The sequence below is a fragment of the Ipomoea nil genome, unplaced genomic scaffold, assembly GCF_001879475.1.
Source record: "Ipomoea nil cultivar Tokyo-kokei standard unplaced genomic scaffold, Asagao_1.1 scaffold2280, whole genome shotgun sequence".
Classification (NCBI taxonomy): domain Eukaryota; kingdom Viridiplantae; phylum Streptophyta; class Magnoliopsida; order Solanales; family Convolvulaceae; genus Ipomoea; species Ipomoea nil.
Genome location: NW_017618708.1, coordinates 4,681,117 through 4,753,205, shown reverse-complemented (window position 1 = coordinate 4,753,205; position 72,089 = coordinate 4,681,117). Strand labels below are relative to the sequence as shown.

Sequence of the window (72,089 nt, the reverse complement as noted above, 5' to 3'; positions counted from 1 at the left end):
ATCCAAGAGCATAAACCTGTGTTCATAATTCTCTCCTGCTGCTGTCTCGGATTCGCAAGAATTTCTTCTTCCACTGAAACTCTGCTTCGTCGCTGCAGCTTGAGTTGTGAAGACGGACTCTGGAGAAGTTTCACATAACAAGCCTTTGTTGACCTCTTTTACTTTACTTTAGCTTTCCCAATACTTTTATTGTGTGAGTTCCAAGGTATGACAAGTAGCACATGGGTGAGAGAAGTTGATTTAACCTTTGCTCATATCCCTGACTTTTTCTTTAACTTTAATTTCTTTTCCCTTTTGCTACATATGCACACGTACACCCATATATAATATATATAATATATATGTATACGCATGGCATATATGTATGCTTTATGACCAATGTATGCGTATAGTTCATCATCTTGTAATTTTTATTTCTTTCCCTTTAATATATACGCATGCGAGTTTTACATAACGTACATAATTAATATATATGTCGCACGCATGTCACCTTTCGCACCATGTGCATGGCGAGTAGATTTTGTTTCTACTAACAAGCATGCTCCTCCTGTATTGCAGCAAACCATGAATTTCCAGGATCATACGTACCCTAATGGTCAGAAAAGTCTCATACTAACGAATAGAAGGGATACTCATAAAGTTACACTGATCGTGGATCCACCTCTAGTGTCACAACACTTGCTAGCATTGACGACATCGTACCGCGAAAGCGACTGGACCCCTGAATATGACCTCCCTCCATCTAAAGTTTGGACCCTGCAACCTAGTCTACGTCATGAACCCTTCACAGGCACATTCCCGACATTAGGAAAACGCATACTTGACGGAGAGGTTTTTTGGAGTAGCCACTTGAATTTCGATGGTGAATTTTACTTCACAAAGGGCTACTGGGAATGGGCCGAAGACATACTCAGCCACTTTGGCAAGCTTCTTAGGAAGGGGTCCATATATGACGCCGTGTATGCATCACTATTCACCTATGATTGCAACATCAACATCATCCAGGCCTTTTGCGAAGCTTGGTGTCCACTAACCAATACATTGGTTACATCACAAGGCGAGCTGACCATCACACTCCGGGACTTGCACATGCTTGGAGGACTACCTTTACTTGGAGAGGCATACGATGAATGCATTCCCCCTGCCTCGGATCTAAACAGGATTCACATCAATGCTAAATCCTCACCTAATAAGTGCTGTTCATACCTATTTGCTGCTTTCCATCACCTTAGCAAACAAGAAGCTGATTCCCCTCATGTTTATGCCTCTCAATGGATCGCATTCTGGTGTCGAAAGCCACAAAGATACGAAGCTCCCCCCACTCGTAAAGAAGCGAAGGGCAGAAGATCCCGCCCAAAGGCTACATATAACCCAAATGGGATTCTTGACACTTCCAAAGGTTGGTCAAGTGCAAGTGACGTGCCCTTTGAGACACTCGGCATCCCACGGATTCAAGAAGGGGAAGTTTACTTGGCAGCATTCCTGGCGTGTTGGCTTTGCGTATTTGTGCTCCCAAGCACGCCATCAAATGTGATTCGCCCAGAGACCTTTAGGATGGCTTCTGTCATGGCTCGAGGACATCGGATTTGTCTTGCGGTTCCTGTCCTTGCTAACATTTATCATGGCCTCAACTTGATCTCACGGGTCATTTCCCCTGGTTTTATTAAGTCTACTGTCCCCTATCACTACTTGTACGGGTGGCTTTCAGCATATTTCAACACCCACTTTGAGGCTCCCCGTCTTATGTCTTCACACCCAAAGATGGTTTCTTTTTTGGGAGAGGGTGGTGCAAAGTTTTATAACGGAGTTGACGCTCGTAAAAAGATTTTCAAAGGAGATTATATCAATTGGCTTTATACATCCCGCAAGAATGATAGGGGTTACATATTTAATGATACTGGCAAAGGGAATGACGAAGACTTAGAGTACTTTTTGTGCCTCCGACCTTGCAAGCTCATACTGCGCCAAGGGCAACAATGCATAGCTAAACCTTACACGCCTCACCGATTTAGTAGGCAATTTGGGTTTTATCAAGCCCATGCCCCTGGTTGCCTTGAACCAAATAAACGTCGCATCTCGCTTGATGATGTATTAAGACAGTGGCTTCAGTATGCTCATTCTGGGTCCCAATCAAAGGCGACCTTTCCAGCGAACCCGGTGGCTCCCAAGAAACATCATTCTAGCAAATACAAAACTTGGCTTCGGCAAGTGAATGCCAACTTACTTGAAGATAACATTAAACAATTAATCGATTTTGGAGACCCATTCACACCCAAAGGAGGAGACAGAGAATATAATGCCCCCAAGAAAGACAAAGAGGGCGAGCTATCTTCGGATCATAAGAGAAGAATGGCGACAAGAGACCTTTCTGAGAAGAGTTCGGATGAGAATACCCCCAGCCATGCGGGTCGGCATTGGAAACGACCTAAACAAGATTCGTCAAAAGAGGTCATAGTCATTTTTTCACAAATCACCCTTCCTTCAAACGTTTTCTAAATGTTTTCTTATCCTTTAAACAGGTTATTGTCAAACAGCATACGAGCAATGACGTACACTCCTCGAACCAACCTCCATTCGCATGCGACGAAGAAAACAATGAGGAAGCACACTCTACTAACCCACAAAACCCTTTGGATATAGTTCAAGAAAATAGTACTCCTATCACGCCTCCAAGAGCGACACCCCAAGCTTCTATTTTCGAATGCACAGATTACTTCATTTCATCATATAAGACATTTGTTGCTAGCTTTTGGAGATCAATTCGCGAAACATTGATCGCGACCCCGATCGATGAAATTTCCTCCTTTAAAGAAAGTACTGAAAGGAACATTCAACTGATAAAGAAGGATGGAATAGATCTATCAGCTTTAGAGCAAAGAGTGACTGACTTCTTTAAGAAGGCCCAAGACTATGACAAGTTTCGTTTGGAAGCAGCTTCACACAAAATCCAGGATACTATGTTATCCTCTGCACAAGATGCGCTTACGAAGGCTCAAGATGAATACTCCAAATCTCACGACTTACTACTTGACTATCAAAGGGATTTAGCTGACTCCAACGGGCAACAAGACGAACTTGAGATCACGATAAAGGAAGCTAGGAAGCTTCTAAAAAGATCTAAGGAGAAGCTCAAAGAAGTCCATGCCCAACAACAACAATTTGAAGCTCTTATTACTGAGGCCCAAGAACAACTTGATACTGCACAAGCTGCTGTCTCAGATGCTGAAAAAGAAGTTTCGCGTATCCAAGACGACGCCACACTTACAAACGATGCTGAGAAGAGGTTAGACGCGGCTAGGAAGGAAATGGAAGCACTCAAGGAAGACCTTATGAATTTCAATTTTCTCTAGCTTCAAACTTTTATCATTATTTCGCTTTAGTTGGATTTTTTCATTATAGATTCGAATTTGTATTATCGATTCGCTTTAGTTTGTTCCCTTATTAAATTGTCAAAGCATACTACTCTTGCATTTAATACAGGAAATTCTGGACATATTCGTGCCTTCACTTCCCCTCAAAATTTAACCCTTCAAAAGTTATATCCACGCTTTGATGTATTCATAAAACTTGTAGCTCTGTAAGTTAGCTTTCCAACGACGCGTAGATCGCCTCAATCGGAGCAATATAGGCCGAGATATGGCCAAACTACTAAACAGTGGCTAGCTGTTGCGGGAATGCATGCCGCAACAATTCTCTTCAACTCCACGACTTGCAATACTTGATACGCTTCTTCTTCTTCTTCTTTCCATGCCTATGCTTAATGTATGCTTAACTTGAATTATGATAGAATCACTATCTTGGACACGAATAAGATTTTTCTTTTGTTATGACTGAACTCAGACAATAAAATTTCTAAGCTGCCTATGTACTCCCATGAAGGAGATCAAGTCAAACGTAGTTCAAATAACTTTTTGAATTGTGGGTGCCATACGCAGTTTAAACTCTTGCAGGCCAGTAGCTCACCGTACGCAGCTTAAACTCATGCAGGTCAGGAGTGACTATGAATTGGGCCCACTCATAGACAAGCGAGATGCATTAGCAGTTTAACCACGTACTGCACTTTTGGTGGACTTTCCTTTCATCAACATACCATGGCCATGTGATCACCCTCCAACTCTTGTGGCGCCTTCACATCTTGACCATCTTGATATGTTGCATAATTTGATCCCATACTTTCTTCATCTTCTTCTTGATTAGAAGTGTGCACGATAGTCTTTGGTTGAACCTTTAAAACTTCGCCGCACGAAATATTGACAGCGACTTCTCGTCTCATACGAGAAGGGATTGCACTCTTGATTTCCTTTGATAATTCTTCCCCTGGAGAAGATTTGGTATGCTTCTTAATGATCGGGACAGGTCCGAGTCTCTCATGCACAGACTTTCTCTTGGCTTCCTTAGGACTTGACCCTAGCCTGTCAAAGACTGATTGGCGTGACTTCACTTGTCCGATCCTGTCAAAAACATATTGTTTCTTGTCTTGACTTTGCTCCTCGATTGTAATGTGATTACTTGCAGCTCGATTTATGAATATCTTCACAGGTTTTGGTGGAACATACCCTAACCCTTTGCGCGAATAAACGCTTTGTTGGTTTGAAATCCCTTTGCCACCTGCTTGCGGGACGAGCTTTCCTAACCTTTGCGGCTCCTTAGGATCATAACCGGACTTGGCTAGGAGTTTATAAGCATTTGGGTCAAAGCCCTCCATCCGTTGCGTGGGCAACACTTGATTTGTTTCATCTCTATGTGCCTTAAGCGTGTCAATCATTGTCAAAGGAAAGACAAGTTCCTTGCTTGGTTGAGGTTCCTCAACAACTTGTTTCCCTTTCCACTTTGGCTCAAGAGGTGCATTGGCTTCGCTTTCATCAATCTCTTCCACTACAATTTGCTTTCTCATATAAAATTTCGCATCAGCGAAATAGGACTCGGCTTCGGTGAACGGGCTCTCATCGGCTACCACTTTTTCCACTACTCCATTCTTCTCGTACATAAAGCATTGGTGCCATGAAGATGGAACGACCCCATTCTCATGTATCCATGGTCGTCCTAGTAGCAAGCTATAAGATGTCCTTGCATCTATAACATAACACAGTGTGCTTGAACTTAATTTCCCGACTGTTAAATCAAGTCGAATGATACCCAATGCTTTTTGCCCCCCTTGATTAAATCCTTGGATCATTAGGCGGCTTTGGGTAAGATCATCTATAGAAATACCAAGGTCTCTCAAAGCTCGCAGCGACAAGATATTGACAGTTGACCCTTGATCAATTAGAATCCTTTTAAGTTTCTTCTCGCATGCATAGCCCTCGACAAACAATGGGCGATTATGAGGTGTACCACCAAGCATCAAATCTTCATCGCTGAATGTGATCTCAGCCGAATAAGAGGTGGCCTTATACATTTGGACTCCCTCGCTTTCATTTTCCACATGGGACGAGCATTCTTCCGTTTCAACTACTGTATCATTAGTGTTCATACATGAGGTAGACACGCCTACCTTCTCCTTCACCTCTTTCTTGTAGATAAGACCTTTGGACGGACCCTTCTCAACCCATTCCTTTGTTACTTGTCTTGGTGATCTCACCACCTTCTTATGCTTCTTACGGGTAATAGTTACCCAACCACTCCTAGAGGTATCAACAACTTGTTGCGACTTTGCTTGAGCAGCAGTTTTAACGACGAATGGGAGTGGACGCTTTTGTTTTACTCCTCTCCTTTTCTCAGGGCCCTCCTCAAGAAGTGGGGCAAACCTTCCAAGTGATATTGTAATTTGATTTGTACTTACAGTAGCATCGGCCAGTTCAATCTTTCCACTCCGTGCTAACGCCATGACTCTATCCTTGAAAACAAAGCACTTTTCAATAGGATGACTAATGAGGCGATGGTACTTGCAATAATTTGGGTCTTCAACTTTAGAAGCTTCCTCGGGGCGCTTCATTTCTGGAAGCTCAATCAGTTTGAGCTTAAGCAACTCATCAAACATAGGGGAGACATCCGACTCTAGAAACGGATATTGCTTTTCTTGTCTCTCCTCTATAGTCATTATCCTGTTTCCACTCGGTGGGCCATAAAATGGTCTTGGCTTTGGGGTTTCAGATGCCTTAGTGAAAACCTTAATAGCTCCAGCTTTTACATTCATCGTTTCTTTTTCTTGCTTTAGAAAGGGCTTGCCCCCTTTCTTAAAATCTTGCTTTGCATTATCCTTGGAAGAGCTTGGCACATTGAACGCACTCAATCCACCACCAGCTGCAATATTTAGTTCCATGTCATGAGCTCGGCTAGATAGTTCCACGAACGTTTTAGGCTTGATCCCTTGCAGGATGTAAGACAGCTCAAATCGCATTCCTTGAATACACATGTCAATAGCAGCACGTTGCGATATCCTCTCTTGACAATTTAAGTACGCATTTCTCCACCTTTCGATATATTCAACGGAAGGCTCTCCTTTCCATTGGCGGGTAGTTGTGAGCTCCAAAAAACTGACAGTTCTTGTTGTGCTGTAGAAACGATCCAGAAATTCACGCTCCATGTCATGCCAACTATCGATACAGCTTGGCTCAAGATTAGTGTACCAGTCAAAAGCCGTTCCTTGCAATGAGCGAACAAATTGCTTCACTAGGTAGTCCCCATATGTCCCAGCTTCATTACAAGTTTCCACGAAATGGGCTACGTGTTGTCGAGGATTGCCCTTCCCATCAAACTGCTGGAATTTAGGTGGCTGATACCCAGGCGGCATCCTTAGCTCCTCGATCCTTTGAGTGTAAGGCTTGGCATATGTATAAGAGCGTTGTCCCACCTCGAGCTTCTCTTTGATAGCTCCCATGATGTAGTCATTTAGTTGCTCCACAGGAATCGTGCCCCCGGAAATTGGAACGCTTTTCTCAGCAAGTGGTGGGCGGGATGCTGCTTCTTCCATCCCTGTAACGAGCCTATCGCCATGGGGTGGTAACTCCACATCAATCTCTTCCATTTGAGTTTGGGGCTGCTTCCTAGAAGCTCGACTTGTTTCGCCGTTCCTCATGCTCTCCACCTTTTCAGCTAGGTCATTTATCCTCCTATCTTGGTTATGAAGAAGCGACGTCACACCCTCGAGAGATTTGGTGATGTTGGCTAGTTGCTCCTCCACCGAAGTTGCGTTGGTTGCCATGGCGGGCATGACTGTGTAGGCACGAGTGTATTCCAGTGTTGTGGGTGACGAGCCTCCACTGCTAGTAGTTCCTCTTGAAGAAGTAAGCGAAGGATTTCCACTTCCAGTAGCTTTATTTGAGGGAGTAGGAATCTTGTCACAAGCAGTCCCCGTAGTAGAAGATGAACCCTCATCGTGTGTAGCTTTCCTTGAAGCGGTAGACTTGCTTTCGATCCTCTGGATGATATTGCGCACCATGCTCTGAGTTTCAGCCACTTGTACTCCCATGTTCCTTGCTCGACTCCGAGTCAATGCACCTTGCATCTCGCGACCATCATCAGAACTGGACACGGACGATGCCCTGGAGCGGGTAGCTTGAGCGTAAGTCATCTTGGACGTGGGAATTCTTGATGCCATTTGGATTCTTGTGAAGAGATGAGAGGTAGAGAGGTCCTACTGAGCGTGCCAAAATCTGTAAACAAGAAAAGTTGTATAGGTATATATATTCAAATTTCAAATTGCGCGGGTACAAGATCTCTATCAAAAAGTCCTCTGATTCTTCACTTGGGTTTACTTGATTTGAAAATTTGGCTGAAGGGCCTCCGGAACGCCGTTTGTTCTTCAATGAAGGGCTTTGTTGCTTAATCTTCGTTGAAGGGCCCCCGGAACGCCGTTTGTTCTTCGATGAAGGGCTTTGTTGCTTAATCTTCGTTGAAGGGCCTCCGGTCTTTAATTGGCTTGATCTTCAGTCCACTTTAGCTTCAGAGCTTTTCTTCAATTCTTCAAGTGTTCTTTAAGTCTTCAAGTGTGTCTTGGGATGTGAAATGAGGGCTCTATCTATAGGTGAAAGTCTAACCAAAATCCATCAACAAACTCCCTAATATTAATTTAATTTAATTAATTAATTATCTAATACAACGAACCTTGCCAAAATCACGTCTAGGTTCACTATTCTATCATCTAATTCAAATTCAAATTAAATTATAATTATCTAATTCAAATATAATAAAATTATATTATATTTAAATTATAATTATAATTATAATTCAAATTCAAATATGAAATGGGCTTGGACCAATTAATTAATTAATTTAATAGCCCAAACCAAATTTAATTGGACTAATTAAATCAATTTAATTTCTATGATCCAATAACAATTTTAACATTGGCCCAATTACATTTTTATCAGTCCACTTGTCAGGTTCAAATTTTCTGTGTCTACACATTCATTTCGATAAAAATGGTGATTACTATATTTGAATAAATCCTCAATTATTCATTCCAATTCTTCCTTTTATTAAAAATGGTGCATCAGAAGCTAAACATGGGTCATTGTATCATTCCATATATATCATTGATTGTTGATTCCAATTATTACTAATATTTATTATTCATAGCACTGTAGGTTTAGTTGAAGTATTTTGATGCACATTTATTAGTTAAAATGGTGATTAATATACTTGAATAAAAGAAATAATAGTATTAAATTTTGTAGCCTCGATTTAAAATCTATTATATTAAAGATAATAATAATAATAATAATAATAATAATAATAATAATAATAATAATACTCCATAATAATAATAATCCAAAACTCATCATCATCATCATCATCATCATCATCATCATCATCATAATATAAGTTCCTAATTTAATTTTTATTTTAAATCCGTTTATAATAGTTTTATTTTACCTCAATTAGTTTTAATTTTCTTAATGAAATGACTTTTCTTTATCAGTTTTTTATGGGAGGCTAAGGGAGTGTTTGGATTGATAGAAAATATTTTAAAATGAAAATACATACTAATAAAAAATAATTTTAAAATATTGTTTAACCCCTCATAACATGTGTAAATGTAATATTTTTAAAAAAATACAATTTGATAAATATCGGAATTTCTATTTATAATAGTTAAAGAAAAAAAATGAATAATTCAAAGATGTGAACCAATGATTTCAAAATGAAATTAATATACGATTACAAATAAATATAGCATAATTAGATTTACTTTAATTAGTTTTAATTTTATTAATAAAATGACTTTTATTTTTTCAGTCTTTTATTAGAGACTAGGGGAGTGTTTGGGTTGCTGAAAAATATTTTAAAAATAAAAATATTTACTAATAAAAAATAATTTGAAAATATTTTTAAATCCCTAAATAAGTGAAAATTTTATATTTAAAAAAATAAAATATGATAAATATCTTAAATTAATTATTGCAATATCATTTATGTTTACAACGAGAATAATTAAAGAAAAAATAAATAATTCAAATATGTAAATCAATGATTTCAAAATGAAATTAATATACAATTACAAAGAAATATAGCATGATTAGATTTACTTTAATTAGTTTTAATTTCCTTAATAAATGACTTTAATAAAAGTAAAATCCTTCTTTACAACATTCCAGCCCAAATTAATAGTAATATTAATTTTTTTTTTTTTGAAAATAATAGTAATATTAATTAATTAGTAAAAAAATTAATAAAGCTTAATTGGTAACAAAATTTTATATGAAAATTAACTAATATCTAATGAATTGTTACCATAGATTAAAGTCAATATGTACATAAAACTGGAAAATGGTTACCAAATTATGAGAATAGTTAAATTATTATAATTGTGAAAATAATGGATACAAATTCTGCGTAATAAATGAGAAAATTTGTTTGAAATTTTGCATAATTTTATAAAAAAAAATAATTTATTAATTATTATTTACACCAATTTATACTATTAATAAAAGTAAAACCCTCATCTTCAATATTCCCATCCAAATTAATATGAATATTAATTAATTGGTTAAAAAAATCAATAAAACTTAATTGGTAACAAAATTTTATATGAAAATTAACTAATATCTAATGGATTTTTATCACAAATTAAAGTTAATATGTACTTAAAAATGAAAAATGGTTATCAAATTCTGAGAATAATTAAATCATTATAATTGTGAGAATAACAGAAACAAATTCTACGTAATAAATGAGAAAATTCATTTGAAATTCTATGTAATTTTATAAGAAAATAATAATTTATTAATTATTATTTACACCAATCTATATCTATACTATTAATAAAAGTAAAATCTTCAATTAAAATGTCTTTCACCATTCTGATACGAGGTTGCCCTTCAAGTTCTAACGTAAACAATTCACGTTGGTGTTCACATATGCCGTGACTATCAACAAAAGTCATGGTCAAACACTAACTCACGTTTAGTTATTACTGAAAAACCAGCCTTTAATCATGATTAATTGTATGTGACTTTTTCCCTAGCCACCCAGATGGTCTGATTGTTTTAACTCTAGACGAGGATGGATAAAATTCCGTTACTACTATCAATATCGTCTACAAAGAGATTTTCAATAATGTATAATTCAAGCCATGGATATTATGTTATATATATATACAAACATGACAAAATTGCTATATATCTACATAGAAAATATAACTCCCGTATAAATAATTTCTATAACTGAGTTGCTAGACGACGAGCTAATTAGCCCAATTAATACAAATTATAAACACTGATATATAAAATATCTAGAGTTGCAGCAACGAATGCGTATATCTACACGTTAGCTATTAATTGGGAAATTATTTACTCGAATTCAAGCATTGATAATATCAGAAAACATAATCGGTTCAACTCAATTCTTCAATTATATTATATAATATCCGATGTTATAATTTATACAATTGTATATCAATCTAAATATTTTAAAAATATTATAACAAATTCATTCCGTGCAAAGCACAGACGCAAATACTAGTTGCTTTAATAACACTAAGTTGAATAATTCTCCTTTTTGGTATCATAAATTGTTTCGATTGCACATCTTGTGCCTTGTAGTTTACATTGTTTCCTTTCAGCGATTGCACATCTTTGTGCCTTGTAGTTCATATTGTTGTCTTCCAGTCAAATTTTTTTTAAAGCAGTTGATCTTGACTAAATTATTGACTGAAATTTATGCACATATTTGACCCAGCAACTCTTTCCCACCTGATCCTAATACAATTATGCAAATAATTTGAATGGAGACTTTCTAATCTATGATTGAACTTTGAAGGTGAAAGCATGTGCACAATTTATATATAATTGAATTGTGTTAGACTCTATTTTATGTTTCACCATTTTTTTTATCACCTGATTTATGAATGCTTTTCATCAATAAAAATATTTTAATTATTCAATATTTTTAATTTAATGAGTCATTTTAATAATTTAATAATATCAAGAAAGAATGTAGAGGTGAAAATACGGAGGAATAATGATTTTCCTATATAATTGGAGCAAGAATTGTTTGGACGGGTTAGTACATGACATGACGTCATTTAGATACACGTGATCTTAAAGGCTGTGGAAATAGAAGAGGCTTTCCAAAAATGGCATACAAAGAGGTCCATCCGAAACGTGCAATGGTCCGTAGATTGCCATTCCAATGAACATTTTCACTTTGGATTCCTAAAAATAAAAAAGGAAACGTCTTTTGCGTTGGTCAATTATTGTTTTATATATACATAGATTTGCACCTGTGCGATGCACGGAATAGATTTGTTGTAATATATTAAGAATATATGAATCGATATATAATTATTTAAATTAGAACATCAAATATTATATAAGAATTATATAATGCAATTAAAGATATGATTTGAATCGTTTATATATTTTAATGTTATTATTACTTGAATTTGTGCAAATAATTGCTCAAATTAATAGCTAATGTCTAGATGTACGGATGCGGCCCTATAATTTTGAAGATTTTATTTGTCATTGTTTAGTATTTTCATACATTAGGCAAATGTGCTCGTTCTTTAACAACTCAGTTATAGAAATGAATTGCGTGTTATCCTTATTCATTTGTATGGAAGATATATTTTTTTGTCTAGATATATAGCAATTTTTTCATTTAAAAAAAATGATATTACCGATTATATTTACACATTATTGAAACCTCTTTGTAGACAACATTGGTAGTGACAACACAATCTTGTTCATCTTCGTCTAGAGCTAACATCTTCTCCATCAGGAAGGGTTACTTGGGAGAAAATATATAATGGTAGAATACCACTAAATTAGTTATCCTTTTATATTTTCAGTCAATTCGCAATATCAGATTCATTTTCAGCCAATTATTCTTTTTTTATTTTCAATCAATTAGAATATCAAATGCAGTGATATTTTTACCTAACTTTCATTCCATTTTTAATTGGAGATGTAGATATTATTATTGAAATATTTCCGTTCCATTTTTAATTTACCTTTACTATTGTTTAAAATATGCATTTACTATTGATAATGTAGAATATTATTATTGGAATATTTTCCTCCAATTTTTAATTTCCATTCTATTTTTAATTAAAATGCAATGATCTTACCATTTTTTTAGTCAATTATAGATCATTTTTTATTTGCAGTCAATTATTAATATTCATTTCCTTTTATATTTTCAGTCAATTAGTAATATTAGATTCATTTTCAGTCAATTATTCTTTTTTATTTCCAATCAATTAGTCAATTAGAATATAGATGCAATGATATTTTTACCTAATTTTCGTTCCATTTTAATTTGATGATGTAGAATATTATTAATGAAATATTTTCGTTCCATTTTTAATTTATCTTTACTATTTTTTAAAATATGTCTTTACTATTTGATGATGTAAAATATTATTATTGAAATATTTCCTTTTCATTTTTAATTTTCCTTTACTTCTAACCAAAAAAAAAAAAAGGAGAAGAAGAGACTTTGGACTTCTCAATACTTTGGTTAAGGATAAATGAGTCCCTTGCACTCAACCACACCCTCCAAGTTACTTGCCTACATTGATGAGCAAGAAATTATGTTTGAAAGGGGAGCATTGCTCCTCTATCCAAACATTTTCAATGTGAGATCAAAATGATCCCACATCATTTACAAAGGGAGCCCGTGACTCCCTTTTGTCTTCTTCTAATTTTTTTTTAAATTTTAATTCTATTTTGTATATCCTTTTGTTTGATTATTATTATTATTATTATTATTATTATTATTATTATTATTATTATTATTATTATTATTATTATTATTATTATTATTATTTGATTATTGACAAATTCGTCATTTTAACAATTTATCTTTAATCAAAACACCAAAAATATTATTTAATAACTAAGTAATTTGCTCCAAACTGCTAAAAACTAAAACAACACATACATTTTGGGTTAATCTTTCCTAACCCCCAATAATAAATAATAAATAATAAATAAATAAAATTAAAATAAGAAGACAAAACTAAGGTTTCTTAAATAAGAAACTTTTAACTTCTCAATATTCGCCACATCGATGGGCAAACAATTATGTTTGTAGTTTGTACCTCTTAATATAGAGGAGCTCAAGAGCTCATCTTTTCAAACATTTTCAATTTGGGATGAAAATGAGCTCACATCATTTACAAAGGGAGCCTGTGGCTCCCCTTTGTCTTTTTTTTTTTTTTTTTTTTGTTAATTTTAATTTTATTTTGTATATAGTTTTGTTCGGATTATTATTATTATTATTATTATTATTATTATTATTATTATTATTATTATTGTTGTTGTTGTTGTTGTTGTTGTTGTTGTTGTTGTTGTTGTTGTTGTTGTTGTTGTTGTTGTTGTTGTTGTAATTTGATTATTTGACAAATTCACAAAAATTTTAAGAAATTCGTCTGTTTAATATTTTAAATTTAATCAAAAAAATCAAAATATTATTTAATAACTTAGCAATTTGCTACAAATTGCTAAAAACTAAAACAACACGTACATTTTGGGTTAATCTTTCCAAACCCCCACTACTAATAAATAAATAAATAATAAATAATAAATAATAAATTAATAAATTAATAAAAACTAAAATAAGAAGACAACGCTAAAACTTCTTAAATAAGAACCTTTTGACTTGTCAATACTTGCCGACATTGATGTGCAAGTAATTATGTTTGTAAGAGGAGTTTTGCTCCTCTTATATAGATGAGCTTTCTCTTTTCAAATATTTTCAAAGTGTGATCAAAATGATCTCACATCATTTGCAAAAGGAGTCTGTGACTCCTCTTTTTTTTTTCTTTTTTTTTTCTTTCTAATTTTAATTTTAATTTTAATTTTATTTTGTATATAGTTTTGTTTGGATTATTATTATTATTATTATTATTATTATTATTATTATTATTATTATTATTATTATTATTATTATTATTATTATTATTATTATTATATTGTTGTTGTTGTTGTTGTTGTAATAAATGTTTGTATATCGTTTTGTTTGGATATATATATATTCATAATTTTTGAATTTCATATTCACAATTATTGAATCTCTATATTCATAATTACATAACTATATGTTTATAATTATGTTCACAACACTATGTTTATAATTATAGAACTATATATTCATAATTATGAACAATTTTTAAACTGTGTCTACTTTGCAAGGTGGACACAGTGCCACAACATAATTTGTCGGGTCAATAGTACCAAAAAAAAAAGTCTTTGGACTTCTCAACACTTGTCCACATTGATGGGCAAGCAATTATATATTTGTAAGAGGAGCAATGATCCTCTTATATAGAGGAGCTCAAGAGCTCCTCTTTCCAAATATTTTCAATGTGGAATCAGAATTATCCCACGTCATTTATAAAGGGGAGCCATCTTTGTCTTTTTTTTTTTTTTTTTTTACTTTTAATTTTAATTTTAATTTGTATATAGTTTTGTTTGGATTATTATTATTATTATTATTATTATTATTATTATTATTATTATTATTATTATTATTATTATTATTATTATTATTATTATTATTATTATTATTTACGAATTAATAGATTTTATTTAATTTCCATTTGAGATTTACTTACCAAATAAACTTTACTACAAAATTTTGGGCGGGAAAATGAATTAGGATGTTTTTTGTTTTTAATTATATATAGATAGATTGATTCTGTTTCATTTTTAAGCAAAATCTTCCTTAAAGATTAATAGTAAAATAAAGCTAACTTACTAATAACCGATTCTATTACATTTTTTTTACGCGGAATTTTTCTTAAAGATTAATAGTAAAATAAGGCTAAATTATTAATAACCAATTCTATTCTATTTTTTATACAAAATCTTTCCTAAAAGATTAATAGTAAATATCTTAATGATTCTTTTTCTTATACTGCTTATTGATTCTTTTCCATTTTTCAGAGTCTATAAAAAATTCACATGGCTAACATTTCCTTCCATTCATTTCCATTTTTCCATATTATTATTAACTAGTATTTGCACCCGTGCGATGCACGGAATGAATATGTTGTAATATATTAAGAATATATGAATCGATATATAATTATTTAAATTAGAACATCAAATATTATATAGTGCACTTAAAGATATGTTGTAATATATTAAGAATATATGAATTGTTTATATATTTTGATGTTATCATTGCTTGAATTTGTGCAAATAATTGCTCAAATTAATAGCTAATGTCTAGATGTACGGATGCGGTCCTATAATTTTGAAGATTTTATTTATCATTGTTTAGTATTTTCATACATTAGGTAAATGTGCTCGTTCTCTAACAACTCAGTTATAGAAATGAATTGCTATCCATATTCATTTGTATGGAAGATATATTTTTTTGCCTAGATATATAACAATTTTTTCATTTTAAAAAAAAAATAATATCACCGATTATATTTACACATTATTGAAACCTCTTTGTAGACGACATTGGTAGTGACAACACAATCTTGTTCATCTTCGTCTAGAGCTAACATCTTCTCCATCAGGACGGGTTACTTGGGTGAAAATATATAATGGTAGAATATCACTCAATTAGTTATCCTTTTATATTTTCAGTCAATTCGTAATATCAGATTCATTTTCAGCCAATTATTCTTTTTTATTTTCAATCAATTAGAATATCAAATGCAGTGCTATTTTAACCTAACTTCCGTTCCATTTTTAATTGATGATGTAGATATTATTATTGAAATATTTTCGTTCAATTTTTAATTTACCTTTACTATTGTTTAAAATATGCATTTACTATTGATAATGTAGAATAATATTATTGGAATATTTTCCTCCAATTTTTAATTTTCGTTCCATTTTTAATTAAAATGCAATGATCTTACCATTTTTTAGTCAATTATAGATCATTTTTTATTTGCAGTCAATTATTAATATTCATTTCCTTTTATATTTTCAGTCAATTAGTAATATTAGATTCATTTTCAGTTAATTATTCTTTTTTATTTCCAATCAATCAGTCAATTAGAATATAGATGCAGTGATATTTTTACCTAATTTTCGTTCCATTTTAATTTGATGATGTAAAATATTATTAATGAAATATTTTCGTTCCATTTTTTCTTTACTATTTTTTAAAATATGTCTTTACTATTTGATGATGTAAAATATTATTATTAAAATATTTCCTTTTCATTTTTAATTTTCCTTTACTTCAAACCAAAAAAAAAAAAAAAAAAAAAAAAAAGAAAAAAAAAAGACTTTGGACTTCTCAATACTTGCCCACATTGAATTTTTTTTTTTTTTGGTAAACCCAGGGTTTCCACCGTTGGACACAGTGACTAATCCCCTCGCTAAAATGTAAGCACCTCTTTTGGATGGGACAACTGGCTCAGAGATTTAAGGCTGCTCCATTCCCAAATCCAAGGATCGAACTCTTGACCTTTGGTTAAGGATGGATGAGTCCCTTACACTCAACCACACCCTTCAGGTTACTTGCCTACATTGATGGGCAAACAATTATGTTTGTAAGAGGAGCATTGCTCCTCTTTCCAAACATTTTCAATGTGAGATCAAAATGATCCCACATCATTTACAAAGGGAGCCCGTGACTCCCTTTTGTCTTCTCCTTATTTTTTTTTTAAATTTAAATTTTATTTTGTATATCGTTTTGTTTGGATTATTATTATTATTATTATTATTATTATTATTATTATTATTATTATTATTATTATTATTATTATTATTATTATTATTATTATTATTATTGACAAATTCGTCATTTTAACAATTTATCTTTACTCAAAACACCAAAAATATTATTTAATAACTAAGTAATTTGCTCCAAACTGCTAAATTCTAAAACAACACATATATTTTTTTGAGTTAATATTTCCTAACCCCCAATAATAAATACCAAATAATAAATAAATAAAACTAAAATAAGAAGACAAAGCTAAGGTTTCTTAAATAAGAACATTTTGACTTCTTAATACTCGCCACATCGATGAGCAAACAATTATGTTTGTACCTCTTATATAGAAGAGCTCAGGAGCTCATCTTTTCAAACATTTTCAATTTGGGATGAAAATGAACCCACATCATTTACAAAGGGAGCATGTGGCTCCCCTTTGCCTTTTTTTTTTTTTTTGTTTTTTTATTTTTTTGTTTTTTTTTTTTTTTTTTTTACTTAGCAATTTGCTCCAAACTGCTAAAAACTAAAACAACACATACATTTTGGGTTAATCTATCCAAACCCCCACTAATAATAAATAAATAAATAAATAAAAACTAAAATAAGAAGACAACACTAAAGCTTCTTAAATAAGAACCTTTTGACTTCTCAATACTTGCCCACATTGATGTGCAAGTAATTATGTTTGTAAGAGGAGTTTTGCTCCTCTTATATAAATAAGCTCTCCCGTTTCAAACATTTTCAATGTGTGATCAAAATGATCCCACATCATTTACAAAATGAGTCTGTGACCCCTTTTTGTTTTTTCTTGTTTTTTTTTTTTTTAATTTTAAATTTATTTTGTATATAGTTTTGTTTGGATTATTATTATTATTATTATTATTATTATTATTATTATTATTATTATTATTATTATTATTATTATTATTGTTATTGTTATTGTTATTGTTATTGTTATTGTTATTGTTATTGTTATTGTTATTGTTATTGTTATTGTTGTTGTTGTTGTTGTTGTTGTTGTTATTATTGTTGTTGTTGTTATTGTAATTTGATAATTTGGAGAATTCTCCAAAATTTTAAAAAATTCGCTTGTTTAACATTTTATATTTAATCAAAACATCAAAAATATTATTTAATAACTTAACAATTTGCTCCAAACTGCTAAAAACAACACATATACATTTTGGGTTAATCTTAGCCAAACCCCCTAATAAATTTAAAAAAAAAAAAAAAAACTAAAATAAGAAGCCATAAATAAGAAGCCATTAAAATAAGGTTTCTTAAATAAGAGCCTTTTGAAACGTTGGGCTTCAATAGGTTGAGTAAGTCTATATGAACAGATACTACATGTAACATGGTGAATCGAATAGTTATGCTGTGGAACCGTGTCCACTTTGCAAGGTGGACACAGTTTTATGTTCATAATTACTGAACTATATGTTCATAATTATAAAGCTAAATATTCAGAATCTTTGAACTTCATATTCATAATTATTGAACTCTATATTCACAATTACAAAACTCTATATCATAATTACTAAACTATATGTTCATAATTATAAAGCTATATATTCATAATTTTTAAACTTCATATTCACAATTATTGACTCTCTATATTCATAATTACATAACTATATGTTCATAATTATATTCACAACACTATATTCATAATTTTAGAACTATATATTCATAATTTTTGAATTATATATATAATTATGAGCAATTTTAGAACCGTGTCTACCTTGCTAGGTGGACACGATTTCACAACATAATTTGACGTGTCAATAGTACTCAAAAAATAAAATATTTGCCTTTGGACTTCTCAATACTTGTCCACATTGATGGACAAATAATTATATTTGTAAGAAGAGCATTGCTCCTCTTATATAGAGGAGAGAGCTCATTTTCCAAACATTTTCAATGTGGGATCAAAATGATCCAACATCATTTACAAAGGGGAGCTTGGCTCCTTTTTGTCTTTTTTTTTTTTTTTTTTTTTTTTTTTTTTTTTTTTAATTTTAATTTTATTTTGTATATCGTTTTGTTTGGATGATGATGATGTTTGTATATCGTTTTGTTTCGATATATATATTCATAATTTTTGAATTTCATATTCACAATTATTAAATCTCTATATTCATAATTACATAACTATATGTTTATAATAATGTTCACAACACTATGTTTATAATTATAGAACTATATATTCAAATTATAGAACTATATATTCATAATTATGAACAATTTTTGAACTGTGTCTACTTTGCAAGGTGGACACAGTGCCACATCATAATTTGTCGAGTCAATAATACTAAAAAAAAAGTTTTTGGACTTCTCAATACTGGCCCACATTGATGGGCAAACAATTATATGTTTGTAAAAGGAGCAATGATCCTCTTATATAGAGGAGCTCAAGAGCTCATCTTTCCAAACATTTTCAATGTGGGATCAAAATGATCCCACATCATTTACAAAGGGGAGTTACCTTTGTCTTCTTCTTATTTTTTTTTAATTTTAATTTTAATTTGTATATAGTTTTGTTTGGATTATTATTATTATTATTATTATTATTATTATTATTATTATTATTATTATTATTATTATTATTATTATTTACAAATTAATAGATTTTATTTAATTTCCATTTGAGATTTACTTACCAAATAAGCTTTACTACAAAAATTTGGGGGAAAATGAATTAGGATGATTTTGTTTTTAATTATATATAGATAAATTGATTCTATTTCATTTTTTAAGCAAAATCTTCCTTAAAGATTAATAGTAAAATAAAGCTAACTTATTAATAATCGATTCAATTACATTTTTTTACGCAGAATTTTTCTTAAAGATTAATAATAAAATAAGGCTAAATTATTAATAACCAATTCTATTCAATTTTTTTATGCAAAATCTTTCCTAAAAAGACTAATAGTATCTTAATGATTCTTTTTCTTATATTGCTTATTGATTCTTTTCCATTTTTCTGAGTGTAGAAAAAATTCACATCCTAACATTTTCTTCCATTCATTTCTATTTTCCCATATTATTATTAATTTTATTCCCAATATTATTCTATATTGTTTTAGCGTACGGCTTCGTTCCATTCATTTCTATTTTTTCATATTATTATTAATTGTTTAGCCGAGAACTTGTAAATGAGGATATTGTTTTATTAATTAATATAGAATATAGATTACCAATTAAACTTAAAGTTTTTATTATAATTGAACAATAATATTACCAATTATTATTTGAAGATTTTGTAAAACTGTAAGTAAAATTGTATTACGGATAGGAAAATATATGTACTTTAATTTTAATTTAAATTATTAATAATTAATTCTATTTTATTTTTTAACAAAATTTTCCTTAAAGATTAATAGTAAAATAAAGCTAAATTATTAATAACCGATTCTATTATATTTTTTATGCATAATTTTTCTTAAAGATTAATATAATAAAATTAAGCTAAATTATTAATAACCGATTTTATTACATTTTTTTACGCATAATTGTTTATAAAGATTAATAGTAAAATAAGACTAAATTAGTAATAACCAATTCATTTTCTATTTTTTACGCAAAATCTTCCGTAAAAGATTAATAGTAAAATATCTTAATGATTATTTTCCTTATACTGCTTATTGATTCTTTTTCATTTTTCAGAGTGTAGAAAACATTCACATGAATAATATTTCCTTTCATTAATTTCCATACTTCCATATTATTATTAATTTTCTTTCCAATATTATTATTAATTGTTTGGGGGTACGGCTTCCTTCTATTCTTTTTCATTTTTTCATATTACTATTAATTGTTTAGGCGGGAGCTTGTAAAGGATGATTTGTTTTTATTAATTAATATAGAATATAAATATAGATTAATATAGAATATACATTACCAATTAAAATAAGTTTTTTTTTAAATATTATATTGAACAATAATATTACCAATTATTATTATTATTATTATTATTATTATTATTATTATTATTATTATTATTATTATTATTATTATTGGTTCACATAGTTGAATTATTTATTTTTTTATTTAATTATTATAAACATAAATGATATTTTACTAATTAATTTATGATATTTATCAAATTGTATTTTTTAAATATAGTGTTTTATTCATGCATTGCACGGAATTTTATTTTTGTTATTATGAATTTAAAATAAAAATAGAAAAAATAAAAAGATGTTTAAATGTACAATATAATAATATAGTTGGACTTTTATATATTTAGTCAAGTATTTATTTCATAACATACAAAATTAAAATTTAAATTTTGTATGGTTAATATATTCTCTAATCATGTACATATTTAAATAAATTTATAGAAAAAATTCATATAATTAAGTTGATTTATTCCAAATTGTATTTCATATCTATATATGAAATTTAAAATATGAATAATAAAAACTAAGAGAATTGTACTTAGAAATCAATAAAAAATGTAAATTCTAAATTTTGTATGAATAAATAAATATTCTAATTGGACGCATATCCTTATATGATTGTATAATACTTTGTATATACACATAATATTTATTAATATGTATATAGGAAAGTCCTATAATATAATTTCATTAATTATAATTTATATTGATAGATTTATACTTAAAAAATTATATTTAGAAATTTAAAGAGTATATGTATGTATATTTAAAAAAATTATAAATATTCATGTTTTTTTTAATTTTAAATTGCATTTCTTTAATTATATTTCAAATTTTATTAATTATAATGTAATGAAATTGTCACGAATATGTCTACGGAAGAAATCATATATTTCTCAATTTCATTAATTATATTAATTATAATTACCAAATATTGTGGCAATTATCACAATAATTTCATTAATTATAACATTTGTTTTCTTCCAATATTTAAATACATTACCATAAAATTACCATAATAATAACACAAAAGAAGGAAAGAAAAATTATGAGAATAATATATATATATATATATATATATATATATATATATATATATATATATATATATATATATATATATATAAAATTAAAAGTAAAATCCTCCTAACCAAGTTTATTCCCAAAACTTAGGGGCATATATATATAAATTGCATATTTACCATATATGCATATTTTGTGTTTATATAGTATAATTTTTGGTATCAAACATTTGAATGGTAATAAACGGGGGAAAATGTCAACATACAAATGATAATTAATTTTTTCATTACTATACTAATTTTAATGGTAATTCAATAATTATTATATTTCACGATGAGTTAGCCTGTTCATGCCCATCATTTTTCAAGAAACATAGAAATGAAATAGTCAATTATTAAAATTGTTTATGATTTCATTTTTAATTTATGTCTAAAGTTAAAGATATATATTTTCGGCGATTATAACATTTTGTGTATTAACTGAAAATTTGAAAGTTTTACCTTTTTTGAGATCTCTTACCATTTTATAATTTCAATATTATGCTATTTTGAACTCATCCATGGTGGATAAATACACTCTATATGACCATACAAAATCCATTGAGGAGACATTTGTACTCAAGAGTAAACTTCTCCTTAAACTAAATTCGGGTGTCAAGAAAATCTCCGTTTTCATTCATAATGAAATTCCTATTTCTGAGTCTCTCATCACCGTTCGGTACATCAATGATGTCTGGATTTCTGGGTCTTCCATTGTTCCCTTTGATCCTTATGATTGTGCCTTTGCCAATATTTTTTTATTTGGGTTCAGTACAACGTGGATTTTTTTGGGAGGTTTCTCTAATTAAATTTTTGGTTAAAAATTTATATTTTCTTTGTATTTTATTTTATTACTTTTTTATTTATTTATACTAATATGTGAATGGAGTAACACAAAATTTAAAATTGTATTTGTTATTTATTTCTTCTTTTTAAATAATCATTATTTTTGTGTTTTACAAAAATTTAGAAAAAATCAAATATAGCGAGATTTTTAATAGGTTAAACAAATACTCTACTCAAGTTGTGATATATATATATATATATATATATATATATATATATATATATATATATATATATATATATATTAATTATAAAAATGCTGTAAAATGAACTATGCTTGGTAAAAAAAAATCATAGAAACTTGAATGGCATGTACAAATCTCGAAGTTAACATACTAACTCTAAGTTTCAGAAAATCTTACAAAATTATCAAAATTACCGTCTTTATCATCCTCGATCGCATCTCTACAATCTTTCATAAAAACTAAACCAATAGGGTTCTGTTACAAATGCTCTTCCTCCTCAATTTCCTTTTGTTGAAGCAGAGCCTCCTTAAGTATCTTCAAACTCATACCAGATGATATAAACTGCAAAACATATTGAAGTACATGAGAATATAGTTAGAAAAATGTAGAAAATTCATACAAAAAGAAAGCAGAGAGATGAGTCTGGAATTCTTTGATTGAAGAAGTCATTGTATTTATAGGTAGAAAATACTAATTCAAAAGGAAAGTATAATAATTTATTTGTTTAAGGGAAAGTATAATAATTTATTTATTTAAGGTAATAACATTATTATTATTATTATTATTATTATTATTATTATTATTATTATTATTATTTATTTTCCATTTGACATTTACTTACCAAATAAGTTTTACTACAAAAGTTTTGGGGGAAAAATTTGTTAGGAGGATTTTACTTTTATATATATATAGATTTCCTTCCCAATATTATTCTATATTGTTTTGGCGTACGACTTCCTTCCATTCATTTCCATTTTTCCATATTATTATTAATTATTTAGGCGGGAACTTGTAAAGGAGGATATTGTTTTTATTAATTAATATAGAATATAGATTACCAATTAAAATTAAAGTTTTTATTATAATTGAACAGTAATATTACCAATTATTATTTGAAGATTTTGTAAAACAATAAGTAAAATTGTATTACGGATAGGAAAATATATGTACTTTAATTTTAATTTTAATTATTAATAATTAATTCTATTTTATTTTTTAAAAAAATCTTCCTTAAAGATTAATAGTAAAATAAAGCTAAATTATTAATAACCGATTCTATTACATTTTTTTACGCAGAATTTTTCGTAAAGATTAATATAGTAAAATAAAGCTAAATTATTAATAACCGATTTTATTACATTTTTTTACACAGAATTTTTCTTAAAGATTAATAGTAAAATAAGGCTAAATTATTAATAACCAATTCTATTCTATTTTTTTAAGCAAAATCTTCCGTAAAAGATTAATAGTAAAATATCTTAATGATTATTTTCCTTATACTGCTTATTGATTCTTTTCCATTTTTCAGAGTGTAGAAAACATTCACATGACTAATATTTCCTTCCATTATTTTCCATATTTCCATATTATTATTAATTTTTTTCCCAATATTATTATTAACTATTTGGGCGTTCGGCTTCCTTCCATTCTTTTTCATTTTTTCATATTATTATTAATTGTTTAGACGGGAACTTGTATAGGAGGATTTGTTTTTATTAATTAATATAGAATATAAATATAGATTAATATAAAATATAGATTACCAATTAAAATTAGTTTTTTTAAATATTATATTGAGCAATAATATTACCAATTATATTATTATTATTATTATTATTATTATTATTATTATTATTATTATTACAGAGCAATTATGTCGATTCCATAATTACGCCAAAAAATAAATACACTTTTGACATATACAATGAGGAATTGAGCATGGACTTCATAATGGTCAAAATCGGTACCATGAGAATAAAACAACTTAACAAATCAGAACTTCAAAAGTCCGATTATTTCAATAATCAACGGAAAAAATTAAGAAGAATATAATAATAGTCAATTGGTGTATTAAAGGCGATTCTTGCTATATCTTGTCGTGTATATTACAACAGAAACACTTAACCACTCCCCATTCTCCAATCACCCGTGAATCACACATTTTATTGTGTGGCACTTTAAATTCTTCACCAATGACAGTATAGCAAAAAAATGAAGAGAGAGATTAGAGGAGTCAGCACTCATCATCCCTTTAAACGGGCAGGAGTAGGCACCACTCAAAGCAAGATTCACATGAGGTTGCCTTTCATCAATGATAATGAAACTTCAATAGAAGCAAAAAATCAATATATAAAATGGACTTGGAGTAACCGTAGAAATGTTCAAAATAAATCATAATCTAGGCATATGATATGAATAGCTTTTCGCTGAAAAAAGTATTAAATTTGGACAATACAACCATGAAAAACGTATTGTATCTAATCCAATCAAACTACTTGGATGCTAAACCTACCGTTAATTTCGAAACGCGGCTAAACTGAATGATCAAGGCTGAAGACCTAGTGGAAAAAAAAAAGGGATGCAATATAAAATGAAGACTTATAATTTTTGTAGTCATCAACTCATTGTATTTATAGGTGAAAAATATGAGAATTAAAAATTTGTAAAATTTTTTAAAAAGAAAGTGTATTTATTTATTTAAGGTATTGCCCTAATCAATTCATTATATTGATATTCCTAATCAATTCATTATATTAATATTCCTAATTAATCTTATTCCTAATTAATTCATAATATTGATATTACTAAATTTCCATTTTTCATTTGCTTACCAAATAAGCTTTATTAAGTATTTGACCAATAAAATATAAAATATTTAATTAATTTGACTACAAAAGTTTGAGCGGGAAAATGAAATAGGAGGATTTTACTTTTATATATATACTAGTATTTTCACCCGTGCGATGCACGGAATAGAATTGTTGTAATATATTAAGAATATTTAAATCGATAAAAAGTTAATTTCACCAGAGGTCACTTATCTTTCCTAACAATTCCAAATTTAATCCTAGACTATAGTTATTAATTATTACGATATATTCTATGTTATACTTCTTACGTTAATATTCTTACTATTATTATTAACACTTAATTACTTTTAAATATAATTTTTACCACTTATATTATTATTATTATTATTATTATTATTATTATTATTAGAATTTTTACCCAGAATTATTATACGAATGGAAAAGTAGGAATCAATACATTTTATTGGGAAGAGAGATTTTTTAGGAATTGGGCGGGAAAGTAAAATTCCAAGATTTTGTTATTATATATAGTATAGATGTACAAAGGATATTGTATTACACTAATTTAAAATTTTAGATAGAACTTTAACCCAGAATTATTGTACGAATAGGAAATGAGAAATCAATATATTTTATTGGGAAGAGAGATTTTTTAGGAATTGGGCGGGAAAGTAAAATTCCAGGATTTTGTTATTATATATAGTATAGATGTACAAAGGATATTGTATTACACTATTTTAAAATTTTAGAATAGAATTTTTACCCAGAATTATTATACGAATGGGAAAGTAGGAATCAATATATTTTATTGGGAAGAGAGATTTTTTAGGAATTGGGCGGGAAAGTAAAATTCCAGGATTTTGTTATTATATATAGTATAGATGTACAAAGGATATTGCATTACACTATTTTAAAATTTTAGAATAGATTTTTTACCCAGAATTATTATACGAATGGGAAAGTAGGAATGAATATATTTTACTGGGAAGCGAGATTTTTTAGGAATTGGGCGGGAAATTAAAATTCCAGGATTTTGTTATTATATATTGTATAGATGTACAAAGGGAATTATATTACACTATTTTAAAATTTTAGAATAGAATTTTTACCCAGAATTATTGTAAGAATGAGAAAGTAGAAATCAATATATTTTATTGGGAAGACATATTTTTTAGAAATTGGGTGGGAAAGTAAAATTCCAGGATTTTGTTATTATATATAGTATAGATGTACAAAGAATATTGTATTACACTATTTTAAAATTTTAGAATGAATTTTTAACCAGAATTATTGTACGAAAGAGAAAGTAGGAATCAATACATTTTATTGGGAAGAGAGATTTTTTAAGAATTGGGCGGGAAAGTAAAATTCAAGGATTTTGTTATTATATATAGTATAGATGTAAAAAGGATATTGTATTACATTATTTTAAAATTTTAGAATAGAATTTTTAGCCAGAATTATTGTACAAATGGGAAAGTAGGAATCAATATATTTTATTGGGAAGAGAGATTTTTTAGGAATTGGGCGGGAAAGTAAAATTCCAGGATTTTGTTATTATATATAGTATAGATATAGATGTACAAAGGATATTGTATTACACTATTTTAAAATTTTAGAATAGAATATTTACCCAGAATTATTATACGAATGGGAAAGTAGGAATCAATATATTTTATTGGGAAGAGAGATTTTTTAGAAATTGGGTGGGAAAGTAAAATTCCAGGATTTTGTTATTATATATAGTATAGATGTACAAAGGATATTGCCTTACACTATTTTAAAATTTTAGAATAGAATTTTTACCCAGAATTATTATACGAATGAGAAAGTAGGAATCAATATATTTTATTGGGAAGAGAGATTTTTTAGGAATTGGGCGGGAAATTAAAATTCAAGAATTTTGTTATTATATATAGTATAGATGTACAAAGGGAATTGTATTACACTATTTTAAAATTTTAGAATAGAATTTTTACCCAGAATTATTGTACGAATGGGAAAGTAGCAATCAATATATTTTATTCGGAAGAGAGATTTTTTAGGAATTGGGTGGGAAAAGTAAAATTCCAGGATTTTGTTATTATATATAGTATAGATGTACAAAGGATATTGTATTACACTATTTTAAAATTTTAGAATAGAATATTTACCCAGAATTATTATACGAATGGGAAAGTAGGAATCAATATATTTTATTGGGAAGAGAGATTTTTTAGGAATTGGGCGGGCAAGTAAAATTCCAGGATTTTGTTATTATATATAGTATAGAAGTATAGATGTACAAAGGATATTGCATTACACTATTTTAAAATTTTAGAATAGAATTTTTACCCAGAATTATTATACGAATGGGAAAGTAGGAATTAATATATTTTATTTGGAAGAGAGATTTTTTAGGAATTGGGCGGGAAATTAAAATTCAAGGATTTTTTTATTATATATAGTATAGATATATATATATATAGATATATATAGATATATAGATATAGATATAGATTTTGAGTAAATGACATATGTTAACTTCCGAATATAGTGATTTTGTCACGTTTAGTCTTTTAAATTTTCAAATCGACAATCTATGGTTCTTTAAATTACAATTGATACCATCTGTGGTCTAAGTTTATCACCTATGATTCAACTTTCAAAATTTAACCAGTCATGGTCCTTTTGGGAGGATTATAGGTGGTTAAAATTTGACAGTAAAAAAATCATGGGTGGTTAACTTAGACCACGAATGATAATAATTTGAAATTTGAATGACCACGAGTGATCAATTTAAAAATTTAAAATTAAATGTGACAAAATTAATATACTCGGAGGACCCCAGATGTATTAACTCATATATTTTTTTTTAACAAACTTTTACAGTATCAGTATGGAACATTATTATAATATTATTATTTCCCCCCTTTCTTGTTGTACCTTCTTCTCTCCTGCATTTATACACCTTGCTCCCTACTCCCTAGTACATACAAAAACAAGAGGGTATACTTTCAAACACACACAAGAAATGTATTTGAATGTACTGCAAAAGTAATACGGACCTGTTACTATTCTTATTATTATATAGTATTATTTTGAAAATTTCTTATTATCACTACCGGAAATTATGAAATTCCCGACCACCTGAAAATGATCTTAAATTAAGTTAATACCAAAAAGTCCAAAAAGTGGCCGGAAATAGCAACAAAGGTTTTTCTGGATACCAAAAGTGGTCGGAATAAGGCTTTGATTTAAGATCGCTTTCAGGTGGTCGAAAATTCCATAATTTTCAGTAGTGTATTATTTGACTGCACTACATAACATAGTACTCCCATTTTCATGCTCTTTCTACTTATCATTAATTTTAAAAAAATAATTCGTTTTCTTTTCCTTTCACCTTAGAAATCTTGCGTCAAACATATATACCTCTCGCCCCCGAGACTTAGCGTAATGGTTCGTCGCGTGACTTGAAGTCACTATTGAAAGCAACATTATGGACGTCAAATCTCACTGGAGACATGAATGGAAAAAGGACCAGAATGAAGGAAGGGAAAGTTTTGATTGGATCTCTTGTGCACATATGAAGACTAGGGTTTAGTTTGACTGGTGTGCTGATTGCACGAGCACGACTCGTGATTTACCTTTGTGGTGGTTCTAGGGCAGGTCTTGTGGGCTTAAGAATAGTTCGGCAAAGCTGAAATCACCTAAGTATTATTTATATATTGTAAATTAGATTACGAAAACCTTTAACTACGTATCTAAACTAAAATTTCTTTGGTAAACAATGTGTAATAGTGGATGGACAAATTTCTTATATTTATAAAAGACTTTTGACCCGCCAAAAATGATAAATGCATAATTGAATTAATTGAATAAATTTGATAGATTTCCTGGGAAAAAGAACCCTACCTCCCACCTTAGGTAGGATTTAGTTTCCAAATGTGATTATCATTGATCAAAACTTTCGTCCTAAGTAAAAAATTATACCAAATATGATAATAATTTTTCCACCTGTTAAAACGCCCTCTTAAGTAGTGACGGTACATTTTCCACATCACTCAAGTATCATATTATTATTATTATTATTATTATTATTAGATGAAAAAAATTCAACGCTTGGGTATCGGAGATAACGTATTTCGGGATGCTGTTTGACTAGACCATCAAAAATCGTATACTTCAACTTCAAAACATCCAAATCGTCAAAGCAGATATGGGTAAATTTCAAATCATGAGTGCTTACGTGCGCATCTTGCAACCTGACTTTTCACTTGTTTGAATATCTCATAAGAGGGCCAAAATTAAAGCACATACAATTTCACCAACTTCTTTAACCTTTCTGCCGAAATTAACAATAGTTTTTGCTTGGATCCACATCTGTATCGACCACGGTAAAAAAAAAAAAAAAAAAACGATATCGTTTTGAGTATTTATTTATTTATTTTTTTTCACATGACCTAATGCAATATACATTTTTATAATTTATAATATACATTATTCTAAAGCATAATGTACACTATTCTAAATCATAAAGCATATTATCTTACCCCAAAAGTTTCATTATTCTAATATATAATGTATATTATTCTAACACATAAAATACATTATTTTAACTCATAATGTACATTATTCTAATTCATAAAATTCAACGACGTCGTTTTGACCGTTGCCGAAAATATAATGCCCCCTATAGTGGCACTGTATTTTAGCTAATGACAGACAACTACTAATACTAGGAAATTCAAAGGTTCCCTCAATTGTTGTCATTGATTATCACTACTTGCTCCTTTGTTTTAATGTTAGGAATTTAGGAAAATGCAAGGAAGGCAGGCAGCCCCACCATCCTTCTTTTACATCTCATGAATAAATTATTGAGAGGAAAAGTATTATATATATATATATATATATATATATAGCAGTGGACCTCCGCTCCGGTGGCCAAAGATTAGATGCGCTAATGATACACGCTCAGAACCATAGATACATACGTCGATTGAAGAATGAAAAAAGAATAATAGATTAGGAACGTGGTCGAATCACTGGCTGGTAGTGCTACACTGCTGACTGCTAGCTAGTACAAACACGTTGTCTTATTTTTCCTCTTTAAAATATCACCATCATCTTTAATTAATCATACCAACGTCCATAATAAAACACAAAAACAGAACAGAGAGGATGTACCTAATTATTCCCGCAATAGTTATACCGGGTATCCTGGTGTGTTATGCAATTTTGTACCTTAAACATATGAATTTTTTGTACCTGAAATAAAGTAAATATAACATGCGTGTTTGTATCTTGTGCTATGCTTTTTTGTATATTGTGTAATGCATTTTTGTGTCTTATTCTATGCAATTTTGTACTTTAAGAATATTGATTAATTGATTTTGTACCTGAACTAAAATAAATATAAAACATGTGTATGTGTCTTGTATTATGTGTTTCTTTGTCTCATGTTATGCAATTCGGTACATTAAGTGTATGGATTATGTACCTGAAATAGATAATTATGTGCTTATAGGACAAATTATCTACATCAATCAGATTTGAAAATAAGTAAATATATAACATGTGTATGTATCTTGTATTGTGAGTTTTTGTGTCTCGTGTCAAAAAATTCTATACTAATAGGAAATATACCCCGACATACTGGCCCGTAGGTACTGAACACCTACTCGAATACGACACTACAGTTGGGAGAGGTTCGTTCCCGATCTGATCCGATCCGTGAAGAGCATCTAACTAGCCTGACCAAGCGGGCGATTATGCCTCTTATATGCTTGTTGAGCTTCGACTCTTGCTCCTTCATGCTCGGTCGCGGCCTAACTGCTCGACTATGGCTCCAAGCTCATGAGATAAGCCCCTAAAAGTGTCCATGGGCTATAACACTCGAATCAAGCCCATTACTTAGCCCCTAGAGGCGAACCTCGACATAGACACTTAGCCAAGCCTAAGAGTCATTGGTCAATCAAATATCCTTTGACGCGTGGACGCCTTCTCCTTAGCCACCGAGACCCCGCCAACTACATGGAGGACATGTAGCGTACATGCCAACCACCCGCATCTGTCCTCTCCATTCTCTTATAAATACCTCGTTAGATGCTTGTAGAAAGGGTTATTGTCTCTATCTCTCTCTCTCTCTCTAGAATACTTATTAGTTTTGGAACCTCCGCCCACACGTTCTTATCTGAGCTTAAGCCTTAAACCAACAAGCAGACTAAAGAGGGATGCGCCCACGATCCGACCTAAGCTCGAGAACGTCCAACCTCCGGTCCCAGCTATCCGAGCCACTACATCCAAATTGTTTCAGCGATCAATATACTCATTACAAAATACAAACATGTACACCCAGCAAAATTTACCACATCATGTACCTTAAGAGTATTAATTTTGTACCTAGAATAAATTAAAATTTATGTTGAAACATGAAATGAAAAACAAGAAACTACATAAGCTGTTAAAGCTTAAATATCAAAACAACATCGTTTTGATCCAAGATCCACAATGCTATATGGACCTTGATCCACGATATAAATTGCCTTATTCAAGTGCCACAAATAAAAAAATCTCGACAGTAGGGGATTATACAGAGAACTTGCAATGGGCCAAAAATCTGAAATGCAAAATAGTCAGGGCCTTTATGTAATAAAAAAGGAGTATGGTCTAATAGTTCAATTTGGACCTTTTTCCTCAATTTTTATTTGAGTAAATATAAAATAATCAAAAAGTCATACCTCATTACCACCTAACATGTTGCAGATATGAATTTCATTTCCCACCATGTTTGGAAGCTGCAGCTTCGAGTTTCTTTGGTGTGTTTGTAAAGAAAGTGTCATGAGGCTTCTGATGTTTATGTACAAAATTTCTTCATTTCTGTTCATGACCAATATAATATTACATTCAACTGATATGTCACATCCACACATAACTTATAGAAAATTTTATGTAAAAAATTTTTAAAGAATAACAAAATTTTGAAGTTGTCATTGTAGTTCAAAATGGCCACAGGTCTCCCCAAAGGGATCTTCGAGCATGATGATGCAATGTCGGGTTCTTGCTCTTTGTAATAATAATCCGATCAAAAGAACCTTTTGTGCCTTCATGATCGCTTGCTCGACACACGTCCATTTCAATACGTTTGCCCCTGCGGATAGGAGAATAAACGATTCTTCCCCAGCCAGTACCAAGATCTGCAGCGGTGGCGCCTGTTTCTTCCTGTTCATCCTCCAATTCCTCATTATCTGTGACAGTATCTGCCTCTGTATCGTCAGAATTATAGGAAATGATTTCCTCTTCATTTAGGACATCTTCATTTTCTGAAGGGAATTGGTCCTCTGCAATCATATAAAGAGAAGTCAATTAGAAAAAATAATTAAGAGACCATAAAGCTGCTTCTCCAAGACCAAACGAGAGACTCAATACTGATTATTTTTTTATATTAATCAATACTCAAGAAACATACCATAGTCAATCTCAAGATCCTCTGGATTTCTTCTTGCATGTTGTTCCTTCAACGTTTCAAACTTCATACCATCAAGCGGCCAAGTTTCTCTACTTGAAATAAACAATGAGACGATATAAAATGTATCACAAGTTAAATATACTGTGATATAAACATGTAAATATTAACAAAGATGTTTCATCTCAGTAGGGAACATATAAAATCTAAACTTGAGTACTGTGCATCTATCATGAACATTCTGACACAGCTAATTGCCTATAAACCCAAAAATGTCTGTGTACTAAACCAATTGAAGCTGAAATGCAATACAATTCAAAAAACAATATTACGTCGTTTCAACAATTGCAGGACTAGCAGTAATGACAGAAAAATTCAGACTTGAAGTACAAGGCTCCAGATTCTAAAACAGTTCAGATACTATAAATAAACAGAGTAATATACATTTGAACAAGTACTTGCCTCGGTCGTTGTCCTCGTCTAAAAACAACATAAGAAAATTTCTCATCTTCAAATCCACGCAGAGACCCACCATTGGACCGCTATAATAGAGGTAAGCCAAAGAAGTTGAGACAAATTTATAAAAAGACAGAGTAATGTATTCTTCAGAAGGTAAAGGAAAAATGACATGGTAAACAAATACCTGAACATCAAAAGAGAAAGTAAATGAGTAAAAACTTAAACCCTTACAAGTTCAAACTATGCCACTACTAGCATCAAACCAATTTTGACACAACTTCATGTCTGTACAATTTTTTTAATGCTTTCATAAATTATCACCGAGTATTTCTTTTGAAAAGGTTTATAACAGAAGCTAATAGAAAACTCATCAAACAGAGAGAAAGTGAAGACAAGGTGAAACATAGGTTTAAGAAAGACCTTATAGGCACGCTGTGATGTAGTCCTCTCCAACCGTTGAACAAAATGACAATATTTTCCTGATTTTTCCAATGGACAAGGTCCATCATGTGGACACTGAAAATAGCACAACAGGTCAATCAGATTAACCTTCACTCATGTAAAGTTAGGCGAGTGTTGAAAGTACTCCCAAGACTTACAGGAGCTACAATAAATGCACCACCTTTGCGTGTTGTCAAAGCCTTGCAAGATTTGTCAGATGCCTCTTTTAGTTTGCGGCATCTCTAGAGGCATTCATCAGTCAAAATGTAACAAACAGTTTAGAGTGTAATGTAGAAATTTCAATACTACTCCCTCCCCCCACCACCTATTTGGAATGAGAAAAAAAAAAAAAAAACAAAAAAAAAAAAACAAAAAAACAAAAAAAAAAAAAGGAAATAAAAAACAGAATTAGCCTACCCTTCTTTCCATCCATAAAATATGAGATCGAACTTGAGATATGATATTAGATCCTTGTGGTGTTCCTGGTTCAACTAAGACCTGCACCACATTACATAGTTAAAATTAGCATAGCAAGAAAGATTTTAGCATTTATATTCTTTTTTTCCCTTAATCTTTTGACAAGAAATTGATTATGAACAAATACCAGAATATCTCCTGTAAGATCCCAAAGTTGGCGGACAACAGTGATTCTGTCTTTCAAGGATGGTATTTCACCTAGCACATATGACTGCACCCAGAATAATTTTCAATGCCAATTTCCACAAAGCAGAGGTCAACAAAAAGTCAAAATAAATCTGAATGAATCTGAAATTTGATTTCAATGAGATGTTAAACCATAGAAGGATACTAAAGATGTTACTTACAGCAATTACAAGATCATGTTGTCTATTAGACTTCTTAATATTCTGACTTAATGCCTGGAGACTGCTGTAGCTATGAATAAGTGGCAAATTTTTTAGACCTGCAATATTTGTTTTCACTATAAGTGATCAAGCTTAGATCCCTTATGAGCGGTAAAGAAAAGATAGATCATACACACACACACACACACTATAAGTGTGTGAGTTATATTAAGTAAATAAATAAATAACTCTTAAGTGTCTGAGAAGTAGAAGTTAACCCAGACAACTGCAGACAGAGTACTCGATTTAGATTTAACAAGACATCATCTAGAACACATGTAAACTTGATTTTCCAGCTGATTGTTAGTTCACTATATTAAGTTTCTTAGAAGAAGATAGGTTCACTTGAAACATTTACAAATTAGGTTGTTAGATAGTCTAAAATTTTCTTCACACATGATGAGAAACAGGCACATGAGGTAACATCTTTTTATCTGCTTCTTCAAATGTAAGAGGTATACAAAGTGTGTGAGAATGAGAGGTTTTCCTAGACAATTGCAGACAGAATACTCGATTCAGATTTAACAAGTCATCAGCTAGAACACAGGTAAACTTGATTTGCAAGCTGATTGTTTTCACTATATTAAGTTTCTGATATGAGTTTGATGTTTGGTTTCGCGTCACAGGTCTGTGGCTAATGGAAGAAGAAGATGTTGATCTCCCTATGGTGTAAGAAGAGAGGAACGAAAAGACAGGCTGGAGGAAGAGAAAGCTCCCTTTGATTTTATTCAAATTCCAACTTCCTTCAGACTTTGTTATACTATTGCATCTGTAGAAGTTATTATAACCATCTTTTGCATAAGAAATACATGTATGCACGGCTGCATAGCAAGATAATATTTTACTTTACTCAGTTATTGAAAGAGTCGGGAAAGAGAACATCAAATCAGTCCATGTGAGCTGATCACTTATTTGGAGCATAATCATCAAGCCTAAGATACAGTGTCTCTAAGAGTGTCAACTCTTCTGCATCAAATAAACATACCAACATAACACAAATATTACCTCTTGTAAGACCCTGCCCTGCACGTTGCATAGATTGTGATGGCTCTACCAAATTAACCTTCTGCAAGGACCTTGGCCACACTTCTCTCATTGCCCTGAAAAAGCAATCAATTCAGCATTCCCAAGCTAAAATGTTAAGAATTAGAAATAACATCAACAATCAAACTATTACAACAAAAATCCATTATCTTCTCACCAGAATGCAGAACCAGTCCCTGCACCAAAATCCAAAACCTTAGCCGGAGAAAAATCAGGTACTCTTCTCCTAACCTAGAAAATGATAGCAAGTTCACAAAATCACTAACATAACAGTTTGCTCCAGACTGTAAGCTGAAATCCAATCTCACATCAAAATTGATTAATAAATAATAACTTCTTATTATATTTCCATGAAATGTTAGAACTACTTTACCTCACTGAGGACTCTATATAAAGCAGAGTAAACAGCAGGCATACGAGAAGCCACGTAAGCTATAGCCTCATCCTCTTGATACCTGATACCAATATCACCATATGCACTCTGGATCTTCCATCGCTTGGAGCATTCCACGGACTTTAGAGGATCTTCCACAATCTCTTTCGACGTAGTAATTGGGAGCAGCAGATTTGCCTCCTTTATGTGCCTGAATGACTCGGATAACCTCAACACCTTTCTCTTCATATGTGGGTCCTCTTGTTCTGCAACAATAGTGAATTTCAATACTCGAGCTAGCACACACAGACGTGCATTTAAATAGATAACTAAAGGAGAGAGTTTGTGTTTTTTTCTCTTTTACCTTGGATGTATTTTTTGATAGCTTGACGAAGCCTGAGAGGAACTACACGGCAAGCGTCAGATTGCTTTGCGGCCGCACGGAGAGCTTCGGCAGTGAACTTAGGAACTGTTTCTGATAGTCTTGACGCCATTTTCTGGGTGGTATGAACACACCGGAATGGGGGCTTCGCTCAGAGTAGGGTTTAAGGACTGGCTGAGGAAGATTTAAAACAGGCTGACAGGATGTGAATGCCATTAAGAGAGCTTTTTTTTTTTTTTTTATTAGTAACAAGGGTCCCTCGTTGGCCAAATTCAAAACTATCATATATATTTGGAGAAATATAGAAAACAAAAAATAAAAAATCATCCAATTCACCAATATTGAATAATAGATAATAGAATCTTACTTTTCCACTTTTTCTTTATATTATAACCAATCAATGCAATACAAATCCAATTTGTGTATCAAAACGTTTCTTGACTGAAAATATTCTCTATTTTTTTTATAGAGAAATTTAAAAATGAAAATTACGTTTACTTGTACATTTGGAAAACAAAAATAAAGAATAAAAAATTTTATAATTTAAAAAAAAAAAAAGAATTGAAATAACATATTATTAGTCTTTGATAATTGATTATTTGATTCATACCGCTACGTAAGAAAGACAATGAGGCAAGGGACATAACCTCGCATTGCCCCTACACTAGCATGCACCAAGCTATGATAACTAATCCAAAACCAATAACTTCACCTTCATGGGCCTTTATGCATATCTATGGATTGAAACCATTTGGTACTAGACCAAGATGTTTATGATGGTTTAAAGACATAATATGCAATTAGTAAATATTATAGAATAAAGGTCCATGTAAATTATGTTTACTTTGAATCAAATAGAACTTTTTCTATTTTCAAAAAAAAAAAAAAAAAAAAAAAAAAAAGAACTTTTTCTATATTTTTAATTAATGCTTTTGTTTTTGTTTAGCAATTAGAAGGAATTGAGGTCTTTAATATGTAAATTTAACTTTAATTTTATAGACTATTTAAACTCTTGTAACAGCCTTTTTTAGGAGATTTAAAAAAAAAAAAAATCTATATGAATATTTGAGTTGATTTCTTGTATAGTTGTATTCTCTTCTGTCTTCACATGAAATGAGAGATGAGAGAGATATATATATATTCTTTTAGAGCTCTAATTTTAGAACCAACGTTTAAGTTTATAACTCACTGATGATGGGTCCAAAGTTAATTGGGCCGAGGGATTCGAAGTCTAGGAATTAGTTAAGTTCAGAGAGTGGTTGGAGCTTGTGGGCGTTATGGGGATCAAATTAGGACATAAGTTAAGGGGTTGGAGTACAAAGACTTGAGAGATGGGTTCGAAGTGGGACAAGGCATAGAGCTTAGGGGGTTGGGGTGAAAATGCTAGAGAAATGTGGTTTAAAGTGGGAAAAGGCAGACAATTTAAGAAGTTAGGATGTAATATTGAGAGGATGCCAGGATGGGATATAAAATGTGATGGGGTCTAGAATTGAGGACTATGTAAATGATTCAATAGTAAAAAATGTTGCATCAAACTGTAAAATCATTATTTGCAATAATAGTTTAGTTAGTATGGTTTCTGGAGAACAGATAAATGATTCAATAGTAAAAAAAATTAATGACAAGCTAAACATGAGTAATAAAAGACAAAAACATAAGTTCATGCTTGAAAAATTAATGACCTGCTGTTTAGTTTTTTTACCAGATTCAACCAGTTAATATTTATATAAAACATACCTTTACAAATTATTTATCCTAAGCATTTTTTAATTTCATTTTATGATAAGCTTTAAGACCTGCAAAAATAGAGTTATCTCTTATTAAACTTAGCTAATGCACACTATCAATCTATCATAAAATACTCTACTCACACATTTGTAATAAATATAGTATATATTCTTTAATTTATAAGTTTCATGTACTTGAAGTGGGAATTCATGTATATGAATATCAAGAGAATATATAGAAATGTAAAATTTTCAACACTGTAGACAAAGGCTTATACTAACATCTTTCATTACTTTTAAATCTTTTACTGCATTTTAATTTCTTTTTAGTCTTCCATGGTTGCAAGTAAAGGATTAACATTAGGAACATTACCACCTAACTAGTAGTTGTCTCTGTGCGTTGCACGGCCATGATATTATGATGCAATATATAAAGATTGTTATATTAAAGATATAGGACCAATAAGGTTTTAGATGTAATAAATAGACAAAATATAATTTAATGGCGTTCCATAAACAAAACAATTACACATTATAAAATATTTCTTTGTAAATTAATTTCAATTTGACATTTATTTACCAAATAAGCTTTACTACGAAAGTTTATGCGAGAAAATGGTAGAAGGATTATTTTACATACTTTTAATTATAATCTTAATACAAAACATATATAACTAAAATTATTAAGAAATAATAATTTAGCATGATCTTATAAAAGTTAATCATTATTACATTAACTAAAGATACATATATTTGTGAACCATGAATAAAATATACACTATTAATATACTCAATTTACATTATTGCCATAATAAAAGTTTATTATTGTATTTATTTATATTAAAAAATAATACATTTTTAGTAAATTTAAAACTATAGTCCACATAACATAAGTAATTAGACCAATACAGAACTTAAATTTGTAAGTAAAAAAAAAAAAAAAACTGTCCAACAATATATATTTACAATAAGGCTTTTATATATATATATATATATATATATATATATATATATATATATATATATATATATATATATATATATATATATATTAGATTAAAGCCCAAAAAACAACAACATATTCAGGCCCAAAATCGCGACCCAATAGCCTGACCCAAATGAAGAGCTGCGACCCGAACCAAATATATGGAATATAAAAGCCGTAGTTGTCGTCATTTGCAACCCTCGCCTTCTTCCCCTCTCTCTGTACTCCAGCCTTGAAGATATTTGTCCGAATGTGTACACTCCAATTTGTAATCTGTAATCCATGCTTTCCGACCAATTTTTGGTGGTAGAACGCTCAATTTTTGGTTGTAATCCCATTAGCATTCTTCTCCTCTCTCTCTCGCCCTATAATCCCATTTTCAAGATCTTTGTCCGAAACTCTAAAATACAACCTGTAATCTCAGATTGTTTACCCATTTGGCTCTAAATATCTTTATCGCGGTGTTAGAGATAAGTAATTTATCTATCTCAACATCACTCTCCGACATTCTACACTAAATTCGCGAAGAAGAAAACCCTAACAGATAAGTACAGCTGCTTATTTTTTACTTTCTTTTTGTTTATGCTATTTTTTGGTCATTTCATTGCATATTTTGTAATGCATGTTAGTTTAACACTTATCAGTGTTGGAAATGAATTAACAGTTTTGCAGCAGAATGCAATCGGGCAGTTTGTTAAGTTTTTGATGCTTGCTTTGATTTATTAGTTTTCAACTCTTACACTTTGATGTATTTGATTTGTTTTAGTCATATTTAGCATTTGATTCCAATTTTTGCAATCAAAGTGAATTTCTTTTTGAACAGATAGTGTCAATTTGCTGCAATTTGGCTTAACATTTTATTGAACTCGAAATTTAACTGCAATTTCAACATTAATGATGAGACTGATTATTATCAATAAAAAATTTTGATCTTAAACGCATAATCCATCCACAGTACAGTAAAGGAGGGATGACCAGATCAAACAAAAAAAGTGATATATCCACTAAAATCATGATAATAACGAAAATATAATCAATTAGATAATTATACACAAAATTTTTAAAATAAGTACTACAAATACACATCAGAACACTGACTAACTTGCAGAGAAATAAATCCTAAATAAATTTAAAACATGTAATCATACATTAGTAAAATCAATTTCAAAGAAAGATGATGAAATTTTGAATAAATATGCTGATGGCATTGTCATTTACTTACAGTTTGTTTCTCCTGCAGGACGCAAGTCAAAACTAATTGAAGGATTGAAGTTCTTGAATCCGGTATGGTAACTGATCCCTTAAACTTCTTCATGGCTGTTTGCCGTGCATTATCACCTTCTGACTTCGTTGCTTGAAACTGAAAGCCTTTTGTAATTCGGACTTGTATATGCAATTCTATTTACCTCATTACAGGTGTATAGCTTATAAAAGTGAATATTAGCTGGATTAATATGTTTATCATTACAGGTATATCTTAAACCATTCAGTGGGGTAAAAACATTTAAAACTCAGCATATGTGTACTCAACAGTAACACACTCTAAGAAGAAATCTAATTTCCAGGTATGTCTCAATTACATATAAACTAAGCATATAAGCTAGGCATTAGGTACAGATCTTATATATGTTCTTTGGTTGTAATTTGTAACTTAGTTATATTAGTATGTTTTCTTTTATTTTTGGGATCAAACATGCAAAATAGTTAGATATGTTTTCTCAAAAAAGTAACATTTATACTGGAATTAAATACACTCGAATTAAAAAAAAAAAAAAAAAACTATGAATACAGGAATTTAGAAGGTTTTGGTATATGCAATGTCTTCTTTTAATAGAACTGAGCCTAAATAGATTATACAATAGATCATAGAGAATTTGAGTAAAAATCATAACCACAGTAGGTCCAAACTGTGAGTGAACTAATGGCAAGAAGCTTGAATACTCTATAGACTTGCTTCTTGTAGAATGTTTTACACCACATAGTTCTGTGCTTCTTAAGACTATACACAGTAAAAAAAAAAACAAAAAAAAAAACAAATTTTCAAGTTATTTAATGCAGAGTTTATATTTGTAAGTGGTAATAAATTGCTGTTAATTTATTTTTTTCACTGCTTACCTCAACTTTCTATGTCTGTAAATCCTTATGAATGTATTCCAATGCTTCACAGTCATTTTCATCACATTCAGACATCTGTTGCATAGTCATCCCCCGCAATCCTCCAAACTTGAATGTAGGACAACCATTTCCCTGTAAAAAAAAAGTCCTTAGTAAAAGTAGAAATATTGAAACTATAAAAGAAACAATAAAAAGAAAATTACCTTGAGATACTTGGCCTTTAATTCAGATGCTAAAATACCAAGGTCTTTTAGGAATGTTTGCATGAACATAGGTGCCCTATAAAGAAAGAAAAAATTATTTTCTAAAAACAGTTAATTATTTGTAGGTACAGTATAATAAAATTACCTCCATGTCGTGAAAGACACAATCTTTTACTCTTTATCAAATCTGTGTTTTGGCCTCCAGGTACCACTGCCATCATCACTCCATTCCTTCATTGTGTTTCCATTAGTCAAGGGACTTTAAGCCTCATCCTCACCAGTCACCAGTTAGCAAGAAACCTTAGATTCCAAATAAGAATTTTATTATTATTATTATTATTTTTGGTTAAGTTTGAAAATTTGAGATAAAATTCAAAGTCAGATTTAATCAAGAAACTAACCTCATCATTGTCAGTGTCATCTTCTGGCTTTAGAATTTTGGAACTCAAATGTTATTGCCTTCTTGTACGTAGATATCCATATATCTTTACCTTGAATTAAAAGTGGAGCCATTTGTAGATTTTCAGAATCAGAAAATTTGAAAGAAATTTGGATCAGCACAGCAAAATGGGAGAATGGTGGTAGAGAATGAAGAAACGTACCAAGTATTTATAGAGCCAAGTTTAGAAGTTTAAATCCACAAAGCTTACGCATGTTTGCAGATACATTATGATTGTATCTGGGAAGAAGAAACGACACATCTGACAAGCTGAAGAAAATTTGAATTGATATATGTATTTATGTATTTATATGTTATATGTATATATGTAATATATCTCTAGTCTGTATGTATTCGGTAAAGATCTTTACGTATAACCGTATGCTTTGTCAGTAGCATTTAACACATTGATGGCTGAACAGATTCCAAGTTAATTGGGACTCCAAAAGGGTTCTAATTATAGTTTTAGTTTTCAATTCCAACACAAACACAATTATTTATTACATTTATTATAAAATAAATCAGAAAATTTCGTCTCCAAATTAGACATAGTCCAAACGGCAGCGTTTTAACTGGGCGGGAAATTACAGCAATTTCATTGGCCAAAATCTTATGGCTTTATTATATAGTAGGATAAATTCGAACCATTGATGTCAGAATTAAGCAAAGCATTAGCAATATTATCATTGATTTATACTACCACCGATTGCAGTACTTGGTAAATTAATAGCAGTATTAGCATTATCAATGTTGACATCATTATTCAATTCAAGCACAATAGATGAGAAGGCATTATTTGCAAAGAAAAAATTACTACCAATTGCATTACCTGAACCTGCAATATTATTAAAAGTATGATAAAGCAAATAAGTAGGGTTAAAGCTATATGCCTAGTAAAATACTAAAATATAGGGTAGACAAAATCATAGCCAAGAACATTCATAACTTTCATATATGAAAAATTCAACAATACAATAAAGAAATTAAGGATTAGGGTTAAAAAATTGAGGACTAACCTGGAGGGATGAGGCGGCGGCGCGGAGGTTGGAGGGGGCGGCGGGGGCGGCGGCGGCGGCGCGGAGGTTGGAGGGGGCGGCGGGGGCGGAACTGTCGGAGGCGAGGCAGTGTCTTCTCGACTTGGGCACTGGGAGGCGGCGCTGGTTTTGTGTTTTGTGTTTTGTGCTGAAGTGTTTTGGCACTGGGAGGGAGAAATTAGTTTTGGTTTGTATTTTAATTTCTTCTTGAGCACTTAAGTGTCAATAACAAAACAAAGTCAAAATTTATAAAGGAATTATTTTATTTGAGAGGGAGGGAGATTTTTTACAAATTGTGCAAGTCTTGAAAATCAAAATTTAAAGAATAATATATATATATATATATATATATATATATATATATATATATATATATATATATATATATATATCTAAAGTCAAAATTATGTTGACTTTTATTTCTTTTAGAGAATATAACATATATATCTAATATAATAAGCAAAATAACGAAAGTTTTATTTTTATTTTATTATAAGTCTTCATTTTTTTCAAATTAAATAAGTATATTCATGGTTTTATAGGGACCGGGTCCACCATAAATTGGGTATATAGGTACAGAACGGGAGTAAGAAAATTATAGCTTTATTACCCGGGAGTAGAGCCGTCAAAAATGGGATTTACCCGCCAGGTCGACCCGTCCCGTCCCGTCACCACTGAGAAGTGCCTAGATCTTGTCCACATAGACCTCATGGGGCCAACACAAACTGAAAGCATTGGGGGAAAGAAATACATATTTGTGTGTGTAGATGATTTCTCTCGATACAGCTGGGTATACTTTCTGAAAGAAAAGACAGAAGCATTCAAGGCTTTTAAAACTCTGTGTATAAGAGTTCAGAAGGGAAAAAATGAGTCTATAATAAAAGTTCAGAGATTGAGAAGCGATCATGGAAAGGAATTTGAGAACTCACTATATTCAGACTTCTGCTCCGAGCACGGTATATCACATGAGTTCTCAGCCCCTAGAACTGCTCAACAGAATGGAGTAGTGGAAAGAAAGAATCGAACTTTACAAGAAATGGCTAGAGTTATGCTACATGCCTCGCATCTGCCGAAGCAATACACACAGCTTGTCATACCATAAATCGGGTCTATCTTAGACCAGGAACAACCAAAACTCCATATGAGATCTGGAAGGGTAAGAAACCAAATATGAAGTATTTTCATGTGTTTGAGACAAAGTGTTATGTGCTAGCTGATAGAGAACAAAGAGGGAAGTTCGAACCAAAGAGTGATGAGAGCATCTTCCTTGGATACTCTCCAAACAGTCGTGCCTACAGAGTCTACAACAAGAGGACTCAATCTATGATGGAGTTAATAAATGTGGTTATAGATGACAGTCCAGAAGAGTCAGTAGACACAACAGTGACAGATTCAGTGACAGAACTTCCTCTCAGTGATCCAATTGCCACTAATAGCAACAGTCAGCCCAAACCACAGGAATCGTCAGATGAAGATCAAGAAAGTTCGGATCAAGAGACAAACCTCATAAATGATACAAGTAAAGACAAACCCACCAGAACTCAGAAAAACCATCCATCAGATAACATTATTGGAGATCCATCAGATGGGATGAAGACCAAGAGCAGAATAAGAAATAATTTGACAGAAGTATCTGGTCTGCTTGTTATACCTCAAAGATAGAACTCAGAAGTGTTAAAGAAGCCTTACAGGATGATATATGGATCAAGGCAATGCAGGAGGAGCTACATCAGTTTGAGAGGAATCATGTCTGGGATCTAGTTTCAAGACCGGATGGTGTTAACGTAATTGGAACGAAGTGGATTTTTAAAAATAAAACTGATGAAGCAGGGAATATAGCAAGGAACAAAGCTCGGTTAATGGCTCAAGGGTATACTCAGATTGAAGGAATTGACTATGATGAGACTTTTGCTCCTGTAGCTATACTCGAGTCAATTAGGATTTTGTTGGCTGTCGCATGCATTTTGGGATTCACTTTGTTTCAGATGGATGTCAAAACAGCATTTCTGAATGGCTATCTCCATGAAGATATTTATGTGGCTCAACCTAAAGGTTTCGAAGATCCAGATCATCCCTCATATGTCTATAAGCTTCGAAAAGCTCTCTATGGTCTCAAACAAGCCCCACGGGCATGGTATGAATGACTGACACAGTATCTGCTCCAGCATGGGTATAAACGAGGAAGTGTTGACAAAACCCTGTTCGTAAAAACTACTGGAAGTCATGTAACCATTGCCCAAATCTATGTAGATGACATCGTGTTTGGATCAACCTTACAGAAATACACTGACGAGTTAGTAAAAGTGACGAAGGAAGAGTTTGAAATGTCCATGGTTGGTCAACTGACATACTTCCTAGGTCTACAGGTCAAGCAAAGTCCTGAAGGATACTTTATTCCACAAGAGAAGTATGCTAAGAATCTAGTTAAAAAATTTGATCTGGAATCATGTAAATCATCCAGGACACCAATCTCCACCTCCACAAAAGTATCGAAAGATGAAACTGGTGTATCAGTAGATAACACAGTTTATCGCAGCTTGATAGGGAGTCTGTTGTATCTAACAGCCAGTCGACCAGACATAATGTTCAGTGTTGGAATCTGTGCAAGGTATCAATCTGACCCAAAGGAATCACACTTGATAGCTGCAAAACGCATTCTGAAATATGTTAAAGGAACGATGCAGTATGGTCTCTGGTACTCCAAGGACAGTGAACTAAGTCTGGTTGCCTACTGTGATGCTGATTGGGCAGGAAATATTGATGACCGAAAGAGTACTTCCGGGGGATGTTTCTTTGTTGGTAAAAACTTAGTATCATGGCTAAGCAAGAAACAGAATTCAATTTCACTAAGCACTGCAGAGGCAGAATACATAGCTGCAGGAGGATGTTGTACTCAGTTGGTTTGGATGAAACAGATGTTCCTAGATTATGGTCTCACTCAAGGGATAATGACACTCTATTGTGACAATGTCAGTGCTATTAATATTTCCAAGAATCCAGTTCAACATTCCAGAACAACGCATATTGACATCAGGCATCATTACATCAGAGACTTGGTTGAATCCAAGGAAATTGAATTGAAATAAATTCAAACTGACAAACAACTGGCGGATATTCTAACTAAGCCACTAGACGCCAATCATTTTGAAATTCTCAGGTCTGTTCTGGGAATTTGTAGAATTGACTAATTAAAGCAGTTGGTCAATCAGAGAGGAGTGGTGTACACGGGTCAGTATTATGATTTGACTTTTTGAAGACTCCTCTCTATTTTAGTTAAGTGGTGTTATTTTGGCCTTAATGATATCTCAAAAAGATTTTAATCTTTTTTCAAAATTCAAATGTCCTTGGGTTCCGTTTCCTTCCTAAAAAGAAGCTGTACCGTTGTGTCAATCAATCGCGTCTGCATGATATTTGACAAGCCGCATTGATTAGGGTTCTTCACCCTTTAGTCTATTTGATACCGGGCCACGAAGAGAACAGGCTTTCAATCATCTCAGCACTCAAACCCTTTCTCTCTCAGCTTATCTGCTCTCAGAATTGTATTTCTCTCCTCTCACAAAAATTTCTCCAATGGCGGACCCGGTAAGAAATATCATCATCAATCTCGGAAGCAAGACACATTCTCCGGAGGTGGCCCTTAAGCACATTCAGACGCTATTGCAGTTCGCTATGAAGAAGAAGCTCAAACTTGATCCTCTGCTTCGCGACGAGATTTTAGTAACTGTGATGACCTATTACCCAGAGTTTTATGCAGAATGGTCTGAAGATGATGCGACTGAACTGCTTATGATGGTTTCTGAAGCCAGTGATGAAGTTTCTCCAGTATATATTCCCGAACCCTCGGATGAAAATCGGGACGAGGCATTCCTTCAATACTTTGCACATCGAGCCCTAGAATTGGTTGAGGTCTCTCGACGGCAAGCGGAGGCGCACCCTCTGTATCTCGAAGCTGCTCAGAAAGAGGCAAAACACAGACAGGAGATCCTCCGAAACAGGTCAAACAATTCTGAAACTCCTATTGAAATTTCACCAGATAAACCTGATGTTTCTGCTACCCCATCTTGTGTGCATGTTATTTCTGAAAATTTAACTACTTTGGATTCCGAGAATCCCCTGTGAATGTTGATTCTACATCTCTGCCTGTGAGTGAGTCTGTTGGTGTGAAAACTGATGTCTTGCATGTGTCTGATGAGAAAGAAAAGTCCTCTGATGAGCCAAATAAATTGAGTTTAGTTGTTTATGCTTCTGATAATGTTGCTCTGCCTCCGGCTGAAATTGCTGATGACCCTAAGGAAGTCTGTTCTGTCGTTGACACTCCTGTCTTACCTGCTAATGTTGAATCTGTTGATCTATCAAGCCCCCACAAGTATGAGAAAACAGGTGGAATCCCAGTCTATACTGCCACATCATTAGGCGAAAGTTTGGAACATGTGAGACATTTTGCTGGTCTACCATCTGCTTCAATCCCTCAACCGTATCAAGTGATTCACCCTTCCGAATCTTCCAGTGAAGATGATAAAATACTGGCTGAAGTGTAGGGATCTCAAGCACCTCCATCTGATATTCCAACTATCGAGGCCACTGCTCATCCTGACTCCACGACTTTCAAAATTCGTGAAATTTCGAATATTATTGGGAGCTCATCTGCCAATGTTTCTGATTCCAGTCACTATGTGACTCCTGTTCAATCCCCATCCAAAGAACCAAGAAGGTATAAAAGGAAGAATGTTCCAGTAAAGGTTGTTGTTGAGACTGGTGATGACAGTGCTGATGTGGATCAGCCTGAGAAGAAAAGGAAGTCGAGTGAGGGTGTTAAGCCGGAAGAAAATCCGCCTATTCAACAAGTGTTCAAGACTCTGCGATCGTCTGTTAAGCAAAAGGGGCCTGCTGTTCAAACCACTTCTGTACCTGTACCATCTGTCAAAAAAGGGAAGCCATCCACACGATCAAGAGGACGAAGCATTACTCCTGAGGTTCAACATGTCGAAGAAACTGATCCATCTGTTTACAGGCCTCAGTTTGTTTATCCTGCTGCTCAGACCAAATGGTCTACCATGGTTAGAAGGGATCGTATTGTTCAACGATCCGTGGATGAGAACCAGCTGAATTCTGTATGTGACATTTTACCTTTGCTGAATGAAGTCGGATTGTTGAAAACTGTCACGAACATCTGCCCATACTCTAAGCTTCTCACGTATGAATTCTATTGTAATCTCAATGACGAGATTGACATCCTATCTGGGCCACGACCGATGCAGATTTTCATTAGAGGAAGGTGGTACGTTTTTGGACCGGACATGATCAATGAATACTATGGTTTGACTGCTGTGCAAGAAGACCCTGTCACTGACTGGAACTTGGTGGCCAGAACTCTTACTGGTGGACAGACAAAATCATGGCCTACAGGAGATAAGGACTATCTGCAGAGCTCGCATCTCACATCCAGATATGTGATTCTACATCGGCTGGCCCTTCACAATTGGCTCCCATCAGCCCATTTCCACACTGTTGGCAAGTTACTGGCAGGCTTCTTATTTTGCATTGGAACGAAGATGCCAATTGATATGGGAAAATGGATTTACTATCACATTCTTACCTTAATTCATCCACGGGAACAGAAGGTAAGATTACCCTTCCCATATCTGATTTTTGGCATTCTTACCACTCAGGGTCTTGAGCCTATGCCCAGTGGGTGATCAGTCCAACACTGCTCTATACTGTTGATAAACGTTTGCTGACTGGAGATCACATTCGGGATGTTGTTCCTGTGTCTGCCCCATCCAATTCTGAACCTGATGCTGTGTCTGATGACTCTCCTCATGCTAAGGATGTTCAGCTTTCCATACAGTTGAAGGCAAGGGTCGTTGATCTTGAGACAGTACATGGCATTATTGCAAAGCAACTGACAGGGGCCCGTACTGAGCTAGCAACCGTTCTACTTCGTTTAAACCTATCAGAATCTGCTGCTGCTGCTGATCTTGCGAAGTCTGACAGTGACACTCCCTCCAATGCTTGACCTTTGGCTATCATTGGCAAAAAGGGGGAGTAGTATGAACTCAGGGGGAGTTTTTGTGTTTGAGTACCTTCTGGCCCTAGCTGGGCGTTGTTTTTGACGACACCATTTCTTGCTTTTGATCATAAACTGTTTTGGATCTTATGTTTTTATTTTTGTTCTATGTAATCAGATCAGACTCATGGGTTGCTTCTTTATAATAACCTATCTTAGATCTTTATGTTTTGTCTATCTATATAGTCGAGTTGTTTTGCCAAATAATAGCCAAAGGGGGAGTTTGTTAGTGTTTTTAAATGTTAAAAAACCCCATATTATAATTGGCAATATTATTATGGCATAATAAGATAGGTTTAGAGTTTTTCCGTCCAGCTCTACAGACGACTGATCAATCAGAAGCAACAACAGAAGGACTGACACTAAAGATTTGATTTAGGAAGCTGATTTCTAAAAGTCTTACGCGGTATTATCAGACAAGTTTGGAAAGAAGATCAGCGTATATTTTCAAGAAAGGTATGGACCTAATCTTCTGAGATTACATTCCTCTTTTATAGTCCTAATTTCTACAATCAAAGTCTTTTATGGAGAGAGTTTATTGAAGAATCTATAAGTACCCGTACTCGAAGAGATTTAGGGTTACGCCGAATATATGAAGAAACACTCCCCATCTGCTATATGAGATTAGATCTTTGATTGTCATGTATCTTCTCAATACAATATGTTCATGGTGATTAAGATGATGAACTTGAGAAGAATCACCGCTGCTTAAACGAAAGGACACTGTGATCACACTGTTGTGGGAACAACTATAAAGAGTGTCATTGAAGTGGACTGCATCAGAGTGGGCTCTCCAAGTGAAGGGATTTCATTGGACTTCTGTATGCATGGCTCTCCATCTTCAACAATCCACTAAACCTGTGTAGACTGGGTATGTACCTTGTGTGGTGCACTTGGGTAAGATTGTTGTATATCTACCTTTGTACATTGGATTATGATTTAGTGGATTGGACGCCTATGTGATCGTCCCCCAGACATAGATACACACTGTATCGAACTGGGTAAATATTCTGTGTCGTTGGGTGTGTTCTCTTATCTTTCTGTTACATCTTCTCCACTATTTATTATTACTGACTGACTTCGTAACTGAATCAATCAGTAATCTCTGACAGTTGATTAATTCTATTAATCTATCTAAAAAGAGAATATGCAAAATTACAGTTAAGAAAAGATAGATCATACACACACACACACTGTAAGTGTGTGAGTTATATTAATTAAATAAATAAATAATTCTTAAGTGTCTGAGAAGTTGAAGTTAACCCAGACAACTGTAGACAGAGTACTCGATTTAGATTTAACAAGACATCATCTAGATCACATGTAAACTTGATTTGCGATGCCAAATAGAATTAATGCGATTAAAAGAATATTAATGAATTTAAAGCAAAGGGAAATTCCAATTGAGAGAAGACTAGGGATTTGGGGTTCACCTATTAGATAATTAATTAACTCTCCTACGTATTAATTCTTATGACTATAGTGATGATTGCTTCAAATATATCCTAATACTCCGTCGAGCTACTAGGTTGTATCCAATTAACTGTGATCATCTGTCGATATCTCACCAACATTAATTAAACCCATTAAACAACAATCAAATATCACCACAAATACCTAAAGCTATGTCTAGTTTAGGTCAATTGTGTTTATCTTACGAGTTCTAGGTTCATAATTCACCTGTCAGTTCTTCTTATAAACTTTAATATTAGAATTATGCAATGGTCAGTCACACAGTCCACAATTAATCGCGTCACAGGTTTGTGGCTAATGGAGAAGAAGATGTTGATCTCCCTATGGTGTAAGAAGAGAGGAACGAAAAGACATGCTGGAGGAAGAGAAAGCTCCCTTTGATTTTATTCAAATTCCAACTTCCTTCAGACTTTGTTATACTATTGCATCTATAGAAGTTATTATAACCATCTTTTGCATAAGAAATACATGTATGCACGGCTGCATAGCAAGATAATATTTTACTTTACTCAGTTATTGAAAGAGTCGGGAAGGAGCACATCAAATCAGTCCATGTGAGCTGATAACTTATTTGGAGCATAATCATCAAGCCTAAGATACAGTGTCTCTAAGAGTGTCAACTCTTCTGCATCAAATAAACAATTAAACATGCATTTTGCATACATATATTAAAAACTTATACTCTAGAATCCAATCCATCAATACTATGACAGGCAATGGAGTTAGTATTGGTTCAAAGAAGTAGAATCAATCACATTTCTTTTCTTCAAATTTACACATTGCATTAATTAAGAAAAAATCAAATAAACAAACAAACAAATTAATGACATATATTTACTAATTTATTAATAAATTAAATGTCAATAATTCAATATTGTATGACAAATTGGGAGTATATATATATATACCGACAGTAAATAATAAATATATACTTCATACACTGACAGTAAAATACTGGCAAATATACGCTGGCAGTAAATAACTAAATATATGCTTCATACACCGAAAAATTTACACTGTAAAAATCATACACTGGACTACTAAATACCTGGTGCCTGATTGGCTGGTGGCCGTGGTGGGTGGTGGGCGGTGGCTTTGCTGGTGACGAGCTAACGAGGACGGACGTGGATCGGAGATGGGTTGTGCTGGTCGTGGTCGGTTGAGGCAGTGAGCGACCGAGGGGCCGGGAGGGTGTAAGGCGGAATAGAGTGAGAAATAAAATAAAAGTTCTAAAACTGATTTTGTGTGGGGTAAATTTAGGGATTTAGGGTTTTGTCAATAACGATCTTTTTTTTTTTTTTTTTTTTTTTTTTTTTTTTTTTTTCAATTAGGCATTAGGGGAGGCAAATTAGTGTGTGGCAAATTATTGTGTGGTCCATGGTCCACACAATGTTATGTGGATCATAATAAAAATTATATTTTAATATACTAAATCTACATTATTTTTATATTGTATGTACATTATATAATATAATGTACACTGAGTAAAAATATAATGTACATTTCATGTGTACAATGTATATTATTTTTGTACTGAATGTATATTATTTTACACTATACAAAATATGGTCCATACAACTTGTGTGGACCATGGTCCACACAATAATGATTTATTAGGGGACTAGCGAGCTAACTTGTGGGGCCAAAAATTCTACTAATAAAACAGGCTTTTAAAATTCAGAGTTCACCATCCTCTCTTTCGCAAATTATGCTGTGGAAACGTGTTCACCATGCTTGGTGAACACGGTCCCAAACGGCATCATTTTTATTGAATTTTTTTTTTTAGTTAATGTGCTATTAATAGAATTTGCATTCTATGTTCAGATTATGAATTTACATATATTAAATTATGAATTTTCTGTTATGAGATTATGAATTTACAGTTATGTAATTATGAATTTTCTGTACATTCATAATCTCATGACAGAAAATTCATAATTTCATAACAGAAAAATCATAATATCATAAAAGAAAAACATTTATTAAATTATGAATTTTCTGTTATGAGATTATGAATTTACAGTTATGTAATTATGAATTTTCTGTACATTCATAATCTCATAACAGAAAATTCATAATCTCATAACAGAAAATTCACAATTTCATAACAGAAAATTTATAATCTCATAAAAGAAAATTCATAATTTCATAATTGCACATTCATAAATCCATGCCTGCACATTCATCATTTATGAGTGTTGAAGAAACTTGCGGGAAGAGGAAGTGAAACCGCAAAATGTGAGTACGAAGAAGAAAATTCGCGTTGTTAATTTTAAAAAAAATGATTGGTGGAAGATAACGGTGCCCGTAGGCACCGTTACCGTTTAGGACCGTGTTCACCATGGATGGTGAACACGGTTCCATGGCATAATGATTGCCTCTCTTTGTGGTGGTGGCAATTATTATGCCGTGTAACTGTGTCAAAAAGGTGGACACAGTTCTATGTTCATAATTATAAAACTCTATGTTCATAATTGTTGAACTTCATATTCACAATTATTGAACTATATATTCACAATTACAATCTCTATGTTTCTAATTATAGAATTATATGTTCATAATTATAGAACTCTATGTTCATAATTTTTGAACTCTATATTCACAATTTTGATTGTTCATGCTCCGGTTGGGGCCATTATTGGCTGCTACAAACTTACCTTCATGTGTTCAGACTACCACTCCATAAAAATCTCTCTGTGTTTCTGGGTAGAGAACCGCGTCCACGTTGATGGTGAGTGAACCGATGGGAGTTCGTTGTTCTGGCATTGTTGGTGTGACCTGTTAGACTATGTTATTATTTATGTTATGTTATCTATTATGTATTGTGTAGCATAGAATAAATGTCCTAGTCTATAACCTATTAGTTAGGTCTCTCTCTTGAGAGTATATTTGTATTCCTGATTCTGTTATTCAATAATCAATCGCTTCCACTCTCATCTGGTATCAGTTAGCCAGTCATAATCCCCCTCCCACCCTTCTTTCTACCTTCCCGTCGATCATGTCTCACGGCAGTTCCAAACGCACCCTCACGGCAACAACCATCTCCTCCCCGAACACCGGCTACAACACCCTCACGAGCGCACACCATTTTGTGTCGCTAAAATTAACGCATCGGAATTACTTGTATTGGCGAACGCAGGTCATACCATTCTTACGAGGCCAAGGAATCCTCGGTTTTGTAGATGGCACGCGGCCATGCCCGTCACCGCAGCTGGAGATCACCGGCGACAATCCGGACGATGCATCATCCTCCACCGAAAATTCGGCATATGGCGTGTCGGTGCAGCAAGACGCCTCCAGCCTCTCCTTGCTGATTTCCTCCCTCTCGGAGGAGGTTATGTACCTTGCCCTGGGCCAGGCGACATCACGCGGCGTATGGATGGCGACGGAGACAGCTCTCGGATCGGCGACGCAGGTTCGAAGCCTTAATCTGCTTGGGCATATTCAAACTCTGCGTCAAGGTGATAGTTCCACGGAGGAGTACCTGGTCCGTGCGCAACATTTGGTCGAGGACCTTGCGCTGGCCGGACGTACCTTGACGCCAACAGAGCAAAATCTTTATGTTTTCCGGGGGTTGCGACCGGAATTCCGGGCAATCGCTTCCTCCCTGGCAATCACCGGCTGACCGGTGTCCATTCCTCAGCTTGCAGATTACCTCCAGGCGCAACAGTTTATACATGCTAAAGATCTCCCGACCTACCAACCGGCAACGCAGAATGGTGGTCCAGCAGCGTTGTACGCGGGTCGAGGCAGACGCCAACACGGAGACGGGGGCCGGCAGTCCCGTGGTGGAGGAGGACGCGGTGGCAATCAACGCGGTGGTCGCGGAGGATGTGGCCGGAATGGCGGGTTGCGCTGCCAAATCTGTCGCTCACAGGGACATTCTGCCGCCTTTTGTTACCGGCGGTACACGGAGCCGCCGCCGTCGCAGGCTCATGTGGCCGTTGCAGGAGATGGATTGGCATAGCCACCGGCGGTCAGTACATGGCTACCGGACACCGGCGCATCGACGCATGCCACCCCCGATTCCGGTGTGATCATCAATCCCGAGGACTACCACGGAGATGACGTTCTACGAGTGGGTAATGGCACAGGTTTGGCGATCTCGCGTGTGGGTCATGCAGTAATTCCTACGGTCAAAATATCGTTAAAAATGTCTAATATTTTACACGTTCCTAAATTATCAGTGTCTTTATTCTCTGTTAATCGGTTTACCCGGGACAATAATTGTTAGTTTGAATTTCACCCCTCCTATTTTGTTGTGAAGGACTGCACCACTCAGGCGGTACTTCTTAAAGGTCCGAGCTCGGGAGGTCTTTATTCGCTGTCCTTACCAAATAATCACTATGCGTTCATCTCTGCTCGTGCCTCTTCTGCAGTTTGGCACCAGCGTCTCGGTCACCCACACAGTCAAGCTCTGCGTCGTGTCTTACAAGATTGTCCGGTCGAGCCCAATAAAAATGTAACACCTAAATTATGTACCCCGTGCCAACTTGGAAAATCAGCACGTTTTCCTTTAGATAGGGTAGTTACATCAAGTCATAATGTACTCGACCTTATTTTTACTGACAAATGGGGTCCTGCACCAGTCATTTCAGCGGATGGGTCCCGCTACTTTGTAGATGATAGTACCCGCTACTGTTTGTATTATCCTCTACGCCTAAAAATGGACATATATAAAATCTTTGATCTTTTCCGGGCGATGGTAGAACGAACGTTTTCACGTTCTATCAAGTCCATTCAGTCTGATTTGGGGGGGGGGGGGATACCAAAAGTTGCATAAATTATTTTCCACGTTAGGAATCGTACACCGGCAGTCGTGTGCTTACACACACGAACAAAATGACCTGTTGAGGAGCACTAGGGTTGCTCAAGCGCGTACTTCGCTACATTAAGGGCACTCTTGACTACGGCCTCCGCATTTCGCCGTCTGTGTCATTTGACATCCATGCTTACTCAGATTCAGACTGGGCCGGGTGTCCGGTTGACCGGAAGTCCACCAGTGGCTATGCTGTGTTTTTGGGGTCCAATCTAGTCTCTTGGGTTTCGAGGAAGCAACGTACAGTGGCCCGGTCATCAACTGAAGCCGAGTACAAAGGCTTGGCCGATGTGTGCGCCGAAGTCACCTGGATAGTATCTTTGTTACGGGAGCTGCGCTTATGTTCTTCTACGCCACCAGCACTGTGGTGCGACAATCTTGGGGCCACATATCTCTGTGCGAATCCCGTGTTCCACGCTCGCACCAAGCACGTTGACGTTGACTATCATTTTGTCCGAGATAAGATCTCCTCTGGTGAGTTCCAGGTTCATTTTGTTTCGACTAAGGATCAGCTAGCAGATATCTTCACCAAACCGCTTCCGGCTGCGCGATTTGGAGCTCTTCGTAGCAAGCTCAATGTGGTGTGCCACCAGCCTTGTGCTTGAGGGGGAGTGTTAAACTATGTTATTATTTATGTTATGTTATCTATTATGTATTGTGTAGCATAGAATAAATGTCCTAGTCTATAGCCTATTAGTTAGGTCTCTCTCTTGAGAGTATATTTGTATTCCTGATTCTGTTATTCAATAATCAATCGCTTCCACTCTCATCCGCCCCACCTCCAAATTGGATTCCACTGTCGTGCCATTCCATTACCAAACTTGAGGCCGTTCTTTTCGCGGCAAATTATATCATGGATCAGGGTGCACAATGCATTGTGCTCTCGGTCCAAAACGCCGTCGTTTTGTTCATATTCATTAACGATTTTATTTTATTTTTTTGAAAATTTTATTTCCCGTTTCTGCTGTTAACTTCTAAAAAAAAAATAAAAATCCATGTTTCGTATGTACAGAATTGTATAGTAGAGTACACATAAATTCCTAACATAATACACATAATCATAAGTCTAGGAAAGAGCAATTCTGTATACTGAGGTACATAATTTAAATTAAAAAATGCACAGAATTGTATATTTGAATACACATAAACACTTAACATAATATACACAAACTCTTAACATAATACACGAAAATTCTTAACATAATACACATAAACACAAGTGTTTAAAAAAACAATACAAAAAAAAAACTGTAATGAGATTGGACGGACGGAACCGTGTTCGTCGCGTCATATCCTCACCAACTTAACCAAAATTGTAATGGGATTGTCTTTGCACTGCTTCCACGCAAATTATGCCTTGGACCCGTGTCCACAATGCATTGTGGACACGAGTTCAAAACGACGTCGTTTTCAGGGAAAACGCGTCATTCCAGTTTAAAAAAAATTGATTTTGTCTCATCGTTAACGCCGTTAACGGCGTTATTCGTTTGTGGGATTATGAATGTACAGTTATGACGTTATGAATGTACAATTATGTAATTATGAATGTATAATTATGGAATTATGGAATTATGAACACAGAGCTCTGACATTATGAACTTACAATTATGAACATATAGTGATAAAATTATGAACATAGAGTTCTAAAATTGTGAACATAGAGCTTCGAAAATTATGAATGTAAGGTTATGGAGTTATGAATGTACAGTTATGGGACTATGAATGTACAGTTATGGAATTATGAATGTACAGTTATGGAATTATGAACACAGAGCTCTGACATTATGAACTTACAATTATGAACATATAGTGATAAAATTATGAACATAGAGCTCTAAAATTGTGAACATAGAGCTTCGAAAATTATGAATTACAGTTACTGAATTATGAATGTACAGTTATGGAATTAAGAATGTACAGTTATGAAATTATGAACACAGAACTCTGACATTATGAACTTAAAATTATGAACATATAGTGATAAAATTATGAATATATGCTCCTATAACGAAGCGGTATGAAATTAAAAAAAAAGTGAAAGATAACGGTGCCACTAACGGCACCGTTACCGTGTCCACACTATAGGATGGACACGGGTCATAGCATAACGATTGATGCTTCCCGCTGCCAAGCTTTTCCCGGATAGTTATGCTGTGCATCCGTAACGACGTCGTTTTATTAAAAAAACGCGCATCCCACTTAAAAAAAAAAATCAGTTTCGATTCCCCTCAACAGCATTATGTTGTTCATTCATTCTGGAATTTTAGTTCATAGATTCTGGAATTTTAGTTCATAGATTCTGGAATTTTAGTTCATTGATTCTGGAATTTTAGTTCATATGTTGTTGCTGGGAATCGAAACTGATTTTTTTTTTTTTTTTTTTAAAGTGAGACGTGCATTTTTAATAAAACGACGTCGTTGTTGCATTCGTATGCACCATGCATGGTGCATACGGATGCACAACATAATTTGCCGCTTTTCCCCTAAAGACCAACTCGTTTCTGGACTTCCATATGGCCCAACAAGCTGATATGCAGATCAGTTTTATGACAAAATATGAGAGCTAATCAATTAAATAAAATAGTTTAAATAGAAAAGTCCTGAACCACATATTATCTCTATTAATATTATATATTCATAAATATTTTTTTTAGTCAGATCAATCTTAAATTTTTTTAAATTAATTCGAATACGATAAAATATAATATAAACTTGTGGACTACATTGATTAAGGGTGCGTATGGAATCCCGAAAAATGACTTCTGAAAAATGTTTTTCGAGTTTTCAGTGTTTGGCAAGAGGAGGGAAAATGAGGTCAATGTAAAATGATACATTAATCAAAGAAAAATATGTATGTTTTGGGGGAAAATGACTTCTTTTGTTGGGAAAAGTCATTTTTCAAGAAATGCATATGCAAAATATTTTGGGCCTAATTTTTTGCGAGTCGGCTCACCAATCCCGCAAGCTAGGGTTCATGCAACCAAAGCCCACCCCATGCGGGTTGGCGGGCTGGCCCGCGGAGGTTTTTTTTTTTTTTTTTTTTTTTTTTTTGAATTCAATGTTCAAAAAAATAAGTAAAGTCTACAAATAATATTAACGTTTTCGTATTTAAAATTTTTTTTAAAAAAGTTACATTTTCTAAAATATATATATATATATATATATATATATATATATATATATATATATATATATATATATAGTGCGTCTTTTTTTTTTTTTTTGCGCCAATTTGAATCTCACGCAGCAAGCGTTGTCTTAACGCTGGACGGTGGGGCCTGATTGACTTCGCAAGAGGTATTGCACGAGGGCCTTCACTCAATGGTGCGACGGACTCACAATCAATGTGTAACACCCCACTTTTTCTAAATCTTACTTATAATTCTAAACCACAGTTAACATAAACTAAGCAGCGGATAAACAACTAAATAAGATAACTAGTGGGAATGTCACCGCCACAACCAACACTCCGTGGTGATTGCACAGGCTAAGGGTAGAACTAGAAACAAAGATTTAATAACTAACATCCATAAAATTAACTCAAAATCATAAGGGGGAAAAAGACACCCCAAAGTCTACATCATCAAACGTCATCCACAACATAAGTCTAAATTTCGATAAATAACATCATAAACAAAACATTAAGAGTTTAGACTTCTATAACTACTAGACTAGTCTAACTCGTTCACTTCTCAACGCTGAGCCCACCTGAAAGGGGTTTTACAAACAACACATAGACAAATAGGAAAACACCCGTTAGCACGAAGCTAAGTATAACCACACTCAACCCTGTAAAGTACTATAGAATATACTTTGGAAAAACATTTGTTTGCATTCATAAACAACAATCTCATCTCATAGGCAGCTATAGTCACATCACATACTTTCTATATGCTTGCAACCTATAATATCAACAGGCATACTTCAATACAAATGACTTAAACAAAATAAAGATTCCAACACATAAAATTCACAACGAACTCATCGTAACGATCTCATACTTACAAGCAATTTCATACTATTAAACAATACGGAAACTATCGTCATGCTTTCAAATTCTCATCATGCAAACTGGATATACAAGACTTCAAAATGTAACAAAACAATCATGCTCGATATACAATCTTGAATCATCATTCTCATTATGCAATCTCATGCAATACTATACTCAAATGCAATTTCATGCAATACTATACTCATATGCAATCTCGTGCAATACTATACTCATATGCAATCTCGTGCAATACTATACTCATATGCAATCTTGTGCAATCTCGTGCAATACTATAAATATACTCATACACTCGTTGTAAAATAGAATACTTTCTGTGGAGGTCTCATTGAGTCATAAATGACTTGCTTTCTTCTTTCTTTTCTTATAGTCGCAATGACTCACTCTTTCTCTTTAAATGGACGAGGTAGGAACTTCACCATAGTGTGAATGAACCTATCTGGGCACGACGTCTAGCCGACCTAATACTCTGCTCGTCCACCGAACCACTCTCTTGGTTCTATGCTCAAACTCTATGAAATCAGGTATCGAACTATCAGCGTGCACACCCCCTGACCAGGATTCCAAGCCTGGCGGGCAGTTTCCAACCTCGTAACATGGGAATACACCGCATTACATATACTGGGACCGCAATGCCCATAAAATCATCTGAGAGGACATAGTCCAAACGGGGTCCCCCAAAACCTCACCGATATAGATAATACATAAATATATCTCTCATGCATGCAACAACTCAACAACTTCTCAATGCATCAAATAATGATATACCACATGATTATGGATTTTGAAAGTAATACTTTGGCTCACGTTGGCCACTTATGTACTTTTTAAAACATGATATACTTGAGATGAAACAATACTCTACAACATGCTCCAAAACCATATAAAAAGATCATAAAATTCACAAGAATACAATATCATACTCGGTTTGCAACATAACAAATTCTATATATTTCTATCAACAAAATATGCTTCAAATCTCATTGATCAAACGACACATTCTAGTCATGCTTTTCTAATAAGTCATATTTTCAAAGTGATCATGCTTCTCTAATCAATACATTAATAACATCAAGCAACAAGGCAAAGCATTTCTCTTTCACAGTGAACTTTCAAAACACATACTGTGTAGCAAAATCATCACTAAATCCTTCATAACATGCTCATTTTTTATCCAAATTCAACGAAGTCAAAGCCAAAACGTGCGTCGGGACGGTCCCGAAGTACCGGCCACAAGAGCCCGTGACACCTGGCCCGAAACGACATGTAGCTGAGCCACAAGGGCCCGGCCACTGCACAAAACACCCTTAGAACATACACAGGGACCTGGGGCGGGGCTCCTCATGAACCGCCCCCCCTAAGGCCGCAACATAGCCGGGCCTAGGCAACGACCCTCTCCTATGGCCGTGCCCTAGGCCTGGTTGAGCCGGCGGCCCCGTTGATGAGCCGCGGCTAGGGCCGTTACACTGGTCTGGTGCACACTGTGTGTGCACCAGATAGGTTGTTTCATCTGCAAAAACACATTTCAAGCAAGTCCAAAACATCCAAAACATTATCAACACTTCAAAGACAAATACTAGATCACATCCAAGCTCAAACACAACAAAAACCCACATTTCTACTCATTTCTACTCAAAATAATAGGCCTCACAGAGCCAAATCTCAAAGAGGGAGTCCATGGGGTTATACACTTTATAGATCAAAAGTTTTTAGTAAAATCTTTCTAGGGATACATAGTATTTCCCAAAATATACGATGTTAATAATTAAGAAATTTTAGGGAAATAATAGTATAAGCATCAAATATCTTTATAATCAAATATACACCTCATACATAATTATATAAGTATATATTCTCAAAATTAAGTATAATATTTTCCCAAAACATATATACTCATATATATAATTCTTGAAATAGAGCTTTCTTGGCAAATCATAGCTTTTGGTAGTTTAAACCCTTCTCAAACATATTTATGATTTTCTATAAAAGAATACCTTTAAATATAAATAATCCTTCAATCCCAAATAATATAATATATACTCCAATTATTAATCAAGAAATTAAGGGTTCAAATCCCATTTTAAACCATTTTCCCAAAACAGATCCACACTAACTAAAATTAATAATAAGGGGATTCTCAACCCTAAGAATCAATCCCAAGACCATCAACGTACTCGCTGATACTCTGGCCAATGAGCTACAACAGATCTTAGTGATGGGACTCATGTAGTCCCATTACTAAGGTCTGTGGCTAGCAAAAAAAAGGTCTCTGCCGGCCGTCTTCTTCTAATCAGCACAACAATGATCAATTTCTCCAAAATCACAAAGCATAACAACAATAAATAACATACATTTCATCATTCTAAACATCCAATATATATATATATATATATATATATATATATATATATATATATATATATATATAGGCGAGTTCAGGTGCGACAGTGTCTTACGGTGCGGCGATTTCTTACGGTGCGGCAACACCAATAGTTCAACAAATATGCACCATCAACGTTAGGAAAATACACCACAAAAAACAGAGTAAACAGATCCCTGCATCACCAAACACACACCATTAGGTGTGAGTTAAAACACCATAGACTGTTCAGAAATACACCATTGGGGGTGGTGAGTTATATGGTGTATTTTTTTGAGTCTGTTGTGTATTTTGTGATGTTTTATTGCATTTCATTGTGGTGTGTTTTTCTTACACTGTTGGTGCATATTGTTAACACTGTTGGTGTATTCTGGAATTCCGCCGCACCGCCGCTATATATATATATGGGTAGAAAAAATGGCGGTTTACTATACTAATAAGAGCCCAAGAGAGTTAGACCTATAATGGGTAGAAAAAATGGCGGTCAAGTTTTTTAATCAAATGAATGGCTCAGATTGATCAGATTTTAATTTTTCCTTAAGATTTCCTACTTTATCTTTAACGAATATGATTATCCGTTAACTTTTTCGTTAAATATTATATTTTCCGTTAATTTCTGTTAGTTCACCGTTAACTTACTCATTGATTTCAATAAGAAAGGTCTTAGGTTTGAACCCCATCCCAATCAAAATTGGCATAATTAGTACTCTATTTTACTCTTATTAAATTAAAATAATAATTTAGTAGCTACAATAAAAAATAATACATATGCATTTCTTTAATTTAGAATTATGTATCTACAATGTCTTTATTAAAAAAAAAAAATTCATTATCAATAAATTAAATAAGAGAAATAATTTCATTATTTATATTGTATTTATTTTTCTCCAATATAAAAATTCTTTACATTCAAATTCATCACTTGATTATATTCGCTACATTGTCCCTACATTGTCTTTATTAAAAAAATATTCATTATCAATAAATTAATTAAGAGAAATAATTTTATTAGTTATATTGTCTTTATATTTCTCCAATGTAAAAATTCTTTACATTCAAATTCATCAATTGATTATATTCACTACATTGTCTATTATCTTTTTTGTGCACTATTTTTTAATTAAATATCAAAAGTTATAATACAAAATAATGCTATAATACAAAATAATGCTAAATATCAAAGTATTTTATTAATACCATGAAAAAAATAAAAAAATATAATTAATAAAGCCAATCATATTAACTACTTGAGGGATTTGTTTGACAAAGAGAGTATTCAAATCACACAACAAATTGAAGTGAGAACTACCTCGCAATGTCCTTGTTTGACAATCAGCAGTTAGCGGATAGCGTTAGCGGATAATATTAACGAATTTGACCACCGAATTATATCAACGGTTGGTAAAAAGATATTGAAAAAATTAGTTGTTTAGATTAACATGTAAAATGACCTAAGGGTATATATATATATATATATATATATATATATATATATATATATATATATATATATATATATATATAATAGTTTTAAAAATAAAAAAATATAATTAAGTCAATCATATTGATGGGGTGTGAACCCCGTGGGCTCGGGGCCCAAGAAGAAAAGAGATAAAGCCCAAACAAAGAAGGGAAGCCCAAGAAGAAAATGGAGCAAGCCCAAAAGAGATACGAGCCAAACCGAGGAGTCGGTTGGCCCAGGAGTCGGCTCGACCCGGAGGTCGGCACGGGTAGAGGGTCGGACTAACTAGCCGTTATTCCTAATTATCTACCCTTTAAAAGTCCTATTTATCTACCTCATCCATAACCCCCCAAATAAAGGCTACCTATTAAGTCTCCCACTTATTACCCCACTAATAACCAAGTTAATACCTATTAACTACCCTACTAAATGGTCCAACGGACACTTTTGGGGATGGGCTAGCTATAAAAGGAGGAGAAGACAAGAAGAAAAGGGGGATCCATTCACTCACTCATACACACATGGGAGGACTCTCCCAAGCACTTTTCCTACACACTTGAAGACTACTATCACTCTCCCACAACTACTCTCCCAAGAAGGCCTCATTCCACAACATACCAAGAAGGCTCCACCACTCATCCATACAAATGGAAGGACTCTTCCACACCATTCCATCACTCTTCTTTATATTATTATTGCTATATTATTAGAAACACAACACTTTGTGTAGAGAATAGTCCTACAAGTATGTACAAAGACACCTACAAAATACATAGTGGAGTTAGGCTTGGCACCGCCCAAAAAGGCCCGTGGTTTTCCTTTCGGTTTCCACGTCAAAATCATCGAGCTCATATTATTTTAGCACACATTTTTATTGAAAGGTGAATCCACCGACCAAGGTTGTGTTGGACCTCCTTGGGCCCGAAAACCCAAAAACCAACACTGGCGCCGTCTGTGGGGATCGTGACAAAAGGTCGCGTTTGCCTCTTTGCCTGAGCAATTTCGGAGAGCGTCCGGTGGAAAGGATCCACTACGGACGGAAGATTGAGAAGGTTCACGGAGAGTCGTGGACCAAGAAGAGGATTAGAGGAGAATCAAGCAAATAAAACTGTGTGTTGAGGTCTACAAGAGGTAACCCTTAAATTAGATGTAATATTTAAATTAAAATACTCGAAGTTGTTAGCGAGAGAAGGGCCGATCCATCACACTGAGGGACTCGGCCGGGGGAATCCAGAAGTCGGGACGCCGAATAAATGGTTCCCCCACCACGACTTTAACGGTAGACACCGTGGTCACAATTGCATTCACTGTTTTTCTCTTGATTATGCGAAAAACCTCATTTATAAAGAAGCAGACAAGCAGTATGTTGTTAAAAGAGGCTTGTGAAAGAGAGTTGAGCCCACCGACTCCACTCCAATCAATCGCGAGCAAATCCGAGACGGTCGTCCATAGAAATATGGTCGGTCAAAATTGAAGGAAATTCTGCGCAATTACCAAATTCCTAAACATTTGGCATGGAGAGTGCATATCTACAGTACGCGACATCCAAAGGGAATTCTCCACATCATTTACGATGTAACCTCAAAATATATGGCATATGGAAGGTTCTTGGGATGAAATAACACCACGTGGAAATGCTTATAATATTTAAATATTGAATTCCTCATAAGGAAGAGTTCTGGAGGCATAGCCAGTGATAACACAAATCAGGCATATTCTAATTTCGTCCAAACGATCGTGAAAGGTGGGGAGACGTAGCCAGTTCCTTCCAATGATCACCGCCCCTCTCCTCCAAAATCAGTTCGTGCGCCATACGCCCAAGCCAAAGAGAGCACTCGGCGGGAACTTGGGAGTCGGTTGCGTAGCAATTGCATCGCGGAATTGAGGACACCAACCGGGTAGGAGAGCTGGCGACAGTGGACTCGGCACAGGAATCAGATAGGCCGAGCTGTCTGTAAGCTTTTCTGATGTGCTTGCATGATTGGCCAACAAGAAAAGCACTTGAAAAAAAAAAATAAAAAAATCGCAGTCAGCCGGGAAGCAGTCGGCACTATAAGAACCAAGCTAAATCAGAACTACGTAAAAGATGGGATTGAAGGTTGGAGTTTTAATATGGAGAAAGCAACTAAGCTAAGATCGCCGAGACCGCAAAGTCCGCCGAATCCACGTTGCACCAACCTCTTTCACTTTGTGTACCTGTATCACGACTTGACCAACTCGTGATATGGAGTCGGCATCGATGGTGACAAAGCTCCCAACGGGCAGGGAAGCGCTTAACAGAAAACACTCGGCGAAGGAAAGGGTCGGCATTCGATGCGTGGCTTAGGCATGAAGATTTCTGCACCAAAATTCCCTATCTTTTATTTTTGTATGATCTCGTTCCCCGCGCCTTGCCTTATTATGTGAGTGAGAAGCTTCCTATACGGAAGTATGTCATTATGGGAAGTCAAATGCATGGTACTTTTGAAAGGCATGAAAGTAAAAACTCAGTGAAAGGAAGTCGGCCGAAGATGGTGGACTCGGCATAGAAAGTCGACAAGCCCTCTCTGATCTTCTCACATGATTGGCCAATGGGATTATTAGAACCACCCAGAGGGGGTTTGCATCTTGGAGAAATTGAAAGCCGACAGGCTTGGCAGGAATTGTCGACAAGAGGGCAGTCGACAAGCGTGGGGTCCGCGGCGAAGTCAAAGTCGGCTGTTCACGCAGGGGAAGGAGGAAGTTTTAATAACAGAAGAGGTCGGCTTTATCTTGCTCGCAAGATCATATTACCTGGAAGCGACTCAGAGCATGGATTAGTGCTCTAGCTGGCCGCGTGAAAATGCTTCTTGTTCAAGGATCCTGGGGAATTCTAAACATTGTTTTCGCATGAATAATCTTTTATACATGGTAGCGCATGTGGGATTCACCTGAAGAGGTACGTGGCTCTCATTTAATGGGCACCTTGGCTCCCGGGGATAAAGCTTCGTCTTCCAAGCAAAGAGATGTGGAACCAGTGGTTGGAGATGTAGTCGACTCCTCCCGTTGGTCGGCCGCCAGACTCCTCGGCGACCTATGCAGAGGTGAAATGGTAGAGCAGACGACCGAGGTACTTATCCATCAAGTCATGCCTAGTGGATCGTGAAAGCTGCAGGGTCGGTCGGAGGCCATGATTGGTGGCGACAATGGTGGCCGACTCCTTGTAGATTGTTACTAGCAACCACCAGACAACCGTCGAACAAAGAAGGAATCATTAATGGAACGAAGCATTCATGGTTGTCCCGTCGAGTCCGCTGAGTCCACGTAAGTTCAGGCACTGCGCGATTTGTTAAGTTCGACCTCGCGTCGACACCCCTTTGCCGATTGCTTGCTTCATTTAGTCGGCTGGAGTCCCCACCGAATCACCTTCTGACTCCAAAGCCAGCGGGCATACCAAGAATATTCGCCGAGTGGGTTCCCCAAGTAACCAGGCGAGGGAGATAATCCCGAAAGAAGGAAGTCGGAAGCAGGCAGGGGCGCTCGGGTAATGATCGACTTGACAGTGCGTGGTCGCCATCCAGGCGATGGGTTCGGAGTTAGCGCATGGAATAGCTTAGTGTGATGATTGAGGGACTCGGCGATTGAGGAGTCGATCATCATGCGGTCGGACACGAAATTGGATTCAGAGTCAGTGCACGCCGCGATTGAAAATACTCCGAGTTCCACCGCCCGCTGCCACTATCGACAACCTACACTCAGCTGTTGGTTTACGATCATCTTATATCACAGAGAGTTCCTCTTCAGCCACATTGAATAATCCTTCTACAAATGCAGTTTCGACTCTACCTTGGGCAATAAGGTGTTTCTTTCTCTGACTCTGCATCCAAATATACATACCATGCCATTCGTCGTCACCTCGCCGAGTCAAATTCAAACGCCGTGCCACGACTCGTCGAGGAGCTGACTCCCTTACCAGAGACGAAGCTGAAGTCAATGCCTCAACAAGATGGAAGACAGTGCATACACATGAAAGGATTATGGAAATGCTCTTGCTGACTCACATCTGGCAATTGGAGAAAGCTGAAAAATGGTGAAAGTCTGTACATATACATGCCACGCATGCAAGAGAAAACTAAAAGGCATATATCTCTCCTCCCAAGATCCTAAAACTATGTCTACGCATGGGGGAGCCTACAGTGTGTACGTGGCGGATATGGTAGAAGAGTCTTAAAATATGGTATTTTGCACTTGCCATTCCAGAGTGTGAATTCAGAATGGACATACATGACACTTATGAGGATGATTTCAAAGACAGGAGTTATTTGATGGAAAAGTCGACGCATCTCATAACTTGCTCATGGCTGTCTTAAACGCGCAGTCTTGGCATACTTTAAATTCAATGTTGTGGAGATTCAAAAATTCAATTGTGTAGGATTGGTAAAAGTTATGGAAGAAAATAAGGAGGCCAGGGCTCGACTCCTCTCGCCCCAACATTAATATTTTTCTCATAAAAACATGGCTTTGAAATTCTTGCAGCTCGGTGGGAAATACTAAGGCGCTTCAAGGCGGGCTCCAAAATTCTGCCCGAGTATAATCTCTTATGCGAGTTTGGAGGATGGATTTTTCTACATATGGAGAGCTTAATTTCCCGGCACGTGTGTTGCACGACAGACTTGGATATATTCCGGGTGTGGCAAGAAAATACATTCCAAAATATTGCTCATGGAATTTCTCATCTACAAGGGGCTGCATAAGGGAAGGAAAAGTAAAGCTACAACCAAGAATCACCCCGACTAAACGACGCGAGTCAGTAAAGAAAGAACCAAGAGTCCAAACTCTTAGAAGTTTACTAGAAAAAGAAGAATCACAGCCAGGAGTTGCCTCGACAAAGGGACTCGGGGAGAAAAGAAAAGATAGGAAACAAGGGCACTGACCCTTAGACGTTTCCGAGAAAAAGCCTACAGGAGTCGCCTCGACTAAGGGACTCGGCGAGTATTGAGAGAAACGACGGGGCACTGACCCTAAACTGTTTCTGAGATAGAAAAAGCCTAATGGGTCGCCTTGACCGAGGGACTCGGCAAGAAAAGATAGGAAACAAGGGCACTGACCCTTAGACGTTTCCGAGAAAAAGCCTACAAGAGTCGCCTCGACTGAGGGACTCGGCGAGTATTGAGAGAAACGACGGGGCACTGACCCTAAACTGTTTCTGAGATAGAAAAAGCCTAATGGGTCGCCTCGACCGAGGGACTCGGCAAGAAAAGATAGGAAACAAGGGCCCAGACCCTTAGACGTTTCCGAGAAAAAGCCTACAGGAGTCGCCTCGACTGAGGGACTCGGCGAGTATTGAGAGAAACGACGGGGCACTGACCCTAAACTGTTTCTGAGATAGAAAAAGCCTAATGGGTCGCCTCGACCGAGGGACTCGGCAAGAAAAGATAGGAAACAAGGGCCCAGACCCTTAGACGTTTCCGAGAAAAAGCCTACAGGAGTCGTCTCGACTGAGGGACTCGGCGAGTATTGAGAGAAACGACGGGGCACTGACCCTAAACAGTTTCTAAGAAAGAAAAAGTCAAAAGGGTCGCCTCGACTGAGGGACTCGGCGAGAAAAGATAGGAAACAAGGGCCCAGACCCTTAGTCGTTTCCAAGAAAAAGCCAAAAGGAGTCGCCTCGACTGAGGGACTCGGCGAGAAATTAAAGAAACAACGGGGCACTAACCCTAAATCGTTTCTAAGTAAAGAAAAAGCCTACAGGGGTCGCCTCGACTGAGGGACTCGGCGAGAAAAGAGAAAAGAAACAAGGGTTCCGACCCTTAGACGTTTCTAGAGAAAAGGAAAAAGAAACAAGGGTTCCGACCCTTAGACGTTTCTAGAGAAAAAGAGAAAAGAAACAAGGGTTCCGACCCTTAGACATTTCTAGAGGGAAAAGGAGCTACCACCGAAGAGTCGCCTCGACTGAGGGACTCGGCGAATAAAGAAGGAATCGAGGGTCCGAACCCTTAGAAGTTTATTAAAGAAAGAAAAAGTTACAGCCGAGATTCACTTCGACGGCTAAAGAGAAAGGGGCTCAGAGCCAGAAGGTCACATCCACTGAAGCAGTCGGTCATACGGCAAACAAAGAGAAGTCATGAGGATGGAGTCGTGTAGAATGTTGAATAAAGATTAGAGTCGGCAAAAATCGAGGGGGCTAATAAAGGAAATTTTGAGGCAAGACAATATACTTTTCCATGCCCTGCTAAGCACGAGGCATAGAAAAGTGAGGGACTAGTTGATGGGGTGTGAACCCCGTGGGCTCGGGGCCCAAGAAGAAAAGAGATAAAGCCCAAACAAAGAAGGGAAGCCCAAGAAGAAAATGGAGCAAGCCCAAAAGAGATACGAGCCAAACCGAGGAGTCGGTTGGCCCAGGAGTCGGCTCGACCCGGAGGTCGGCACGGGTAGAGGGTCGGGCTAACTAGCCGTTATTCCTAATTATCTACCCTTAAAAGTCCTATTTATCTACCTCATCCATAACCCCCCAAATAAAGGCTACCTATTAAGTCTCCCACTTATTACCCCACTAATAACCAAGTTAATACCTATTAACTACCCTACTAAATGGTCCAACGGACACTTTTGGGGATGGGCTAGCTATAAAAGGAGGAGAAGACAAGAAGAAAAGGGGGATCCATTCACTCACTCATACACACATGGGAGGACTCTCCCAAGCACTTTTCCTACACACTTGAAGGCTACTATCACTCTCCCACAACTACTCTCCCAAGAAGGCCTCATTCCACAACATACCAAGAAGGCTCCACCACTCATCCATACAAATGGAAGGACTCTTCCACACCATTCCATCACTCTTCTTTATATTATTATTGCTATATTATTAGAAACACAACACTTTGTGTAGAGAATAGTCCTACAAGTATGTACAAAGACACCTACAAAATACATAGTGGAGTTAGGCTTGGCACCGCCCAAAAAGGCCCGTGGTTTTCCTTTCGATTTCCACGTCAAAATCATCGAGCTCATATTATTTTAGCACACATTTTTATTGAAAGGTGAATCCACCGACCAAGGTTGTGTTGGACCTCCTTGGGCCCGAAAACCCAAAAACCAACACATATTAACTACTTGGGGGATTTATTGACAAAAAAGTATTCAAATCACACGACATATTGAAGAGGGAAACTATCTCGCAATTTCCTTGTTCGGTAATCAGCAGTGATGGGGTGAGGACCCCGGCCCAAGAAGAAGGGCCCAAGAGAGAAGGGCCCAAGAGAGAAGGAGCTAAAGATAGGAGATAAGGGTAAGATAGGAGATAAGGGTCAGTAAAAGAAGAAGCCCGATGGTGGCCTGAGCCGAGTCCAGGAGTCGGCCCAGGCCCAAGTGCGAAAGGAGACTCGGCCCAGGAGCCAGTAAGAGGCATTCAAGTCGGTCTAAGAGCCATTGAGAGAGCACTCAATATGGCATTCAAGAGGACTCGATCCAACGGGCCGTTGGAGGGCCAAAGAGCCGTTGGCCGACTCAGTAACGGCGACCGAACGGTCTTATGGTGTAATTAGCCTTGAAGGCGATGTTTAATGTGCTTCAATTCGGCTGGGGAGGAGCCTACTATATAAAGGCCCCTCCACACTTGTAATAGGGGGCAAGTCCATGCCCAGAGAATAGACACACACTTCCTAGAGACTTGATTATCCATCTTTGCGATCACTTTTTGAGAAAGGTGAATCCACCAACCAAAGGTTGTGTTGGACCTCCTTGGGCCCGAAAACTCAAAAACCAACACTGGCGCCGTCTGTGAGGATCGAAACAAAGAGCTACGTGACTCTCTGAGCAAGGTGAGTCCCAAAGTCGACCGAAGAAGCGTCGCGAACATGTCGGAAGGACGAGACCAAGCGAACAACCAAAACGGCAGAATAGAGGCAAATCTAAGAGAGAAGTTGGACCAACGAAATGCTCAAAGTCAAGGAAATGAAACGGCACCGGTGAACCGGTAGCCACCCATGATACCCCTCACCCCGGAACAACTCCACGCGATCGGGCGAGCCTTCGCCGACGCAAGTCGAGGAGTGAGGGAGCAGTCAGTTTCCCGACCGATGCCTCGCCATCAACAACCGTCCCAGAGGCCGGAAGACGGACAGGAAAATCGACAGGCAGAGAGCCAGCCAGTCCGATCAGTCCATTCAAGGCTGGGTCCGAATGCTGGGCGGCAGCCTGCACGAGAACGACTAGGAGAAAGGGAGCCCAGCCGCGCACCAGCAGGGCCCCGAGATCGGGAAATCGGTCGAGGAAGGACTCGCACCAGGAGAACTAAGACTCGGACACGACGGACCGAGCGCGTAACGCGCAACGACGACCGACCGGCTGAATCCGAAGTCGGCGAAAGTACGGAATCCACAGGAAACCACACTCGCAATGAAGGCGACGTAGCCCAATTGGCCCGAGAGGTACGAGATCTGAAAGAACAAATGGGGGGAAAGACCAAATCTCCCGGGCAGACGTTGCTCACCGCTTTGCCATTCTCTTCCGAGATCATGTCCTACAAAGTACCCGGCGACTTCAAATTTCCGGAACAAGCCACCTTCGACGGATCCGGAGACCCACGCGAACATCTGCTTAGCTATCAGGCCAAAATGCAGGTCTTGGGAGTGCGAGACCCGGTGATGTGTCGCGCCTTCTTGCCCACGCTGAAAGGCTCAGCACAAAGGTGGTTAGTGGCGCTGCCTCCCAAGTCGATTCACAGTTTCGAGGAGTTAGCCG

General features: G+C 34.6%; 1 protein-coding gene across 1 annotated transcript; it reads right to left on the bottom strand.

Moving 5' to 3' along the window:
• Positions 1-32,498: 32,498 nt before the first annotated feature.
• LOC109150696 (rsm22-cox11 tandem protein 2, mitochondrial-like) lies at positions 32,499-37,100 on the bottom strand. The gene is made up of 12 exons (XM_019298668.1): positions 36,653-37,100; positions 36,289-36,554; positions 36,073-36,146; positions 35,877-35,971; positions 34,833-34,930; positions 34,613-34,696; positions 34,426-34,506; positions 34,167-34,250; positions 33,988-34,083; positions 33,571-33,650; positions 33,112-33,200; positions 32,499-32,983 (listed from the first exon to the last, which is right to left on the bottom strand). The coding sequence occupies exons 1-12, from the start codon at positions 36,780-36,782 to the stop codon at positions 32,643-32,645; spliced, it is 1,518 nt and encodes a 505-aa protein (XP_019154213.1). The 5' UTR covers positions 36,783-37,100; the 3' UTR covers positions 32,499-32,642.
• Positions 37,101-72,089: the final 34,989 nt, after the last annotated feature.

Coding starts and splice junctions, on each gene's coding strand:
- LOC109150696 (XM_019298668.1), bottom strand. CDS start 36,782: ATGGCGTCAAGACTATCAGAAACAGTTCCTAAGTTCACTGCCGAAGCT. Junction 34,931..35,876: donor AGGGCAGGGTCTTACAAGAG/GTAATATTTGTG, acceptor CAAATATTGCAG/GTCTAAAAAATTTGCCACTT. Junction 33,201..33,570: donor AGACGAGGACAACGACCGAG/GCAAGTACTTGT, acceptor TATTTCAAGTAG/AGAAACTTGGCCGCTTGATG.